The sequence below is a fragment of the Sander vitreus genome, chromosome 1 (assembly GCF_031162955.1).
Source record: "Sander vitreus isolate 19-12246 chromosome 1, sanVit1, whole genome shotgun sequence".
Classification (NCBI taxonomy): domain Eukaryota; kingdom Metazoa; phylum Chordata; class Actinopteri; order Perciformes; family Percidae; genus Sander; species Sander vitreus.
The window spans coordinates 15,423,100-15,493,746 of NC_135855.1; the positions used below are offsets into that span (position 1 = coordinate 15,423,100).

The 70,647-nt window shown below is 40.3% G+C and overlaps 3 protein-coding genes across 13 annotated transcripts; 2 read left to right on the forward strand and 1 right to left on the reverse strand.

Annotated features, from left to right (window-relative positions):
• Nucleotides 1–3,289: 3,289 nt before the first annotated feature.
• Nucleotides 3,290–48,246, forward strand: dmxl2 (Dmx-like 2). Of its 10 annotated transcripts, none has more exons than XM_078280963.1 (56): nt 3,290–3,695; nt 11,126–11,251; nt 11,520–11,591; nt 11,728–11,791; nt 11,989–12,133; nt 14,261–14,327; nt 14,419–14,591; nt 15,490–15,670; nt 15,784–15,964; nt 16,499–16,717; nt 16,818–17,089; nt 18,220–18,489; nt 18,695–18,924; nt 19,138–19,343; nt 19,941–20,062; nt 20,608–20,697; nt 20,830–20,938; nt 21,028–21,147; nt 21,278–21,505; nt 21,842–22,128; nt 22,699–22,871; nt 22,972–23,626; nt 23,980–24,309; nt 24,395–24,514; nt 24,646–24,781; nt 26,645–26,755; nt 26,938–27,107; nt 28,271–28,368; nt 28,489–28,654; nt 29,139–29,403; nt 29,933–30,135; nt 30,319–30,687; nt 33,084–33,266; nt 33,377–33,673; nt 33,792–33,983; nt 34,078–34,154; nt 34,565–34,695; nt 35,223–35,468; nt 35,790–35,972; nt 36,276–36,359; nt 37,190–37,380; nt 37,533–37,666; nt 37,758–37,843; nt 38,045–38,246; nt 38,703–38,820; nt 40,220–40,285; nt 41,066–41,152; nt 41,388–41,509; nt 43,000–43,138; nt 44,222–44,282; nt 44,448–44,575; nt 44,690–44,767; nt 44,908–44,999; nt 45,124–45,176; nt 45,479–45,696; nt 46,310–48,246. In XM_078280963.1, the coding sequence occupies exons 1-56, from the start codon at nt 3,609–3,611 to the stop codon at nt 46,517–46,519; spliced, it is 9,423 nt and encodes a 3,140-aa protein (XP_078137089.1). In that variant the 5' UTR covers nt 3,290–3,608; the 3' UTR covers nt 46,520–48,246. The 10 variants fall into 10 exon arrangements, with proteins under 10 accessions (XP_078137089.1, XP_078137169.1, XP_078136827.1 ...); XM_078280701.1 differs by having other exon boundaries at nt 3,291–3,695; nt 11,713–11,791; XM_078280879.1 differs by having other exon boundaries at nt 3,291–3,695; nt 11,713–11,791; nt 36,282–36,359.
• A 382-nt stretch (nt 48,247–48,628) lies between these two features.
• Nucleotides 48,629–53,171, reverse strand: gldn (gliomedin). The gene is made up of 10 exons (XM_078281536.1): nt 52,601–53,171; nt 51,700–51,751; nt 51,588–51,605; nt 51,351–51,449; nt 50,750–50,842; nt 50,440–50,556; nt 49,970–50,053; nt 49,753–49,878; nt 49,403–49,553; nt 48,629–49,310 (listed from the first exon to the last, which is right to left on the reverse strand). Exons 1-10 carry the CDS (start codon nt 53,120–53,122, stop codon nt 48,845–48,847), a joined length of 1,728 nt encoding a protein of 575 aa, XP_078137662.1. The 5' UTR covers nt 53,123–53,171; the 3' UTR covers nt 48,629–48,844.
• Nucleotides 53,172–57,217: 4,046 nt separating this feature from the next.
• cyp19a1a (cytochrome P450, family 19, subfamily A, polypeptide 1a) lies at nt 57,218–60,496 on the forward strand. Of its 2 annotated transcripts, none has more exons than XM_078281654.1 (9): nt 57,218–57,471; nt 57,580–57,730; nt 57,829–57,983; nt 58,416–58,580; nt 58,735–58,849; nt 58,947–59,058; nt 59,262–59,424; nt 59,560–59,801; nt 60,226–60,496. In XM_078281654.1, the coding sequence occupies exons 1-9, from the start codon at nt 57,252–57,254 to the stop codon at nt 60,481–60,483; spliced, it is 1,581 nt and encodes a 526-aa protein (XP_078137780.1). In that variant the 5' UTR covers nt 57,218–57,251; the 3' UTR covers nt 60,484–60,496. The 2 variants fall into 2 exon arrangements, with proteins under 2 accessions (XP_078137780.1, XP_078098627.1); XM_078242501.1 differs by having other exon boundaries at nt 57,218–57,447.
• The last annotated feature ends 10,151 nt before the right edge of the window (nt 60,497–70,647 follow it).

Sequence of the window (70,647 nt, forward strand, 5' to 3'; positions counted from 1 at the left end):
GGACCAAACACACGAGTAAAACGGGTCAGTTTTTCCTATAAGCAGTTGAATAATAAACCCAATTGTTATTATTTTTAATCTTCAGGTCAAACTATATTCAATTTAAACTGTGTTCTGCCTTTAAAACAACATGCCTAAATAAGAGTACAGGGAAATAACACATTTCACAACAGTGACACAACAATTTGTGATTCTTATTGCTGGCTTATTTGTTCTTTTTTCAGTTTCCTTGCGGAGTTGAGTGAAATTACCTCTCCTCTTCCCTTCGGCATCAATAATTTCTTCTTCCACACCACAGTATTTGATTTTGGTGTGTAGGCTTTTTAACCTCATACACCTGCTTCACTATTATACAGTAAGTCTCATTTGTCCTCACTTTATTTCTTCTGCCCGTCCTGTGTCTCTGGCTGGCACCGCAGCAATCCTGCTCAGACTCTCGTGTCTGCAGAGATACTGAAGATGGATGACAGCTATTCCAAAGCTTCGTCTCTGTCTTTGACACTGTGCCTTCTTTTCCATCTCTCTCTACATTCTTGTTGCTTGCCCCTCCTCTTCCCGCTCTGAGGAAGGCCAGCCTCTCTTACTGTGGTTAAACTAGTCCATCTGTCTCTCCTGCTTTCCTGTCCAGCCAGCCTTGGGCTAACTGATAAATTTCTCACACTTGCAGTTGTTTCAGGGATGATTCACTGCCACTGCTGATGTCCATGAGGTGTGAATTATTTCCTTTCCTATTCACAGGTTTAGAATCCCAGAATATTCAGGTTTGTCCCTGTGCTCCATAATGCAATTTAATTGTATGTGTGTGTGGGCTGGGGGTTTATGAGTGCATTTGTGTTGTGGAGTTTCCTCTGCCCTCTTTGTGCTGTAACAGGATTACCTGTTTTTTCGTCTCCACATTATTGAGCTTTATTGTGTTTGTCTCATTCATATTTGGACCACATCCTAACCTATTCTATTTTTGGCAGCAGGTGCCTGTGCTCACGGCATGTGTGTGCATGTGTCTATTTTCTAAGCACCTTTGCGTTTGAGTGATATACTCTGGTGTATAATTTGTCAGACACAAACATGAGTTCTTCTATGCAAAGTACAGTATAGAGGACCAGATGGTGGGCGTGAGCAGATTTCTGAGGTGGCTCTGAAGTGTGAAGAGAAGATCAAGGGCTTGGCACACAAAACTCTCACACACACGCACGCACACACACACACACACACACACACACACACACACACACACACACACACACACACACACACACACACACACACACACACACACACACACACACACACACACACTAAATACACTCTTCTCATCATAGGGTAACTGCCTTTAAACGTATTTGTTGGTTCTGTTCTCTCTGCAATGATATCAGCATCTTGGTCAATTGCACAATCCCTCTGGTACTTTAGAGATCAATGCCCTGTTTCCTAATAATCTAAAGTGGATACCCTCCATCATATCAAGAACAATCACATGCACACATGAATAAGCCTGCTGGGAACCTATTTTTGTCCGGGTTGGTGAAATGGGTGAGAAGTAGAAACATTTGAGATACATTAGCTAGATTTAGTTTTAGTGCATTTAGAGGTGCTTTAAGGTAAATACTTCAGCGGGGAGAGATGCCCTGACAGCAGTCTGGCCTCTAAAATTATTCAAAGCCAAAGGTGCTGAAGGAGGCAGAAGATTCACTGACTTAATCTACTGGTTTATCTGAGTTACATAATGCGACATAGTCATCCAGGGAGTTCGCTGCTGATTTATAATGGCTTACAAAGAGCTGGTTTTACAGTCTAAACATTACACTAGTTATCCTGTGATCATAATTACTAAAATATTAGAAACTATATTTTGAATGATTTTGAGCCCCCCCCCCACCTTAAAAAATAGTAGTCACCAAATAAATGGACAGACACAATTTTCACATGCTACAGGATGAGTGTGCTTCAAGCTTGTTGTCGACACTCTTTATGTGTATGTGTCACATTCTATCCAGGCTACTGCCTTGCCTTGCCTTCTGTTGTCCTGTGTGTCATGGTGGCTAGCAGGCAGGCCCTGCCTGATGATGTCAGTGTGGCTTAAACAACTAGGCCAATGCCATGATGGTTGGTTGTGTATCACCACTATGGATCCCTTTCAGTCCTCTCATCATTTATGTAGAAACAATGAAGGAGCAAGAGTGACAATGGATATGTAAGAGGGGGTACAAAAGGGAATGAAGATAAACAGTATTACGGTGATATGCTCCATTGAATCTCATCAATGAGATGAATGAGGTTAGATAAGGAGGTGACAGTTGCAGCTACAATGAACCTCAGCCAAGTCTGGTTCACTCATGCTCTGTTCTCTGTAAAACAGTTGTGGACATCATTGTCACAGCATTTCAAATCTTATGTTGTAGTTGTGACAGCAGCTGTTTCCCATGACATTAGAAAAATATCCATCATAATTTCCCAGAACCCACCAGTGACACCTTCCAATTGCTTGTTTTGTTTGACTAACAGTCCCAAACTCAAAGGTATTTAATTTAATGTAATGTATGACTAGGGACTATAAGCTGGAACCATCCAATTTTGGCATTTTGCCTGAAAAAGTATATAATTTATTTGATTATCAAAAGTTAATCCATACTAAAGCTAATCCATTCATCAACTATATACCATATATAATACCCTGATACCCAAAGATACAAGCTAATGAAGTGTCCAATTAAATAATTTAAACTCTAAGTAGGTTGGAACCAAATATTGGTTTTGCTTGCACTGTTTTATATGCAAAATAAAAACAACCATTTATGTGACCTTTTACCAAGAGAAGGCGACCACTACAAATACCACATAACACAACAGCTCCATACTTTCGGTTAAAGTATGGCTGCTCCTTCCTGTATTTTATGTCTACAGTTTTCTCTCATTCGGTAACTTATTTTCGGTCACTGACAAAATAACCGTAGCCTACTACACAATAAGTTTTGGTTTTACCCTAGACCCTACATTTGTGATCAATGAATTTAAATCGCCCATAGAGGTGTGGTCTACAAACTGGCGCGCCGTAAACATAGAAAAGACAGTACCAGAGCAGCTGTACAGTGCCCCAAAAAGAACCACAGTTAATAATTAAAAGAAGTTTGTAAGTCATGTTAAAATAATAGCTACGACGACATTATTATTGTATTTTAGTCAAAAAAAGAATCCCACTGAGGCACTAAGTGAAAGTCAGGAGTTGATATTCCCAGTCTAGATTTCAAATTTCTATGGACATTCAGTCGTGCCTGAACAACGTCGGGAACGCGCATGTCAGGTTCGCTGCAGAGATCCCACTGGCTCGGCTCTCACGATTAATCGTAGGGATGGCGTTGACAGCAAGAGGCGACGGGCGGCCAGTTTTACATGTTTACATACATGACAGGACCGGGTGAAATTACATTTATACGGGTCGAACACAAATTCACTGCAACCTTACCGTTTGTTGAGGAAGACGACGCTGCCAGGCCGAGGACAACGTTGACGTTACTGATGGAATTCCCAGTCGTTGCTAGATGGAGAAACCGAAAGGGTGGACTCGTTATTAATAATTAAAAAAGCCCATCTGCTGCTAAAATATAAGGAAAATGCATCTGCATCAGGTGCTGACGGGAGCGGTAAACCCTGGAGATTCCTGCTATTCGGTGGGAAGCGTGTATGACATTCCTTTCACGGTGAGGTTTTATTTTGATATTATTTCTCAAGTTAACACCCATTGAAGCTAACACTAGCTAGCTGGATAGTTAGCTAGCTAGCTCGCTAGCGTTATGTTGGTTGTAGCGAGCTAAAGCACTGGCTAGCCGGGTAACGTTAGTGTGCTAGCCATACTGCCGCACTGAGAGATTCACAAATAAGTAGAGCCTTCTAGGGGCATCCTTATCACAAGCACCCTTTTTTTCCATTTACCTTGACAGTCAGTCAGACATTGACAAGCTAAAATCCTCAATTAGATGCTCAACGGTAATCTCTGCATCTATTATTTTAGGTTAACGTTATATTATTTATCGCTCCAAGACAGTTGACGCTAGCCACTCAAATGACCTTTAGCTGCATCTGGTTACATTAGAAGTAACGTTACTGCAAGGGAATCCCTCTGCGCAGCCATAACATTATTGGCATATATTTGGGACACGCTCTGACAACATTTCGCAGTGCACACTTCAGGTGACTATGGCTTGACAAAATTGCGCACCGCTACAGGAGAAAAAGCTGTGTTTAGTCTGGTTGCAGAACTAGCTAAGCTTGCTACCATTTGGCGTTAAATCCTCTCACGGATCATTAGCTCGCTGTCATCCTAGCATCAGCTGCGCCAGCCATGACGTAGAGAGCCATATATGGATACATGAGCTAGAGGGCTGAATGGGCAGTGTTTTGTTGTTGAAAATAACATATTCAAAAACGTGGTCCATCCGTCCATAATTTTGACTTTAGTGAAATATAATTTGCTTACATTTTTATTACCAATATTATCAATCCTTTATCAGCCTATACGATTAGTCATTTAGACTTCATGTATTGATAGGTATGCTGATCACACACTAACGTTACCTTGAACCAAATCTTGTCCGTTATTTATAGACTTCTTTGGTCTATCTATACTATTTGTCTGTCAGAGGTCTGTCAACTTCCCAACATTTCTCTTTGTGCCTCAAGTTGACAGGACTGAGAAGACAAGTCAATATTTCATTTCGATAAGCAAGACATGGGAAGAACCTATAATATTACAGCCTCTTGTGTGATGTCAAATGATCAGCTCTTGTATTGAGAGCAGAAGTTGAATGATCATGACTTTGTTAATAGCTAGATGATCTTTCATAACATCCGATTGGGCTCACCCCTCAAAATCCATAAATATGTACAACAGCGATACATTCTTCAGAATAGCATTTAACTGAAGCTCAGGGCTTGTTGTCCACAAAGATTAAAATGAGAGAATATGCTTTTTACTTTGTCATTCATTCCGTTCAGTTTAGGATTGGTTCAAAATGGAAACGTTATGTCATAATTTTTGCCTTGTTGATGACTACAGAGGTTGCAGGTGTCATGTCAGTCTTTATCACCCGAGTTCATACCAATAGTAATGTGAATGCATATGTTAAATTCTGCCAATGCAGGCTCACCCTAAATTCTTGAGCAGCTATGTTGCACGGCACTATTTCGTCATACTGAGAACACTGAGCCTGTCTAATGTCTGCCAAATCTGGGCTTGGTCTGTTCCTGCTGCGTATTAGTGAAGTGGTGTTTTGTTTTTGTTGTTATATTTGTACATTAGTGCAATAATTCATTCATTGTCCTGTTCAAAGTATAGAGAGGAGTTGTCCCCCTCTCCCCTTAAGCTGACCTCAGAATAAGGCTGTTTGAATGTAAACAGGCAAGCTGTACCTCTGGTCATTTCTGCTCAACAACATGGGACAGAGTTGGTTGTGAAGCTAAGGCCTTGCACGTTGCCGCAGGGCCCCCGTTTCTACGTCTGGTATTTTCTTTGTGTGTCTGAGAGGGTATTTGAAGAACACTAGACATCATGTCCAATGCAGTTTCACTCACACTGACCCCTAGGGCTCATAGGCCAGACCCTGACTCGCACACTAGTACAAACACACACGCACGCAGTTCAAATGAGCAAGCATGAATCTAGAGTGTCATTGGATATGGAATCATTTCATCCTCATGCTCTTTGTTACTGTGCTCCAAGATGGCCTCTACTATGTTGCATGCTCAACATTGTGCATTGGCATATTGACAGAAGTTGAAAGACATATTTAAATGGAGTTTGAATAGTGGACAGTGAAACACAGGTGCCCTGCCGTTGCCAGTCAGTCCAGTGGGCCAATGGATGGTGGATATAGTTTTATGTTGAGAACCCTTGTTAATATAGTCATAACGATGAGTAGGAATATTAAGGAAAAGATGGCATGAAGTAAGAGATCTATTCATTATTTAGGCCAAAGACAATTGTGTTTTTTTCACAATAAAAACATGTTAGTTAAGTTTCAATAATACAGTAATTGCCATTACATACATTGCTATTTCAGTTTTGTTTATCAAAATGGTCTGTTGTCTGTTGAATGACAAATATGACAGAACAACTGTTTATAATTTTTTGTGTATTTTGTGATTTGTGTCTGTTGATTACATTGTGAAAGTTAAACACTGAAGATTAGATGATAATGTGCTCTTGAGAGGTTGTAAAATCATCATGGTTAGAGACTACAGTACAGTATTTTCATGACCTATTGCAGTGCTTTTTGACCTGTGGTTGATGTTGTAAATGTAGACTGCCTAGTGGGTTTGATTTGCAGAGCTGCTGATGTTTGATTCACTAAAAATAGAAGACTTGTGTAAACTACAAAGCACAGCGGGAGAGACTGCCTACTCCCACTAAGGCTCCATATTCCTCTGAATCTTATTTTGATAACAGAAAATATTTCTTCTGGATCTTGGTCTACAGCAGAATACAGATATCGCAATATAATGTAAGACAGTGATGCCGACTGGCTGAAGGCGGACTTGATTTTCTGAGATTAGTTACATCTTGTCTGGGAATTTTACAAGTTTCAATGTATTGTGGAAGTTTGACATTTGTTTTGTGTTGAAAGTGTTTTAGACTCATGACCTACTTTTACATTTTACTGTAGTAACACCTAGTCTAATAGCGGAATGCTACCACATTTTGTTGGATTGTTACGGGTATATATTTCACGTGTCCTGGTTGCATTTGGTTGCAATTGCACATTCAGGAATGTAGGTATGGCAGTGTTTGTCAAATGGCCTTTGCATACACAATTTTGGCCACCATTTGCAGAACAATGGTATGAGTATGACATATCGAATCATTAATGGGGCGGCCCCTAGCTCACCCAGTAAGAGCTTTCGCCCCGTGTTAGCTGAGTCCTGCAGCGGCCCGGGTTCGACTCCGACCTGTGGCCCTTTGCTGCGTGTCATCCCCCATCTCTCTCCCCCTTTCACATCGATCCACTGTCACTACAATAAAGGGAAAAGCCCCAAAAAATAATCTTAAAAAAAACAAAAAACATTAATGACTAACCTTTTCCAAGTTTATCAATTATGTACCAGAATTCTAAATAACAAGATATGGCAGAAATATTTTTTTATCTTACATTTCAAGAATTATAAGCCAAAAAGTACTTTGCGTTATAGATGATGACATGGTAGAGTCGTTTGCTCCAGATCCAAGCTAAAAACTCTTCCTTAGCCCATGGCGCAATTGTCTACAAGATTTCATAGAAATCTGTTCTGTAGTTTTATTATCCAGCTAACGATAGACAAACAAACAGAACATTATAACGCTTGTCTGTGTTTTAAGATCCACAAAGTTGCTGCAATTGCATCTAGTCTAGCTGAATACATTGATTAAGTTGGATATGTTATGACCAACAGGCAGAACAGAGACGGATCAAAGCCGGACTTGGTGTATTTTGGCTTTTAATGCCCACTGCTTCATTGCAGTCATACTGCAGAGAATAACAGTGGGATCAAAGTACAAGTCTGTGCTATGGGCTTTGCCTGGGATAATGCCTTAAGATTGACAGTGAGACCAGGTTACTACAGGCCCAAATTGATCAAATCCTGTTTTTAAATATATGTAGCTAAAGCTTTTGACTTCAGCTCAAATCCAGCCAGCTAGCACAAACATGAAAATTGGTACACATGGTAGCAACTATGGAACGTGCTCACATGATTGCATAAGGCATGGGAAATGAGTGGCATTATATGGAAAGGCAGAAGTGATCTCTCTCTTCCTCTTATCTATTTTCATTATCACTGCACATGACTGCATTCACTCTTCTAAAATACATTTACACTTAAAAGCAGCTAAATCCCTGCCTCACTCTGGTTGCCATTTTTCAAATAGCATTTAAGGTGATCATAAATAGCAAGATGTGAATTGATTTTGTGTGGCTCTCATCATTACACATGGCATGGGGATCACCATGCTGTCTTCCAAAAAGACTAGAAATAGAGTTTTCTGACAGATCCTTTTTAAAGCATTATACAAAGGGTTTTCCCAGAGTTGGGCTAAAGAAACCAGCCCAGATCGATGATTCACTGAGAGATGTTTTTGTTACATCAAACAGTAAAACACAGAATATCATATCATAGACAGTCACGTTCTCGTATACAGGCGCCCGCCGTCTTGGGAGCTACTGTCTTTCTAAACTATCTTTTTAATAAACTGTCTGTACACTTACAATGTTCTCAATTATTCGGTTAACATTTAGGGACCCTCATTATGCTACAGTTGAAGTGTGGTGATATTTTGAGCCTTTTTAGTGGTATAAATAGCGATTTGTTTTTACTTTCCCTGTGCCCCAAATACTAGCATTGTAAGCTAATCAGCGGTCCGCGCTAGCTTGTTTCAAGCTACAAACATATTTGATTAGCATGAAAACGTGTCCCAGAGAGCGATCGAGTGGGTACACATCTGTTATTAACCCCTAGGTTCGTTTTGCGCCAGAATTGTCCTTTAAGTCAGCAGATATATGAGCTAGATTCTTGGGTGTACATGTAGATCATCCAAGTACATTCATAGACCGAATCAGTAGCCTCTTAATGTTGTCTGTTGCTGAATCAAATATAGCAAATCTTACAGCTAGCTAACCATTGAATTGATTAGAATGGGCATCCAGCAGGCCTTCATGTCTTCATTTTATTTGTTTGAAGGGCTGCCTGCCTTTGACTGAAATAAATTCTTCATTGGCTAATAGTCATAAGGATTCTAATCTCGACTTACTTTAAAGATATCTGTCTCTCTAATATTATTGCCCCTCAGTAGATCAGGGTTTCCGCGGGGTCTTAAAAAGTCTTACAAAGTATAACCTTTCAAAATCAAAAATTCAGGCCTTAAAAAGTCTTAAATTAACTGAAGTATTGTGTTCTAGGTCTTAAATTTTTTTAAACAGTTGTTAATTTTCCTATGTCCTTGTAACGCTACCTCTAATGCTCTTTTTTCATTCTGTGGTCTTGTAGTTATTTATTTCACTAGTCCAAATATAATTTCACTGTATTACAACTACACACTTTTATTGCAGCGAATCAGCTTTCGTGTTATTGGTGCGAGTCTCTTTCGGATTGTACTACAGACATGAAATGGATTTTATTCTTCAGCTATGGGAAAGTGCAAGTTTAGCGATGCTTGGCTTGAAAAGACTGAATTTAGGGCTTAATTAATGTTGTAATAAAGGTCTTAAATATCATTCATAATTGTCTTAAAAAGGTCTTAAAAAGTCTTAATTTTGACTTGGTGAAACGTGCAGAAACTCTGGTAGATAAACACATGCTGACAGATCTCTTAAAATCTAGTGTCAAGACCAAAGCGCACCATTGTTGAGATGCTAGAGATGGGAAATTTAATTTTGTAATTTGTGTGTTTGTGTGCTCATGCATGTTGATTTGTGGATGTTGAAAGAAATACAGGACACACACAAGCCCAAACCAAAAGAACAAAGCAGTGATGATAGGTCATCCTGTTTAAGGTGTGTGTGTGTGTGTGTGTGTGTGTGTGTGTGTGTGTGTGTGTGAGAAAGAGAAACAGAGGTACAGAGCAGTCCTAGACAGTGTGTGACGGTGACCGCTTTTAATTCCAGCTATAATGTGCGGGAGCAAATGCCGCAGTAATAGTAAAGCGCAGAACTCCCTTACTTATCTTTTGTCACTTTATATTGTACCACTGGCTGTAATGCTGTCCCGCTATGTGACCCAGTGGTTCCCAGCCTCTCCTTCTGTTCTCCTGAATAATGAAAGACACAACCTGTCATCCTGACTGTACTGTCGCTTTGAGGCCAACTTGCCTGTCTCCCAGGTGCTGCTGCAATTCTACACATGGTTGCCAACCGCCAGTCAACACCATTGTATCAGTTTACCTTGCTGCCCTTAATCCATCTTGAAACAGGTTTTTCCATTAAAGGACAATCCTGGGGCAAAATGAAAAAAAATGAAAATGAACCTAGGGGTTAATAACATATGTGTACCGAGTCGACCGTTCTCTGGGATATGTTTTCATGCTAATCGAATGTGTCTCTAGCTTGGAACAAGCTACCGCAAACCGGTGATTAGCTTGTAACGCTAGCTTTCGGGGCAGAGGGTAAATCGCTATTTTATACCACTAACAAGGCTCAAAATAGCACCACACTTCAACAGTAGCATAATAAGGGTCCCTACATGTAAACCAAAGCATTGAGAACTTTGTAAGTGTACAGACAGTTTATTAAAAAGATAGATTATAAAGACAGTAGCGTTCATGTTTACATGCAGGCGCCATTTTGGAAAACGGGCATGACCAGTCGAACGACGAACACCGTGCAACCAGTAACCAGTAACATAGCTCAAACACAGCGTTCGTGGTTCGACTGGTCATGACTGTTTTCCAAGATGGCGCCCGCATGTAAACATGAACGCTACTGTCTTTATAATCTATCTTTTGCTTCGGTTTACATGTAGGGACCCTCATTATGCTATCGTTTAAGTGTGGTGCTATTTCGAGCCTTGTTAGTGGTATAAAATAGCGATTTACCCTCTGCCCCGAAAGCTAGCGTTACAAGCTAATCACCGGTTTGCGCTAGCTTGTTTCAAGCTAGAGACATATTCGATTAGCATGAAAACATATCCCAGAGAACGGTCGACTCGGTACACATATGTTATTAACCCCTAGGTTAATTTTGCGCAGGAATTGTCCTTTTAAGCGTGGGTAATGTGCTGTGTTTGTCTACTCATTGCACATGAGTATGTATTAAAACAACAGTTTTAATGTTCTGTTATGTGGTTTCTGTGCTAGTATTACCAACAGAAACAGCCAATACTATGGCCGTGGTTTAAGGTAACTGCCATGCTGCTCTAATCCTGTTGTAATATCTCAATCTGCTAATGCAATATTCATACTAACACCATTGAGTGTTATGATGGTCTGCTTTTAGCCATTGATATGACATTATATTGTATATTCAATTTAAATGTATTCACATGGAAACCATTAAAAAAACTGGATGGAGCTGTTACAGCATTGATGCATTTGGCAGTGATATTTGTGGTTTGGTTTCATTTGTTTATTGTGGCGCGATCTGATTTGGTGTGTCCATTTCTTTTTCAGGCCTATGGCTCAGGTTGTGATGTAGTGATCTTGGCCAGTGACTTTGAGTGTGTGCAGATTATCCCGGGAGCTCAAAATGGAAACATACAGGTGGGCTGTGTGGAGTGCTCCCACCAGCTTGGCAGGGTAAGTGTTGACTGCACACTCAGATACACTCCCACACGCAGTTTTTGTTTTTCCGTGTATCCAGAAGACATTATCAATTACACTGATCAAAAAAAGTACATTTAGCCCTGCGTTTGCTACTGTCTTGTACTGCCCATGCTCTCCTCTCCTTGCTATGCTGCTCTCCCGCACCACTCCCCCACCTACACCTCTCCTGTGGGAATAGCTGTGCAAAAGCACTGATGAGGTGAGTAATGTTGTGATGATGAACACAGATCTTTATTTTTAGATTGCTGCATCGTACGGAAACACAGTCTGCATCTTTGAACCTCTTTCTACCAACCCAAACAAACGCCACAAGGTGAGAATGAATGTTGGTATTTTAGACATACATCGTGGTTTAAATCATTATCTAGTGAGCTTAATCACACTTGTGTGCCAATAACATTGCATGCTGTGTGTCGCTCTCCTATCACTAACAGCAACTTAACTATCAGTGGCAAAAGACAGGACAGTTCTTTCTCGATGCCATCACCTACAACCTGGCCTGGGACCCACAAGGTATGCCAATGCTTTCTTTGTTTAACTGATTCAATGACTAAATTAATACACACTAGGCACAGCTCCTATTACAGCCCCCTGTAGTTTGTCAGGAACGACGTGCATTATGTAACAGTCACAGTGTGCATGTGGCTCTGTGTACTGTAGTAGTCAACATTAGATGAAAGGTGTGTAACATAGTGCTTTTGTGTCTACAGGGAACCGTATCCTAGCAGCAACTGAGCGGCTCCAGCTGTGGGCTCCTCCACTGACAGATGCCCTGATAGAGGAGGAGGATGGACAGTTGAATGAGGACAAGCCCCACCCTGTCCTCAATGACTGGAAATGTGTCTGGCAGTGCAAGTAAGTTTTTTACCGACATGATTGACATGGAAAAAAAACCTTGTGCTTCCAGGTTATGTTCATTAGGTCAACAGCAGAATCAAAATCCAAAGTTAATGTGCTGTAAAGGCCAATAACCGTTAAACAGAGAGTTGCTTTGAAGTTGATGGTCTCGTAGTGCTGTCTTGATGAGGCAAATATGTAAATATCCCGATAGCTAGCTAACAGGAATAAGATTAGAGTAAGTGTCAAGCAGACTTCTCTGTCTTCATTTTCTTCCTTCTCTCAACTCTTGCTTTGTTATCATGTAAATATGAAGTCAGTTTTTTAAATTTTTTTTTAATTTTTTTTTTAAACACTTTATTTGTACTTTTCCAATTATCACATAAAACAATCGTATTCTCTATTTTACAAATACCGGTAACCATAGAAAAACAATCCCAACAAGAGAAAGACAAAGACAGACCAAACCCCAAATCAACCTGATAGACTTGTCACAGACAACAGACGGACAAAAAAACTAAAAATAAATAAATAAAAAATAAAAATAAAAAAAAGAAGTACACCTAAAATTCCTTATTACTGGACTGACCAAGGGCAGGTGTAAACATTCAGAGTTCCAGTTCCAGACCAGGTAAATTGTTCACATAAGTTATCAGAGGGTCCCAGGTTTTGTAGAATCTGTTGATGGAACCGTTGAGGGTACATCTGATTTTTTCCAGCTTAACATTCTGCATAATGTCCCTAATCCAGTGGTGGTGTGATGGAGGAGTAGCAGCCTACCATTTAAATAAAATCAAGTGTCTAGCTAATAAGGAGGAAAAGGCAATGACCCTCTTCGCAGAGTAAAGCAGGGAGTGAGTGCGGGCTGCTTGTAACCTTTTCAATCTGGAGCCATGCAGGGATCTTATCCTTCCAATCTTTTAACCACAGAGAGATGGCATTAAAATTCGCAGCCCAATAATACGTACGCAAATTTGGAAGTGAATGCCCACCTACACCTTTTGGTCTTTCAATAAATTCTTTTCTTACACGAGCTGATTTATTATTCCATATAAAGGAGGAAATCATTTGATTAAAAGCCTTGAAAAAAGATTGTGGTATATAAACAGGCAGTGCCTGAAATAAATATAGAAACTTTGGTACAATATTCATCTTTACAGAATTTGTTCTCCCGATAAGAGATAGTGGCAAAATAGACCATTTTTTAATATCTTGTTTGCACTGTTCCAACAGAGGAGTGATGTTACTTTTAAATAGACTGTAATAGGATTTGGTGACTTTTACACCCAGATATGTAAAGGACTCGGCGGACAACTTAAATGGCAGATTGGGATATTCTCTGGCATTACTACTAATGGGGAAGTATTCACTTTTGTTAAAATTTAGTTTATACCCAGATATGTTACCAAATTCCTGCAAGATTTTAAGGATTTCAGGGGTAGTTGTGATGGGGTTGGTGACATATAGTAACAAGTCGTCTGCATAAAGTGAGACAGTGTGAGTTAGGCCACCACGTGAGATAGTAAAAACTTTCTTAAGCCAAGATTGTCAGGTAATTGTAAGTGAAAAAAATACTTTGCTCATTGAAGGAACAGTCGAATATTACATGTGTGCACTTTTGTTCGTTTTCCCTTTTGCTAATTGAAAGTGAAACATGAGTAACATTTTTCTCTTTTTCTGTCAACTGATGATTTACAGTCATGTAGTAAAGAGTTAGTCCCTGCCCTGTGCAGACAAAATATTAACTTTCATTTTTCCTTTTGAAGGATGTGGTAATACTTAATTTTTACTACTATAAACGTATAGGCAGTTACTGAGCATCCAAACTCATTTGCACACAGCCTCAAAGGTTTAGATGCACTGTTGTAAGCCACTCTTTTGAGTCTGCTCTGTCCTATTAAGCTGTGTAAACAGACATAGACATGTAATACCATGTTAGTAATTGGCATCTGATGACACATGTGCATGCCCAGGAAAGCCACTAGAACAGGAAAGTGCAGGCTTTGAAATGACCGGCAATAGCCCATGCACAAAGTAACCGCACACACACTCAACAACAATCACTTGTGTGTTTCTTCCTTGGACAGTTTCCCATGGAGAAGTGAATATATCTGATACAATTGTTTATGTTTGTGTTTCTCTCAGGACCGCTGCATCTGTTCACATTGCCAAGTGGTCTCCTGATGGGGAGTACTTTGCAACAGTTGGGAAGGTATATGATTCACCATGTTGCAAAAAGACAAATTGTTGGAACAGTGGTGTTTTTATATAATGTATGTTGATGCATGTGTTTCCATACGCAGGATGACTGTTTACTTAAGGTGTGGTATCCCACCACGGGCTGGCGTTCTGCAGTGGTGGTCCACGACCCCGCCGATAAAAAGCCTCTTCCTGTTCACTTCTCCTTTATTTACCTGGCCCATCCTCGCTCGGTCACTGGTGTGTCCTGGAGGAAGACCAGCAAGTACATGCCCAAGTAAGATAGCCCACACACAATCACATGGTCAGGGTGGACAGTGACCTATCTATTTATTATTATTATTATTTATTTTTATGTTGGTATTTATTTGTATGTATGTTTTTTGTCTTCTAAAGCATGATACAATTTCTTGGCTCAAAAAAAGGGATTTTGCCTCTTTTGAGTATGTTTCCTGAACAGAGTTGTAAAATTATTTACTGTTTACAATGCTAATAGGTTTTCATCCTGTCTCTTATACATTTCTATATTTGTAAGGGTAAATTTGAAGGATTGGAAGTTGCAACATGGATAATAAAAATACCCTGATTCCCAGTATTGAAATACCTAGCATGCTATAATTTTATGGCAGGTTTACAGTGATTTCAGCATATGTTCTTATATGCGACATTGAAAAAGCTCTATTTATCTAAAGTGTAGATTATGCACGACTGCAAATTATGTGATTCACCCATGATTCACACTCTTAGTAAGCAGTCAGTCCTCTGAAATATATAATTAATTACACATAATGTGTGTATTAAGCTTGTCACTGTAAAAACAAAATCATACCTGCATGAATATTCCCAGAACACCAGCCAATACTGGCGTTACTGACTTTTGAATAGCTTCCCTTAGAAACCTGTCACACAAAGCGGACAGTCTGCCAGGTGTGAAGCTGTCATTGAGTGCCTGTAGCTGACCATCAACACAAGTTGCTTTGTGTCCACAAGTGCCATGTGTGCAGATTAAGAAAGTTGAATTGGTGGTGGAAGCAGACACTCAGAGGTCTGTTCCACTAAGTGAATCAGAGATTTCATCAATATAATCTGGACTCTCCTTGTATTTCACTTAAGGCTTTCCTTTGAAATAGTAATTATTGATTGTGTAAGAGTTGCATTCTCCTATTGTTTTCTAGGGGTTCGGTGTGCAATGTGTTGCTGACATCCTGCGAGGATGGTGTGTGTAGGTTGTGGTCAGAGACTGTGCTACCAGACGACAGCCTGCTTGGGGGACAGATCTCTGAGAACACACACTCCTTCAGCTCCAGCCTGCCAGGCCTGGCAGGCAATAAGGACAAGATCCAGCATGCTTTGGAGGTACACTTATGTACTTACTTAGTCAGATCTGACCAGAACTAATTCATACAAGAAAGTATAAAATGTGTAGTATTTCTGATAAACATAAACCTGTGTGTTATTTCTGTGAATAGTCAATCCACCACCTGAAGCATCTGCGCCGGGGCCGGCGAAGATCCTCTGCTTTGGTGGCACACAGTGAGCTGCTGCCCTCTCAGCTTGGCACGCAGGATGCACACACTCACCGCCACATAGCTCATCATGCCAATGCCCTGTGTCACTTCCATATCTCAGCCAGTATTAACCCCAACACAGGTAGGGTGTCTTTGTTGAAACTGGCTCAGAAGCATTTCTTTATTTCTTTACCATAGATCCATACATAGTATTGACTATATAAGGGTGTTCTATAATGTTTAGGTTTTTAATGACTTCCTCCCTAATAGCGATGTCATTGAAAAACCACATTATATGTATGCTGCATTAGTTAATTGCAGAGATCCTGTATGTTGATCATTTTAAGATTTATTTGATTATAGCTTTTGATTGTCTTATAGTGTGATTGTTTTGTTTTAAAACGGAATAATTAAAGAAATGGCTTCAATGTGAAACAAAACAAAAATGGTGAAAGAAAACAAAAATGGCAATCCAAAACAGAATTTGTTTTGCATATGATGCACGTCGTGCAACGGCGACTGATACGGCAGAAATGGCTTCTGTGACTAAAAATAAATGAATCACATCAGTGAGCAACTCAGTGCAGTTGTGAAATTAGTTTAAGCTTGGAAAAATAGTTTTGTTTGCCTTTTCACTACTTTTCATCCATAATCCATATATCTCTTCCTCTGTCAGATATCCCATCAGTACTGCCTGACTCTGCAGTGTTCAACCCAGACGATGGCACTGGTGGTGGAGGCTTTGTCGTTCACTGGCTCAACAATAAGGACCTCAGCTTCACTTCCTCCATGGACCTTTTTATGCTGCAGCTCCGTAAATTCTCTGAACAGCAGCTGGACCAGACTACTGAGGACCCCCTGGAACCCGAAGGATCTCCTATGAAGTTTGACTTTGGTACAAACCACAACCAGACCAACACACATTCACACATTAAAACACATTAGCTTAAAAGTAACATTATGTCATAAACACATATTTATTTCTGTCTTTTTAGACCTGGACGAGATGTCTGACAAAGGGTCCTCAGAGCACGGTGAAGAGGGTGAGCCAGGGGAGCAGGGAAGCACCAAGGCATCCTCCCCAGGATCCAGCTCCAGCATGCCTTTGCCCTCCATGCTGCTGGAGAGGAAGATGGAGACTCTGATCATAGAGTGGAACAAGAGCCCAGATATGTTGTTCACCATCCACCCTACCGATGGATCTTTCCTGGTTTGGCATGTGAAGTACTTGGATGAATTCAACCAGGGCATCTTTAGACAGGTTCAGGTGAGCAGAAAATCTGGCAGGATGCAATACAAGCAGAATGTGTTTTTGCATCCTGCTTATAATTTCCACAAGCAATTGAGAAGCATTTTCTTTCTCTCCAAATAAGTAACTCTTCTTCTTCTGCATTACATTCAATAGTGAATCACTTGCATACACACATAGTGTCAGCAGTGGAACTGTAGTTAAACATTGTCTCAAATGTAAGGTGACTCAGCACTCCCCCAGAGTTATGTAAGACTCTGAATATTCCTCTTCTTTCGTCTGTGCGCCTCTGTGCATGTGGGCTAAAAAAACTTTGTCATGATTCATAAAACTTTCCTACAAATTGTGTGATCTTTCCTGAGTATTATTTATTTTATATTTGGAAATATAATGTGTATTATTAACATTTAATTCAATAATTCTTCACACCTTATTTGAAAGTTTTCACATACTGTATGTTCAATAATCCAGTTAACTAAAAATGAGAAGCTACTACCTGAATGTTCGAGCTCTTTGCTAAAGAGGAAGAAAAAGAGATAAAGTTAGCATTGGAGTTTAGTGAATCTGTGTATTTTGTCAACTCCCAACTCTGAACTCAGAGTTGCTCACTAGTGCACTCAAATACATTTTCACATGATTCACACACTTGGATATGCAGCAAACTGTAGAGCCTGGCTGTCCTTAAGGAGGGTGGCGTTGCAACACAAACGGGCTGAGGAGAAACACAGTAGAGTACAGTAAAGGATTGGAATTTGATTAGTTTTATTTTAGCTCCTCCAAATAAGTTCACAAGTTCTTATTTATTGTAAATACTTTGCACAGGCTGCAATGATACAGTACTGTATGCAGAGACAGCTTTTTGTCTTTATGATCATAATAAGAGAACACCCATTGGCATTGTAAAATAAGAGCTTTATAATGCTATGTACACATGAAGTCCATATATACTGTAGAAAGTGGTAGTGTATATATGTAATATGCAATAAGCTGTGTGAGCATAAACTAGCAAGCCAAATGTCATCTTGTTAATGATGCTTCTGATGAACTAGAGAGCTGACATCACGTTGGTATTAATAGGGTCGGAGAACTGTAGAGAATATGTGCCTGTGGTCCTAATGGTTTTTATTTTGATCCATCTCTCCCATTAGGTATCCTTCTCCTCCCGTATTCAAGTGGCATTTCCTACAGGTGATGCCAATTCACTGAGTAAAAACATCCTGATGTACGCCTTTACTTTGACTGAGGGTGAGAGTACCAGTACAGGGGACCAGGGGAGGATGGTCCAACGTGTCTCCCACTCTGCTTCAGCCTCGGCCGGCCTCGGTTCACCCGCACTGGCCCCCTCTCCCAACCCTCGCTGTGGCATCAGTCCTGCTGTCATGATGGTCTCAAAGCATGTTGATGGATCTCTCAATCAGGTGAAAGATTGTTAGAAACAAAACGGAGAGCTTGGGATGCATTTTTTCTTCCAGGGTCAATGCATGCATGTTTTGTTTTTTTTCTTGTATTCCTTAAACCCTTTCTAAAATTTCACACCAACCCCATCATTTCATGTAAATTAACATTTGTGTGTATTCAGCCTTCCCAGCCCTCTGTAATTTTTTGGTTTCCCTCTGTCCGTAGTGGGCAGTGACATTTGCTGAGCGCTCTGCCTTCTCCAACGTACTGACTGTGTCACACAAGTTCCGGTACTGTGGCCACCGCTTCCATCTGAACGACCAAGCCTGCCACACAGTGCTGCCACTGCTGCTGACCTCCTCTCACCATAATGCTCTGCTCACCCCTCCCTCAGCCCCTGGCAGCCTGGAAGATGAGCAACCTCCTACCTTTCCCCAACCAAAGGGATTTCCCAGGTATAGCAAGGCGGAGAAAGAGCAGGGAAGCAGTACATTAAAAAATAAAAATAAAAAAAAATAAAAACAGGAGAGGAAAGAAAATGCATAGAGCACATGGTTAAAATGCCATAGCTGCTGCTTATTGCAACACGCTGTGACACGCTTTCAAAAATGGACTGGTTGTCGTCTGCATGAAACATGAGTTCTGACAATGCATTACTTTTCCATTAGCAGGAAGCAGCTTCGTAATGCAGCTACAAGGACATTCCATGACCCCAATGCTATCTACAGTGAGCTTATCTTGTGGAGGGTGGACCACATTGGACCCCTGTCCTGCACTGGAGGGGTCTCTGAACTGGCCCGTATTAACTCTCTGCACACCTCTGCCTTCAGCAATGTTGCTTGGCTACCTACACTAGTACCCAGCTCTGTACTTGGTAAACACACCATGCATGTTTAATATGAATGCCAATTTTAACCAGAGTGATTCTTGTTATGAGTAAATAATTACCAAGAACTTGAATGTAAAAGCAGAAGTTTCACTATTGAATGCTGAATCATCTGAGCATTTTGTATTTGGTATTTGTCAGGACTAAACTGTGCAAAACGTACGCACATTATACAGTATAATGGCCTTCAGGCCACTAAAGTGCATACCTCCAATGCCATGCAGTAGTCAAGCTAAGCCAGTTTTGCATGGAAGATTTGTACTAAAAAGATAATTATTTCTTCCTTGCCTTATTATTGCTTATCAAAATATAAACATATTTTCATGACTGCCAACAATATACCTTTTCCAATTAAGATTCAACCTGAATCTAGTTTCCTCAGTCGGCTCTCTCTGGAATCCTTAAAGTAATTATTTTTAAGTTGGGAGATGTCTTCTCTTGATAGACTTAGGCTAAATTTACGAGTATGCTTCAACTTTCAACTACCGAATATAAAGTTTTTTTCTGTACTATTCACCAAATAAGAGTTAATACATCATTTGGCACGGTAGGAATTTCCAACTAACTTTGTGTTGTGTCCCTCAGGATCTTACTGTAACAGCGCCAGCGCCTGTTTTGTGGCATCAGATGGTAAAAACCTGCGTCTCTATCAAGCTGTGGTGGATGCCAGAAAACTACTGGATGAGCTGTCAGATCCTGAAACGTCTGTGAGTGGACACACTCAACCGTCACTGCACACAAAAACAATGTTTTGCTCATTAGGTTGTGATCATCTCTGTGTGGAGTCTCTCTTCAGTGAATTTTATGTATCTGTGTCTTCATCTCTCACACCATGACTCTTTAAACTTTTTGTCACAAAGGACCAGGTATCCGAGTCCAAAGCAGGCTTGTGGGTCGCTATTGGGTGTACATCAACCATGAAACATCACACATCCGATATAACATCATTCACAGATATTAACTTCTTGTTATAGGCCAGCTTTTCAACATCTGTGAGCTTTTCATTTCTTTTTTTTATGCTGCCTTTATTTAAAAATGTTACCAAAACACAAGCAAAACTGTGTCTACATCAAGCACACAGATCTATGTTCTTCATAAAGCTAATCTTTCTATCTCACTTCACAACAACCACCAGCCTACATTACCCTATACTTCAAATCTTAATGTGCAATATTTTTTCACCACATTGGTGGTTTCTAATGCAGTACATTAAATGGATAGTTTACTGTTTTTCATGTGTGTCTCTGTTTAGAAACTGGTGGGCGAAGTTTTCAACATTGTCAGCCAGCAGTCCACTGCCAGACCTGGATGTATCATAGAGTTGGACGTCATAACAAACCAGGTTAGCAGCTGCTCTATGTTTTTCACACCCACCTCAGATCAGTGGTGTACATAAATTCAGGGTCTTGAATCCTGAAACCTTCTGATAAATAGACATAGTAACCTGTTTTATGCTTTTTCCATGTGCATCCAGTGTGGCGCCAACACCCAGCTGCTGCATGTCTTCCAAGAGGACTTCATTCTAGGTTACAAGCCTCAGAATGAACCTGAGGCATACACACCAGCCTTTCCATCTGGTGAAGGTATAGCACCTAGCTCAAATGAAAACTTTTTTTTACATCTGTTTCCCCAGACTTTTTCAAACCTGATAATGTCATTTTACTATATCCAGATTACCAACCTGCCCCATTCTCTGAGAAGTTCTTCCTGGTGGTGATAGAAAAGGATCTCAACAGAAACTCTGTCTTGCAGATGTGGCACCTGCACCTCAAGTCTGTGCAGGCCTGTGTTGGTAGGTGTAGGGTACACACAGCTATGCAGGCATGCATCTTAAACGTGAAACCTAACTTTTTATCATCTACATCAAACTTCCCTTACTGAGGTGTAGGCCAGCTATAATATTCCTGCGTCTCTTTCTCCAGATGAGCTGAGCCCAGACTTTAGCTTCCAGACCCAGCTAATGGTTCCCAGTCAAGGTGTGAATGCTGACTCTTCTCCAGAGACCTCACCTATCAGACCACTGCCTCGGTCAGCCTCTACAGCCAACTTGCAATCAGCCAGCAAACTCATCCTCAGCTCCAAGCTGGTGTACAGCAAGAGGCTCGACCTGCCCCACGGGGTGGAGGTTACCAGGGCCACCCCCTCTGCAGGTTGGGATGGGCACTTAGTTGTCACACAAATGACTCACATCATGTTGTTGTTTCCAAATTAAAAGGGACATGTAAAACCCTTTTTTTTCCCCAATGTTGACTAGGTGAAATAGTCCCAAAATGGTCTTCATTTATTTTAGCATATGTTGACAATTGATTTAGAAATAAAATAAGAAATGGTGTCTTTAAGTCAGGTCAGGCAGATTTTAAGAAGTACCTGGGCAATCTCTTTGTCCCATGTGATGTAGAAACCAAGAAATCAGGTTATAACGCAAGAAAATGCATAACATGCTTAAAATGTTGTCTGTTTTCGTACTGCCTCCTCTTTTTTGCTAGGTCATCTGAGTTCCTCTTCTATCTACCCTGTGTGCCTGGCTCCGTACCTGATTGTCACTACCTGCTCTGACTCTCGCGTGCGGTTCTGGCGCTGTGCTGTGGAGGGTGATGACGGGTATAGCGAGGAGGACCGGGACAACCATGCGTACCGCTGGGAGCCCTGGGACCTGATGAATGAGGAGGAAGACAACAACAGTGCTGTGTGTGTGTCTGGACGGCCTGTTGCTGTGTCCTGCTCCTACATTGGCAGGCTGGCCATAGCCTTTAAAAAGCCACGACAAGGGCAGGTAGGAAATTTCAATTTGGCTTTTTAATGGTGTTTTAGTGTATTGTTCAGTACCAAAAACCTATAGTGTTGTGGGAGTTCATTTAAATGTTGCCATCACCTTGAGGTTGAAAATTGCAATAAAAATGTAAATGCAGTAAACATAATTTGGCGGTATAGCCTGGATCCTCCAAAAATAGAAAACAATTCCATATATTAGCATTTGAATACATATTTATGTAAAGTTGAGAATAGAGAGGAAGGAAATAAATAAGATAAACATACATTATGCATATTATACACTGCAGTGTGTGTTTACAATTTGTGCTAACCATCATTAGCCATTAGTGAAAAGGAAGTGCTGAAACCTGACTATCTGAGGATCTAATTCCCCTTAATACTCTAGTTTTAGTGTTATTGAACTGAACCTGAGTTGAGGTCTATGAACAGCAGTCTGGCTTATGAGTCAGTTTTGGGTTTGGGTTTTCAGTGTACTTTAGGATATGTTACAGGATATAAGTCTGTGTGGGCACAGATGAGGTATTTTTATGAGAAACCAGACATTTTAAGAAAGGTCTCTTCTTGTCTTCAGCTGCAGGGTTCTGGAGAGGACTTCTCCATGCATGTGTCCATCTATGAGTGTGAATCTACTGGTGGCTCAGAGTGGGTTTTAGAGCAAACTCTCCACTTGGACGACTTTACCAGACCCTCGTCAACCCTGGATCCAAGAGTCAGTGTGGACTCCAACCTCTTTGTCTACAGCAGGTCAGGAGGGCACTTCTTGTGTGTGTGTATCATATTCTGTCAGCCACTGTATGTTTACCAGTATGAGTGTCTCATAAGTTAATAATTTTCTCTATGCCAGGTCTGACCTGTACATGAGCAGAGACCATAGCTCCCCCAACATTAAGCACTACGTTCACTTGGACTGGCTGTCAAAGGAGGATGGATCTCACATACTCACTGTGGGAGTTGGATCCAACATTCTCATGTACGGCCGTATCTCTGGCGTGGTAAATGAGCCGACTAGCAGCAAGGAGGGGGTGGCAGTCATCACCCTTCCTCTAGGGGGCAGTATCAAACAGGGCATCCGCTCACGCTGGATCCTGCTTCGGTCTGTGGACCTCCTGTCCTCCGTTGACGGCACGCCGTCTCTGCCAGTCTCCCTGTCCTGGGTGAGGGATGGCATCCTGGTGGTGGGCATGGACTGTGAAATGCATGTGTATGCCCAGTGGCATCAGGACAAGAAGCCTGGGGAGGGAGAGGAGGGCAACCTATCATCTGCAGACATTGCTGGAGGTCAAACCACGACGGTTTCCTCCTCGGTCTTTGAAGGGAGAGCTAGGTCTAAGAGTGTGTTTGAAGGGAGTGCTGCAGTGGATGAGGCCCTTCGTGCCCCGGCAGGACTTCAGGAAGGGGGACTGTTTGAAGCTGCTCACTCCCTGTCTCCGACTCTACCCCAGTACCATCCCACCCAGCTGCTGGAACTCATGGACCTGGGCAAGGTTCGCCGTGCAAAGGTGAGTTTGTTTCTGCTACTGCAAAATGATTATTCTAAAGCTCTCATTTGTTTATTTAAAAACATCATTAAAATGTATTGTAGGCTAGAGTACAGTGAGGCCCACCTTTTTCTGGATCAGACTGACCAAAAAGACAGATGCCCACAGACACTGTCTGGATCAGTGGTTCTCAAACTTATACACGGCGTATGGACTTGGGGTTGACTTGCCATTTGGTCCTGTATGCTGACCTTGGTCCAGACTTTGAGAAGCCCTGGTCTAGACAAAAACAAGGATGTGTGGTGATCCACATCTAATCCACATTGTTGTATACGCTGTATACCCATTGATCTTTGTATATCTCTGTATATCAGGCCATCCTTGCTCACCTGGTGAAGTGTATTGCCGGAGAAGTCGCTGTAGTGAGGGATGTGGAGGCCGGTGAGGGCGGAGCCAGGAGACATCTGTCCCGTACCATCAGTGTGACTGGCAGCACAGCAAAAGACACCATTGTGGCTGGCCGTGATGGGGGCAGGGACTACACAGAGATCAACTCCATCCCTCCCTTGCCCCTCTATTCCCTCATATTGGCTGACCTAGACACCTCGTACAAGGGAGCGGAAGAGGCTGCTAAGGGAACTAAGGGGACCGTCGGTGAGGGATCCCAGAAGTCCGCAGAGGACCAGTATGCTGACCTCTTCCAGGTAGGTAGAGTTAAGAGAGCTCTGATTATGGTATTAAAGGTGTAGTCCAATAATACATTTGAATCCTTTCCTACTGTGTTAACAGGTGCAAACAGTTACCACAGATGATTTTGTGAACTTTGCCACCGACAAGCCAGAGAGGAAGTCACGAGTTATCAACCTATCTCAATATGGACCTACCTACTTTGGTCCGGAGCATGCTCAGGTATTGCTGTATTTTTTAGAAGAGGATCCCATTTTAAAAAAAGAAAGAAAGGAAATTGCACCATAAATCTAGACTATTTATAACATAATTCTGAGGTTCTGGTTGCTTTCTTTCTTCCTTTGTGTGTCAAGGTATTGTCCAGTCACCTCATGCACTCCAGTCTACCAGGACTGACCAGACTAGAGCAGATGTTCTTGGTGGCCTTGGCTGATACTGTTGCAACCACCAGTGCTGAGGTCACCAGCTCCACTGATCAACAGTACACAGGTCAGCATATGTGTGTGTGTGTATATAGGTTCCAATCATATTTGTGATATGGACGGTGGATTGTATAACAGAGTAAATATAACCTATTGCACCAAGGTCTACTGGGGTTAAGGACTGCTGTGTCAATATTCCTTGAACAGGAGTCATCACCACATTATTTCAAACCGCAATAAACACTCTGGGCCTATCTTGCACCCGGCGCAGCGCAAAGCCCAACACAAGTGTCTTTGCTAGTTTAAGACCGTCCAGCGCCCGCGTCGTGTAAATAGCAAATGCACCTGGGCTAATCTGTGCGCCCATGGGCTTGCTGGTCCTACAGGGAGATGTGTCCAGGTGCATTCTTGGCGTATTAGTATCTTGAGGCAGCGGAAAGTGATCACGCCATTGACCCACAAAAACCTGGTATAAAGTCAATAACGCAGCATTTCATTGTTATTTTAACAGCACATTAGTAAAATGCGCCTAGACTCGTGCACAGCACGAGCTTAGGCGCACACACAGGGACGCACAGCAGCACACAAACATGCAAAAGATTAAAAATAAAAATATTACAGTGTGAAATAGTATTATATGATCTGCTCGCACGCTTTCACTTCACACACAAGCAGATCAGTTTCTTCTCCTGAAAATCTCTCCTTCCTGCGTAGCAAATCTGCCATCATAGCAACACGCCAAGGTACAAACGCGCCTGGCTTTAAAAGGGAATGAGAGATGACACTCTGATTGGTTTATTGCATGTTACGCCCCAAAACACATGTATAATTAATTAAGATTAAACTAAGTACAACCCTTTTGAACCATGCGCCCAGTGCACAGACATTTTTTTCCGCCATTTAACTAGCAAAAGTGGATTGGTACACTCTCTAAACACACCTGCGCCTAACGCTGTACGCTTAGATCGTTAAAATAGGGTCCTCTGCCTTATAATGTAACACATCACTAAATTAACCATCCACAATGTGTTTAGGTTACTTCTGATGCTTGATTCTCATTACAGCTATCTCTGTTTTGTAGTGACTAGTGACATAACAAAAGATCATGGTTTGCTGACATCTTCTCTTTTTTCTAGTGTCCACACAACTTGTTGCTTTTAATCATTTTAGTTTTTAGCTATTTTCAAGTGTTGACTTTAATGCTCACATTCATGTGACAGTCACCGGTGGCAATCTAAGCTCTTACATTTAGGAGTTATTTCATGTACAAGAATCCTCCCCATTGAAGTGACTTTTAGCAAGAGATGGACCCGCTCCAGAGCCATCATTCTGTAGCTGTCCCTACGAGACGACTTTGCTACAAAATCCTTTGCAGATGAATTATTTTTGACTTTGTATGTAAGATATAAGATGCACTCATACCTGCGGAATGGGCTTGTATTGTAATTTGGCATGTTGGCCTGCCTTAATGTCTACCAGTCCATTAACTGTTACCCTTGGTAAGAGATTGTATTAAAGTTGACTGAAGGTTATAGACATAAAAGCTAAGCATAGTTTTCCTTGATTGTGTGTTCAGGGATATAGTTGATCTCCAGCCATCAAATCTTTACTAACATAAACAACAGTGATTATACTCCACACATGTTCCTCTTTAACTGTATATATACAGACACTGCACCTTTTCCATTATCTTTGTCTTTCTCTTCAATTTTCCATTCTTTTTATTTAGTCTTTTGTGAGGAAGACATAAGCAGGTTGTTCCAGGGCCAAGTATGGTAGTAGTAAGGTTCAGGGTCAAGAGACAGTCTCTGACAGGATCGCATAAACTCAAGTGATACTGGAGTTTTGAAGGGCGTTGCCTTGTGCCATTTTAATAGAGTGGTTATAACAATGACAAAGCTGACAGCTCCCTGGTGTTGTGTTTGTGTAGGTGGCGAGGCTCTCGATGAGTGTGGACTGAGGTATTTGCTGGCCATGCGTCTTCATACCTGCCTGCTCACTTCCCTGCCCCCCCTCTACCGCATGCAGCTGCTCCATCAGGGTAAACCACACTGCTCATTATACTGCTGCTGTGACACAAATAAAAAACATTGTTTTGTATGACAATAATACCACTATATTGCCAGATTGTGTGGTGATGAGATACAGACCTCTTGTGCATTTAATCTTTGGAATGAACTTCAGACATCTCACTCTCTTCTTATCGCTCTATCTCTTTGGCAGGCCTATCAACATGCCACTTTGCATGGGCTTTCCACTCGGAGGCCGAAGAAGAGCTGCTGAACATGGTCCCAGCCATGCAGAGAGGCGACCCACAGTGGTCTGAGCTCAGAGCTGTTGGAGTGGGATGGTGGATACGCAACATCAACACTCTGAGGAAAATGGTGGAGAAGGTACTAGGACAACTTCAGACAAAATTGACAGTTTCTAAAATAAGGAATGTGATGCAAACAACTAACTTGAAAATGAAATATGAACTCTATGGGCTATGGACAACAAAGGTACCTGTGATATTTTAGACCATTTGCAAAACATTCTGCACAGGGGGAAGGTTGGTGGACAAATAACAGGTGTACCGACAATTTAATAACGTACTTCAAAACAGCTTTGTAAAGCTTAAAATGTTTCCTTTTATTGTTTCAGATAAGTTGTAGTTTCAGCTATATTAGAGTATTTTTTTGTAGTACTTTGACAGTAAAATGCAATCAGTTAGAACATAGCCATTAGCTACCTTTTAGAAATACCAGAGTTGAACAAGCATGTCTCAACAAAACAAAGACATTTAAAAAAACGATTTATATTAAAGCTTTAGTGCATAGTTTCTGTCGCCCCCATGAGGAATTCTAAGTAATGACAACAAAACTGTCCGCGCGTCCATGTGATACAAGCCTTACATGACCGCGCACCCCCCCTCCACCCAGTTGCTAGTAGCCAAGGAGGACACGCAGGATTAAAAAAGCATGATGGACTCTTCAGAAGAGATAATTACTCTCGAGTTTCTGCGCGGGAAAATCACCGGACGACACAATCTTCTGAACATAGCCATACTGAGAAATACAGAGAGAGTTGTGTGGAGCTGATAGTCTTAATTAGCTTTATAGCAACTCATTTGGCAATGGCTTGAATGTAATGGACGTTCATTAATATCAAAAAGTTACGCTCTAAAGCTTTAAAATATATCTTTAAAAATAGAGCATTTAGGTCTTTCATATGTAGACCCCCTGTAGTTCAGCCATCAAACCTATGCTGATTGCAAAATTAAAAGGCATTGTGACTCTCTGTACTAACCAACTGAATTGTACATTGATTTTGCAGGAAGCACGCCGTTATAATGATAAGCACCTATGATTATTGTGAAGAGCAAAGCTATTGTACATAGGTCTTTAACAGTAGCTAAATAAGGGAAGCATTTGTACTGCCATGTGTGACGATCTGCAGTGAGTGTTTTGATATTTCGATTCCTATGTTGTCTTTGAAGTGCATTTAACATCATTCCAGCAAATAAGTGATAACTGTTATTATTGATTGAGTAACTGTAACGTTTGTGTGTAATAAGGTAGGTAAAGCTGCGTTCCAGAGACACAACGATCCTTTAGATGCTGCTCTGTTCTTCTTGGCCATGAAGAAGAAAGCTGTGCTGTGGGGGCTCTTCAGGTAGGACATTGTTTCTGAACATATAATTCTTTTTTAATTGAGTTACTGTTTAGTTTCAATAAAGTTTCTCACAAAACCTTTATGTGATACTGAGCCATGTGGTTTTTCTCTCTCTCTCAGGTCTCAGCATGATGAGAAGATGACTCAGTTTTTCAAGAACAACTTCACCGAAGACCGCTGGCGAAAAGCAGCTCTGAAAAATGCTTTCTCCCTGCTGGGAAAGCAGCGCTTTGAACAGTCCGCTGCCTTTTTCCTACTGGCTGGATCACTCAAAGACGCTATAGAGGTGTGAACAGCACACACATTTTTACATTAAACAACAGCCAAGATACACAGACATAGCTTATTACTGTTGAGTCTGCTTCATTGTCATTTCCCTCACAGTGGACACTTGGCATAGCCTTGTTTTATGGAAATACAATATAGAGTAAGGTGTGTTTGTATGAGAGTTTATTCACTCCATTACTAATAGTGCAGGTATGTTAGAGAAAAGTCTAAATTACAATGATAAGATGCATAACAAGCCTGTACAGTTTCCCGTAGCCAGGGTTTTCATACTGCAGTCAAAATATGCAGATAGTAAAAAAAGGAAATGGAAGCATGAGCTTTGAATGCTTCAGCTCCATATATTGGTTACAGTGCACATTACTACCTCACACTTCCTTAAAGTTCTGCACTTTATTGCTTACTTAATACTAAATACTTTACATTTCTTACTTAAACTGCAGATTTAATCCGGTCTTACCTCTCTGCTGTTCCATGTTGTGTAGGTGTTGCTGGAGAAAATGGAGGATCTCCAGTTAGCCATGATAGTAGCAAGGCTGTACGAGGCTGACTTTGAGAATTCATCCACCTGTCAAGGCCTCCTTTATGAGAAGGTCCTGGGCTGTAACAAGGATGGAAGTGGTTACCACTGTTCCAGGCTGCACCCTGACCCGTTCCTCCGCAGCATAGCCTACTGGATCATGAAGGATTATACCCGAGCCCTGGACACGCTGTTGGAACGAATCCCCAAAGAGGACGATGAGAACCCTGGTCAGTTTGTTGCACATTTCTGTATTGCACAGCAAGATCCACTAAAACCTGTAAAACCTCTGCTCGTTATTTGCATTGTGTGCTTTAGAGGTGTGAATCTTCACTGATCTCCCGATTCGATTCGATTACGATTATCATGTCTTCGATTCGATATCTCGATGCATCACGATGCGTCAAATAAATATTTCTATTAAAGCCATATAGGATATTTAATTCATAGCTTTTCAAGCTTCAAAAACAAAACATTCTGCAGTGCTCTAATACTAAATAAATTGGATACATAAAACTGAGCACTGAGCACATGGCACTTCCTGAATGTGCAAAACATAACAGAATATGTAAACAGAAAGGTTGTTAGGCATACATTAAATTGTAAACGGAAATAATCGATTATGGCCCGGCTGATTATTGATGCAGCATCGTCCATGTCCACGATTCGATGCATCAATTATTTGATTAATTTCAACACCTCTAGTGTGCTTTGTGTAAAGGCTTTGTCTTTCTCCTTTTCTTCATCCCTCTGTGATAGATGTGATGGTGAAGGCTTGCAACCCTGTGGTGTTTAGTTTCTATAACTACCTGAGGACACACCCTTTGATCATCCGTCGCCACTTTGCAAATCCAGAGGGTACTGCAACAACTGTGGGCCTCACTGCTGAGAAAAGCAGCGCAGTTGAGATCAACCTTATAGAGCGCAAACTGTTCTTCACTACTGCCAATGCACACTTCAAGGTGGGCTCATCAAAAATATATCTCAGTCCAATCCAGTTATTCTGATACAGTTGGGACCTAGTACTGTATCTATCTCTACAGTTGTTTTACAGACTGATAAAGTGTTAATTACAAAAGAAAACATGTGAATGTTATATAGCAAATGTTTAGTCATGGTTTTAATCATATCTAAATCTTCTGTAGGTGGGCTGCCCAGTTCTGGCTCTGGAAGTGCTTTCTAAAATACCTAAAGTTACCAAGAAATCTAGCTCCTCACCTCTCAGCAAAGCTTCATCCAAAGCCAACTTGAACTCGAGCCAACCCCTGGAAAATGGCACCCAGGGAGGCGTGGAATGGGGCTCCCCTGCAGCCAATGCCTGGGGAGGAAATGATAGTGTGGGTGGGTTGGACTGGAGCCAGCCTTTGGTCAAGGTGGAGGACGACATTCTGAAGCTGGACTGGGAAGAGGACAAGGAAGATGATGATGAAGATGAGGATGATGATGGTCTGACCATGAAGAAACCAGAAGTTTTAGAGAGTGGCGGCCCCAACCTGCAGAGAGAGGACCCACAGGTAGGAATAATATTCGTGGGGTACCAAAGACGTCACTTCCAACGTGCTCGGCGCCATATTTGTTCCCGACACAGGGATAGAGCTAGGCTACAGATACAGACGTTTTTAGATACAGTCATGGCAACAGCGCTATCTAAATGAGACAGAAATACATAGTTATTTGGTAAAAAACATTGGTTATTGGTTGTAATCCATATTTATTACCTCCAACTGTATTTTACCTTGTACATAATCCATCCCCGTAGATATCCCACCAGAGATAGTCTGAAGGCTTTCAAGAGTACAGATGTCTATCAATACGCCGTTGCAGGATGGGTGAAAGACACCGAGATATGACACTTATAAAATATATATACATACATATATATATGTGATAACAGGACATCAACCATGTTATTTTGGTGGTGGTTAAGTCTAGATTGATTCATGCTAGTAGCTAGCAAGTTTTTAGTTAAAGGGCTAACAGCTGGTTACATTACAGAGTTAAATCAAAACATTTTTTGGAAACATTTGTATTAATGAAAATAAATTATGAACCACAGTGGAACACACAGAAGCTATCGGACATATTGATATAGCTGAAGTGATACATCGGGTTAAACCATAGACTGTTAATATTAATGGACAGTGCATGTGTGACGTCACCCATTGGTTTGTGGAGATCTGCTATCCGTTGTCGAGTTTGCCGTTACGGGTGCAGCCATCCTGGTTGCGGATGTGATGATTTTAGATGAGAGGGAGGAGCCACTTTACGTTACACACTTTCACTGGCAATCACATCATAGCCACACCCCACTTTCTCATAGACTTCTACAGAAACCGACCTCCTTTTGCAACCGCATGTGTCTCCCCCTGCTGGAATTCAGATAGAATGCAGGTTTAAGGCACTTACACGCATTTGCAGCACTTCACCGAACCTGATGCTTTGCCCATTAATATTAACAGTCTATGGGTTAAACGGCTAAATGTGTTACATCACTCTGGAGTTAACTTATTGGAAATGTTTGGATCACATCAGCTGTGCCGGTGACACGGCGTAATGTTAAAAATAGCTGCTACACGTGAATTTCGCGGACGATCAAAAGCTAAATCTGTCGAAAGACAAAATATTCAGCTGGCACTGGCAAATATTTATTATTTAGTTATCTTAGTTATAACAAGATTGAGCTAGAAAAGCAGTTTTGTGTTTATATGTGTGGTATTTATTCAATTTGGGAAATCCCACGATCTATACAAAGCTAACGTTAGCTCAATTGACTGGCTGACTAATGTTAAACTCTGTTGCTTGAAGTTCGCGGACGTGTAGTAGCTAAATCTATCCATTAAAAAAAAATAAAAAATCAGCAGATATCTTAGTTACAACACGATTGAGCTAGGAAAGCAGTTTTGTGTTTATATGTGCGGTATTTATTCAGTTTAGGAAATTCTACAATCTCTACAAAGCTAATGTTAGCTTGAGTTGGCTGGCTGATTAAACAGGGACCAGAAATCGTCTCTGTTGCTTTAAGTTTGCGGGCGAACTTTCTCCTTTGGAATGGAATAAAATTGTAGTCCGGGGGTTCTTTTACGACTGTTACTACAGCCAACAGCACGGCATATGCCAGGCATATTGTACTAGTGTGTTTCGCGTATCCATCTCCTCTAATAGTTGTGGTTGCTGACGTAGGTCTCTGTAGGTATCACTGTGATGTCAGGTGGTCCCTATGAAGATCTAGAATCCATTACAACAATTACTGGAATGTTTGTAGGATAGGATGAGTATACATACTTGAAACATTAAGGAGTTCTCTTTTTTAAATATAAACTATTTTTTTTTTTTAAGTACATAAAAAAGTTAGAAACTTATTTCTAAGGTATTGCAAAGTTATTGTTCAGTTTTAATTTATAAACTTCAGCCTGTCTCTCTTTAACTAGAACAGCAAACACAGACTCAAAATGTTCCATGCTGACTTAACTGGGATATACAGTAGGGGCATCAAGTGATTCACAACCCAGAATGTTGGCATTCAAATGAAACTCATTTAGATTTAACATCTCAGACAAAAGTACTGGCATGACACTGGGCCAGGAGGGGTTCTAATATATTAGGAGATAAGACTTCCTGTAAGACTTCAATCGTTGCTATAGATATGACAAATAATGAGGTATTGACCCTCAAGTTCTTAATGGAATTCAAATTAGTAATTTGCAAAATAAAGCCTCACAATGTTAAAAAAATATATATATATTTTATGGTGAAGTCTGCACACAGATCTTATTTATGGAAGAATAATGAATTGTGTTGAATTTGGATTTGGAGCCCTGAAGACTCCAGACTTCACAGGAATGCTCCTGTAAGGTCAGCGAGTCTGCAAGGTGCGGCCCTTTTCCTAAAACTCAACTTTCATATGTTTCAGGGTGAGTCAGAGGTGGACGTGATAGCAGAGCAGCTGAAGTTCCGCGCCTGTCTGAAGATCCTGATGACAGAGCTGCGTACTTTGGCCACAGGCTTTGAGGTGGATGGAGGGAAGCTCCGCTTTCAGCTCTACAGTTGGCTAGAGAAGGAGATAGCAGCCATGCATACAATCTGCAACTACAAGGTACACTTTGATCATATTTGATGTGATGTATGCAACTTTATATTCGCTTGTGTGTTGTTTTTTTTCCTGGTTGACCATGGTTATTCAACATAAACTGTGTTTACACAAAGGTGGAGGGGAAGGAGGAGGATTCAGAGGTGGAGCGCTGGAGAGAGCGTACAGCATCAGTGGACATATCAGACGATGCCCTGGAGCGCACAGAGGCCGGGGCCTATGAGCGTCACCAGATGGAGCGACGTCGTCTTCAGGCCAAGCAGCAGCACTCTGAGAGGCGCAAGGCGTGGCTGAGGAAGAACCAGGCCCTGCTAAGGGTGTTTCTGTCCTACTGTAGCCTTCACGGAGCCAAGGGAGGAGGAGTCACCTCTGTTCGCATGGAGCTTCTATTTCTTCTGCAGGAGAGCCAGCAGGTACACATACACACTCATAAAAACATATATGTTATGTAATTCTACTGGATTAATGCAACAACAAAAAAATCTCTCTTCAGCTAAAATAAAATCTACATCTTCCTGTCTCACTCTGTAGGAGACCACAGTTAAGCAGCTGCAGTCTCCTCTGCCTCTGCCTACTACACTGCCTCTGCTATCAGCTTGCATTGCCCCCACTAAGACGGTCATAGCCAATCCAGTTCTTCACCTCAGCAACCACATTCACGACATCCTCCACACCGTCACCTTAATGGAGACCCCACCGCATCCTGACATCATGGATGATCGGGTCAGTATAGACTCTGCAGCCTTTTTCTACAGTCATCTGAAGTTGTTCATTTTAATGTTTAATAAGGTAAATGTGTCCGTTTTTTCAACCTCAGGTGAATGCTCTGCACACTCTAGCAGCATCTCTGTCTGCTTGCATCTATCAAGCACTGTGTGACAGCCACAGCTACAGGTAACTGAGCCTCTGCAGTGCAGTGCCACAGCCCTAACAGTCTGCCAGATTTTATTTGCCTTCCTGAAAACAAAAATGTCTTTACAACACCATAGGGGCTTTTTTTTTGGTGTGTATTGGTTTCACTATTTGTTCCCCAAAGTACAATCTCACTGCTCCCTTTTCTCTCTCCTATACAGCATGATTGTAAGTTAAAGTAGTAGTTAAACATGTTGGGGAATTTGCTCTTGATCCTAAGCTTAGCTAACCGCACCCAGAATCTATCACAAACAAAGAGATTGAAATGTATGTACTCATTTCCTTCTAGAAAAAAAAGCCAATGACTGTGTTTCCTAAAATGTTGAACATACTCTACATGTTTTTATGGTTGTTGTGACTCACGGCTTACCTTTCTGTTGTTGGCTTTTCAGCAGCCAGACAGAAACCAACCAGTTCACAGGGATGGTGTACCAGGGCCTGTTGCTCAGTGAGAGGAAACGACTCCGTACAGAAAGCATAGAAGAACATATAACTCCCAACTCTGCACCTGCACAGTGGCCAGGTAACTCCCTGTGTTACCAACCACTGGCATTTCTTGGGGTTAGATTGAGTTAGACTCTTTACTAAAGGCAGAAAATAAGAAATACTATTTAAAAAAGTGACAATTTTGCTATCGGGGGAATGGCTCTTCAATAACATTTTGGTCTTTATACTCTCAAGAGTTGTTTTAATGAGATTAAAGATAGATAATTTTCCAGAAGACTCACATAATGCATAGACATGGCAAATTACATATGTGTGAGCATCAAAGACATTATTCAGAGTGAATATAAAAAGCAGAGAGAGCAGAGCAAAGCAGGCAGTCTGTGTTTATGCAGAGAGGCAGATGGTGTTCTATAATAGGAGCTTCATGGCCTCTGGGAAGGAAACGGAAAGACAGAGACTGATCACGCCATCTTGCAAATGTTCCATAAACGGGTTCTGTATTGTGCAGAGATGGTGTTTTGTTCTGTTGAAGAAGTGTTATAGAGTGTCGTCTATCTTTTACTCAAATGCCATATTGTGTGTATGTATGTCCTCTCTCTGCAGGTGTGTCATCCCTGATATCTCTGTTGACGTCTGCCAGAGAGGAGGACCAGCCGAGGCTCAACGTGCTGTTGTGTGAAGGGGTCATGGCTGTTTATCTTGCACTGCTCATTCATGGCCTGGGCACTCACAGCAGCAATGAACTCTTCCGCCTTGCTGCACATCCCCTCAACAACCGCATGTGGGCCGCTGTCTTTGGGGGAGGGGCCAAAGTCGTTATTAAGCCAAAGAGGCCTGAGGCCCCACCAGGTAGAATTATTACTTAGTTATTATTTTTTTAATTACTAATACCTTTATATCCATCATCACCATCATTGTTGTCTTTTGTCCACCTTCCTGGTCTTTATAATCTGTCCCTGTCCATATACTCTTCCTTGCCGTTGTCCTCTTCTACTTCATCTGTTGACTTTCTACATTCTGACTTATTTCTGATCTAAGGCAATGCTCCCATCGCTCCGACCTGTCTACATAGTTACGTATACATACACCTAGTTGTGTCCTGTTGATGCTCCTAAGATGCTGCTGCTTTGTAGTGTCTTGTGTGAGTGTGCCCTCTGCCCTGTGTCCCAGTGCCAGCTGATTTTGAGGCAGCCAGGCCAGAGGACTCTCAAGAGGCAGGAAGACCTGAGCAGAGCAGCTTCACCCCAAACCCCACTCCCACCCCCACTGAAACCCACCGCCCCAAACGACCCCCTCCTCCCGTTTCAAGGGGAGAGGGGTTGGGCACTGTGGCACCAGCAACTAAAGCCAGCTGTGAGTAACTGGGCTGGTGGATTGCAGTGCTGGTTTGCGGGATTGCAGTGCATGGTAATTGTACAGGTTTGCATTGTTGCCGATGCTTGACTTACCCCCCCTCTCTCGTGCAGCTACTATTGAATGCCCATAACAAACAACAAAGCTCACTAATGCTATGAAGACATTGTCGTCTGTGTTCTGTGTTATGATAAGACAACAGCTGTGTGTGTTTGTGTGTGTGTGTTTGTGTGTACTGCATTGCATGTACGTTAATGTCCTCCATGCTCATCTCATTGTGTCATTCCTATTGTGCCATCAAAGCAACAGCTGGGCCTAGCAAGGAGTGTTCAGAGGCCAAGGCTGATCAGCCCTCTCAGACTAAATCTGAATCTGAGACTGAACCAGGTACACCTTGAGAGGCTATTAGACAATGAAATACTATTGTAGAGCTGTAACTGCATAACTAGTTCTGTTTTGTTTGTTTGCAGCGTTAAAAAAAAAAAAATGTGAATGGACTCAAGTTTCTGTATATCAGTAGTTTGTAGTAGAGGTAATAACTGTATCATAAACTGATAGTAGCTTTTGTGTGATAGCTGTTTGTCTGCATCAGATTTTTAGATTGTGCTGTGGATACAAGAAAACGCTTAGCACATGACTGCTGAACAAATTTGCCATCATTGTTTGATGTGTTTTCTGTGTGTATTTTGTGCCACGCACTACATCAAATATACACTGATTCCATTATGTGTAGTATCTGTGTCTAACTGCACTGTCTACTCTGGTTTATGTCTTGTCTTGTTTTGTCTGGTACGATCCCAGAATTTGTCACCCAGGATAATGGTGCAGGTCTGTGCACAACATAGTGTGTCTTGCCCTGTGCTTCCATCTTAAATGTCTGTATTTGTGCTTTCTGGATTTCTTTTCCAAGTCCTATAACATATTTTTTTTTTTGAGTGCTATGACTCATCAACGTCATAGAACAAAAAGTTTTAACTGTAAAAATGTATTATTCAGCTCTATTGTGGATGGAGATTATACTGTCCTCTGTGTAGGGTGTGGGTGCAGTTCAATTCCTCCTGATCTATTTCTTGACCTTCTTTTGGCTTTAAAATGAATCTCAGCTTGACTTCATCATTTGTACAAAAGTGCAGCATACTGCAGTCTGCTGCAAACTGACCTTATCAGAGTTCATTGTGTTAGAAAGATACCATCTCTTCGTTCTTCTCCTCCCACAGTGGCTCCCCCACAGCCCCCAGCGGAGGATGTGGACCGATACAGACGTAGGTTCAACATGAGGATGCTTGTTCCTGGACGCCCTGTAAAGGAAACACCAGCCACCCCACCTCCTGTGCCCACAGAGAGACCCGCATACAGGGAGAAGTTCATTCCCCCAGAGCTGAGCATGTGGGACTACTTTGTGGCCAAAGTAAGACATTAAATTCCACATATGTGGAATCGACTAATGAGATCTGTGACTCATACTCTGAAGGTTATTAATAAGTTATTCCTCAATCTCTCACTCTCCATCTGCCTTTTTCATTTGCTTTTTCTCTTCCCTCATTATTTCCTCCCTCTCAGCCCTTCCTGCCGCTGTCAGACAGCAATGCTCTGTGTGACTCAGACGAAAGCGGCGCAGAGGATGATGAAGATGATGACGACGCCTTCCTTTCTGACACACAGATAACGGAGCACTCTGACCCCAACTCCTACAGGTGGGGCTCACCCTGTTTTATTTTTCTGCCATGTAATTCGAAGACTCTGCTTTAGATTTTAAACTTGCATGTCTGTCTGTGTGGTACATAGTTGGGCTCTGATCCGCCTGGTCATGGTGAAACTGGCTCATCACAACGTCAAGAACTTCCTCCCTCTCACTGGCCTTGACTTCACAGGTACACACTATCCTCCCCATTGATCCCAAACAGATCCTTAAATCTAATATACAGTAAGAGCTATTCTTTATGAAGATGCATTGAAATACTTTAGTATAATTTGATAATCATTTGTATAAATATACATAAATAAACAATCATTGTCATTGCTGCTGCCTGTACAGAGTATATACTGTAAGTCTATATGCGTTTGTGTCACAGACCTGCCAGTCATCTCCCCTCTTAGCAACGCTGTGTTAAAGACTATAGAGAATTGGGAGCAGCTTCTGCTGGAGCGAATGAACAGCTTTGACGGGCCACCTCCCAACTACATCAACACTTACCCTACTGACCTTAGCGCAGGAGGTGGCCCCGCCATACTCCGACACAAGGCCATGCTGGAGCCAGACAACACACCCTTCAAGTGAGTATTAAATCATACATACAAAAATATAGACACACTCTCACACGCTAGGGCTGTAAGCAAGAGCATTTTACATTGTTTTAGTTGACTTCAGAATAGATTAATCAATCCTATCATTAACACTACTTTAGAAAGAGTGAATGACAGCAAATGAAAGGTTTACTGTACTACCACTGCAATACTAACGCTAACACAAACTAACTCACGTTCCAAAAGAACTTTTAGTGTAGCTCAGGAGCCCACCTAGGTACAATTTATTCACCAACAAATAGATCAATCAAATGCTTCATGCCACATCAACAATGCTTAAATGCGTTTCACATAACACAGGACAGATTTCAGTCACTCATGCCATATCAGATCATATCGTATTCCATTCAATTGAAAATAAACCATGACATAAGTGGATGCCCCCATAAGTGACCAACGTATGTTTGTTCATATATTTTCTCTCAGGACAAAGAACCATCAGTCCTTTCCAGCCCGACGTCTTTGGCATTTCCTGGTCAAACAGGAAGTTCTTCAGGAGACTTTGATCCGTTACATCTTTACTAAGAAAAGGAAGCAGAGTGAGGTCAGCAGTCCACATGCATGTACAAATATCTGCTTGTTTTTTTCTTCAGTTCAGTGTTCATTAGCCATGGTGATTAAATCCACCATTGTTTTATTTAACAAGTCATGTTAGTTCATATTTACACCAAAATGCTTGCTTTTGATGGGTTCTTTTATTTCCCCTAACACAATTACCATATTGGCCTAAATACAAGCATTGCCTCAAAAAAAATCATTTTTATTAGTGGGTTTGTCTCACATTTAACTACGAGCGGTTTAAAAGTGATCTATAAAACAAAATGACCCTTTTGACTGGCTCTAGTTACTGTCACTAAACTCTAAATTGCCAGGATCTACATATTAAGAGACATTGTGACAGTGTTGAAAAAAGTAGCTTAAAGATTATCTTGATGATGGTGATTGATGAGAAATGTAATAGTCATCAAACAACTGACATGCAGCTAAGAAATGTAGTGACAGCATGTCATGTTAGAAGACAGCAGAAGCCTAAACAATGCAGTCAGAGAAAAGATGTGAAGTGTGCAAATATGTGACTAAAAACAGAACAAAGTCCTGTTTATTATTAAAGGTGTTATTTATTGAAATACCTAAATAAGAATGTAATGTTGCTATTCGTTTGTTTTTTGAATATGAAAGGTATTTCAAAAGTCAGGGACATTATATATGGACCAATTCAGTATATATTTTACTTTCACTTTAATTATTTTTGCACAGCATGCCTATCGCTAGTTACCCATAAGAATGCAAAACAGAATGTACACACTGTCCACAGTCTTTTGCATTGCAAGACACTTGAGATTGGAGATGGTGATTTATAGAGGTCTTTATCCGAGGCCTTAAACTTTGATCATTTGCCTCAGTAAATGAATATATTGTAATACACGAGAAGTGCTCACTGAGCATGTATCTCTCTTGTTGTTGGTATTTGTTTTATCGTCATTATCATTGCTTTGACTCCTTAGACTTCTTAAACCAGGTATTGGACAGTTCACTGCCTTCTTAGATGTCATTATTATGTAATCACTTTCATGACAGACTGCTACTGTAGCTGCCCATCCAAAATTAGACAATAATCCTATGGATTATGGTCCCATATGCTTGGTTTCTTAATTGTACAAAATTAATTTGCTAACCAGATTACTTTTAATTAAACTGTAGTGCCCAGATCCATAGTTGATATTTCCACTTATCCTGCTACATGAGGTGGACTGTGTTTAGACTTATTCATATTTTATCACCAAGTGTACATCAAAAATCATGTCAACCTTTTTACATTTTCTTTTCATTCCATGTTTTATTTTTTGTTTGTGCATGTTTTGTCTTGTGCCGTGTTGGTGTGTTTTGTCTTGTGCCGTGTTGGTGTGTTCTGTGTCTATATGGCCTGTGTGTGTGTTGTGTAGTCTGTAGAGAACCATATGGACCGTATAAGCCCAAACTGCATAGCAGGAGCTAGCAGTCCCTATAAGGTAGTATCATTTACTGTACCAGCCAAGGCCCTGGCTCTGTCTGTCTGTCTGTTTGGGAGAGTCACTGTAAAGCCAAGCTTGAAGGAGCTTGAAAGTGCATTAAACTTTAAATGAAGTAGTGTGCACCAATTGCACAGGGTTTGCATGTTACGGTTAGAGGTAGCACCTTTTGGGTGAAGCTCTTAATGTCTCCTCCCCAGCTTGGCCTGATAGTGACTGCTCTGGCCATTTTTCTGGCATAAAATCAGGCTCCAAGGCTTAAATCTAACATCTAATATTTTCCTTTCACTGGGACACCTACAGTATGACATCACTCACATAACCTGACATCCGATACCTAGCAATAAGACGTCTCCCTCTGTTTCTCACTCCTTTCTCCTCTCTAGCTGGACTGATTCTGCTGGGCCCAAAACAAAAGCTCCCCTTAAGAGAGTTGGTACATAAAGTAGAACTACTAACTTGCATGCTCACTGTCAGGGCTGTGAAAGGCTTGCTAATCATGGAAAGTGTTATCACCAGGAAATCCCGAATAAATAGTCAAATTGTCAATGTTTAATTACCTTTTACATGTGATTTCTCATCTCCACTGGTGAATGTGGCTTTACGCTACCTTTACATAAAGTGGGAATTATGTTTGGAGTAACTTGATGGCCCAAAGCAAGTGTTTTGGAAGTATATATATTTTCCGTCCTACTCCTCAAGGAAGAAATAGGCTTAGGAGTCCCCTACTGTAGCTTTAACCTTTGAACCTTAATGTATTGGTTTTCTTGGCTTTTCCAGGTGGAGGCAGATATGGGCTACCCAGGAGGCAAAGCTAAAATCATTCATAAGGAGTCTGATATAATCATGGCATTTGCCATCAATAAGGTAAGTTGTGTGTGTCCATAATTTCCTAATTATTTCCTAGGACGTTTTCTAGAAAGAACTATTTAAATTGGCACTAAGTAAAGGGTAAATAGATTACATAACCCTTTCCAGGAACCTTCCTCTAAAATGTATGCATATCTATATAATTTTCTTTCTAGGAAATTGGAGGAAACTTTTGCCAAGTCCACCTTTAATGCTCTTCCTCCCTCCTTGTCCCTCTCTGTCCCTTTTCCAGTCTAACTCCAACGAGATAGTGCTGGCCTCCACTCATGATGTTCAGGAGGTGGACGTGTCTACTCTGGTGGCTGTCCAGCCCTACACCTGGATAGGGGACGACCTGGATAAGGAGTCCCGCAGGTGAGATTCAGGGCAGATCATTGGTGGCATTTGTCTGTCCTCAAAGAAACTATTTCAATCATAATTTCAAGTTCTGCATCAATATTTGGCATGATGCTATATAGTAAGCATGATAAATGTAGCATGTTCTGGTTGCACACAAAGCAAATCACCAGTCCTAACTAGGGATGTCCCGAGCTGATCTTTAGAATCAGTATCAGGGCCGATCCGTACATATTTTAATGAATCGTATCGAGCCCGTTAAATGGATATAATTATTGGATCGGACTTGGTAACGGCAGATACCTAATGTAATAGAGGGTTCCGATTAGAATCGGGGTAAAAAATGTCAATTTTAGCAAAAACTTGAGATGCACCGATTACAACTTTCTAGGCAGATTCCGATTTCCGATTTTCTTTGAGTTAGGCCAGCCGATACCGATTTTACCCGATTACGATTTAATTTTTTCTAACCACTTTACAGCATACACAAATATTTATTTTCTATCTTTTCTTTAATAGAACATTTTGCACAGAACATAGAAAATGTTTTTGAATGGATCACTATAAAATAGAATTATATAAATTACTCCTGGTGTAGGAAATTCACACACTTCTAAAGTGCAATGTTAGAACCATTTCCTTCTTTTCACATCCAATATCCAACTAAAGAAAATGTGATTTTGGTTTTTGGTGTCGTCCCTCCACGCCCTACTTTTTCCTCGCAGGTGTTGCATATTGCAAACTTGTTATCTTCTGCACACACGCTGAAGAATTTCCAAACAGCTGACATGTTGCAGGTTAATTCACGAGGTTCCCTACATGTGCGAGAATAGCGCGGACACGCACTTCACATCGCGAGCGGGTATGCGCGACACACGGCGGAAAAGTTGAGAGAAAGGAAAAAGAGACTGTGCTGTCGCGGCCGTGTGTGTGTGCGTGCGTCCTTGAGAACTGTAACTCGTATAACTTATGTTGTCAGTTAATTGTAGCATTGACCGGCATGAAATCGGCATATGTCAGACTGACCTGCCGGTCGCCGGTCATGGCCGAGCACGTGAAAACCGGCCAATTCCGGTCACCGGCCGATCTATCGGTGCATCTCTAGCAAAAACTTATATGAATTTATTATAAATAATTGGTTAATCCATCTTTGCATTTTCCGCAGCGTTTCTGGGTACAGGTCACATTAATTTAACTGATTACATCTTAAGGAATTATTATTATATACTGCTGGGAAGTAATGAAAAAAATGTGATATAATGATAAATAATTCTAGGCCATATTGTCCCTACTGGTTTTCCATCATACTTTCATACTTTGGCCAATATGATTGTAAATAAGTATTAAATTGCTTTCTTTGTGGTATTAAAGTCTTAAATTTGACTTGGTGAACCCTGCAGACATCCTGTGAAATATGTGAATAGCAGAGTCTTTGTGCATCGTATATGTTTTAAACACCTCTATAAAGCATTCTCATTCATGGGTTACGGTTGTGTTTTGTTTCACAGCTCTGACGACATAGATCACCGTTCTTCTCAATCCAACATCGCCCAGTCAAGCTCTGTGCCCTTTGCACCACCGCAGATGCAAGTCTCTGCATCCATGCCATGGCTCGGTAGTGGGCAGACCAGCATGGGAGCCAGTGTGGTACGAGTCTATCTATGCACTAAAAAACACAGATATACAAAAATACAGCCAGACCAGGCAGTAATGGGTATGCAAATCTCAATAATAGCCAGTAGGGGGAAACTAAGTTCTGTTTTGGAGCCTATAGATGGCATAGAATATATGCTATCACTCTGCAGTCTTTCTTTTCATAACATGCATTAGATGCATAAGTAACGTTTTAGATGTAAACATGATGAAAACATATGATGCAAAATTAAAAAGGCAATTTTCCATTTGGATTTAATTCTGCAGTCTGTGGCTCCCTTCACATTTTCAGGAGAAGTTTGTATTTTTAATTCTTATCAATGTTGAGCCAAACTGAGCCGTGCCGACTAAACATCTGCCCTGCTGAGTCTATGGAGGCTGATACAGAGAGGGTTGTGTGTTTGCATCGCAGAGATGGACACTTATAAACACAGATAGCAGCAGCTCTCAGCCTGTAACCCAAGGTACAGATTTGCGTCACAATTGCACGCGGCGAGGGTTCTCCATGTCCCAGCCATGTTGATAAATTGTGGTGGTGGTGTGTGATACACTGAGCAAGACAGGACAGATGGATACATACAGGTTCAGTGGAATACTGAAGAGGCTTTCTTAAGTGGGCAGTAGGGTCTGGTTAGTTAAGATCCCAGCCATTTAATGGACTTTGAGTCTATAGCATTGTATTACTCAGCAGTAAAGAACTACCACAGTAAGACATTGTTCAACACTCCTAATATATGAAAGTAAGTGTAATAACAAATTAGTGGTAATGAATAGGACTGGGATTGATAAATCATAACAGAAATAAAATAGAAAAGGCAACATTTTCTAAAGGAAATGTAAGTTAGCTCGCTCACACGGAAATATGCAGGCATAAGCATGCCTGTATTTTTTTCCAATACAACAAGACAAAACTCTGACTTATTTGCTTGTCAATTTTAGTGAACATTTGTCAATAAGCCCTATTTGCAGGTTTCCCGCAGAACACAGATGAAAGTTTTTTACACCTTAAAAGCTATAATTCACCTTCTAGACATCATGCATTATAATATACAGTACATTTTGTTTGTTGTTTTTCAGATCATGAAGAGGAATCTAAACAATGTGAAGAGAATGACATCCCATCCCATATATCAGTATTGTAAGTGCCTACATTGAAGCCTCTGCATAGGAGGTCATTGTCAGTATACATTTTAATTTAATTGTTTTTCAATTAATTTCTCCCTTCCCCTACTTTGTGTCTGTCTCTCTCTCTCTCTCTCTCTCTCTCTCTCTCTCTCTCTCTCTATGTGTGCGCGCGTTACAGACATGACAGGGGCTCAGGACGGTAGTGTGAGAATGTTTGAATGGAACAGACCTCAGCAGCTCATTTGCTTCAGACAAGCAGGCAACGCTAGAGTCACCCGACTCTATTTCAACTCCCAGGGCAATAAGGTACACACACACACACACACACACACACACACACACACACACACACTACACCGCACCGTCTGTGTTTTGTCTATTCAATGTGATTGTTTTGATTGTTCTGTACTCTGCTTGTAGTGTGGAGTTGCTGACGGAGAGGGCTTCCTCAGTCTCTGGCAAGTCAACCAGACAGCCTCCAACCCCAAACCCTACCTGGTGAGATCACCTCCCACCTCTTTAATCACCCCCTCCCTCCCCCCTCCCCCAGCACACACATACACATCTTTAGACAAAAAACTAAATATGAATCATTAAAATGGATACGTTTGTTTTTCTTGTCCTGTTCCTGCTGACAGAGTTGGCAGTGCCACACTAAGACCTGCGGGGATTTTGCCTTCATCACGTCCTCAAGCCTCATCGCCACTGCCGGACAGTCCAGTGATAACAGGTCAGCATCTGCACAGAAGAAGATCACTATTAAAGACACTTAAGCTAATCTTTCTCTTTTGGTGTCTACAGTCTATGGTTGGTATCAACTGACAAATGTTATCCTTGGTTTACTTTGTCCACAGAAATGTTTGCCTGTGGGATACTCTGATTTCACCTAGCAATACCATGGTCCATGGTAAGAAATCCTAAATGCATCAAACAAGCCTATTTTAGGGTGGCTTACTTGTTAGAGCAAGCTCACATATATGGAGGTTTACTCCTCGACGCCACGGGTTTGACTCCGACCTGCGGCCCTTTGCTGCATGTCATTCCCCCTCTCTCTCCCCCTTTCATGTCTTCATCTGTCATATGAAAATAAATGCCTAAAAATGCCCCAAAAAATAATCTAAAAAAAACAAGCCTAATTTAATTATTTCCCCTGTATATCAAGTTGTTTTGTGATCCAATTTCACATTGTCCTCCAACCCTCCCCTACAGCGTTCCCCTGCCATGAGAACGGGGCCACTGTGCTGCAGTATGCTTCTAAACAGCAGTTGCTCATCACTGGAGGAAGAAAGGGATTTGTGTGCGTGTTTGATATCCGCCAGAGGCAGCTGCTACACACTTTCCAGGCCCATGACTCAGCCATCAAGGCCCTTGCACTGGATGCCTTCGAGGACTTTTTCGTCACTGGCTCTGCAGAGGGCAACATGAAGGTGCTCCGTCACTCCCTCACTGGCCTGCGAAAACGCATTTGCAGTCATACTTTGATTGTGCACAGAGGATTAATGTCTTATTCTAGGTTCAGACCTACTTGATAACATCTGAAAATCCTCTCTCATACCTACATTTAATCTATTATATTAATATATAGATAAATGCAGACTGATTCACTGATTCATCTGCTTTAACCACATTAAATATTGTTTCTGATGCTGATTTAAACGCTATTGTTTGTAGAGTGTGAAAAAGCGTATTTACTTTTTAAGCATTATTCTTCCTATGCATTTGCTTCAAGTATTTAGTTTGCTCTTATTGATAAAATCACCGAAGTGGCAGCACATTTTCCACCAAGATACCTTAACCGTTTTGGGGAGGCTTAGCCTTCCCTAGCCTCTTAATGCTTGTGATACAATGCTGGTTACGGTGAGGCATTTGTCAGTTTTGAAATCAGCTGTCAGCTCAATGAATTGGATGCTGTTTGATAAAGAACATAACCACTTTGAGAAAGTGTCACAGCACTAAAATTGAATTTGAAAGAAGAAAAAAGAAGGAAAAGAAACTTAGCCCCTGTTCCATCCTCTCTCCCTCTGCTTTCTCTGTCTCCAGGTGTGGAAGTTATCCGGCCATGGACTCATGCACTCTTTTAGCACCGAGCATTCCAAGCAGTCTATCTTCCGCAACATCGGTGCCGGTGTCATGCAAGTGGAAACGCGGCCCGGTAACCGCATCTTCACCTGTGGAGCAGACGGCACTCTAAAGATGAGGGTTCTCCCTGACCGCTACAATATCCCCAGCAGCTTGGTTGACATCCTGTAACGCCTACTTCCACTTCTGAGGGTCCAAAAGGAAATGAGACAGAAAGAAAAAACACAAAAAGCTTACGTAACACTTGCTAGGCATAAAAAGTATAATTAATTGGGGAAGAGTTAGTCAAAAAGATCACCATGCTTTTGGCATCTTTCAGAGTGTAATGGGTTTACTGTTGGTGTAAATCATATGCACAATGGAAACCAGAACTGCAGATATTTTTTTCCCCCCCAAAGGCTGAAGGCAGAGTTACAAGCAAAAGGTATCATACTTGATTTTAAAGCTAGATTTATTGTAATTTTATTGAAAAATCTCTACTGTTAGAGTGTGTCCATAGGGAAGCTATGCATGTCCTGTTCTCGTTACGCGGTGCAATCACAGGTCTATTGATAGTGCTCTGTAAAAGTGCTCAAGCAAAAATTTTAAAAGTGTTTAACTGTCGTCATTTTGTGCCCACAGCTGAAATCTCTTAGCATCTACTGTAACCAGCACTGTGGTTTGTTATTAAGTCAGTGGTTTCCAGTGTGAATCGAGTTGTTGGAATCTGCATTTTGTTTCAATGGTTTTACCCCACCCCCACCTGCTTTTTTGCCCGGCTTTTCTCAGCCCTTATGGAAGAGTTGATGGTGCATTGCTCCTATAGTGACACCCCTCCACCCCACCCCCCTTTCACTTGCTGCCCTTCACCCACTCTGGCCTCTTCTGGTTTGGGCTCGACCCGGCTCGGTTTGGTCCGTGTGTGTGTGTGTGTGTGTGTGTGTGTGTGTGTGTGTGTGTGTGTGTGTGTGTGTGTGTGTGTGTGTGTGTGTGTGTGTGTGTGCGTGTGCGTGATCTGTACGCCTGCACGCCTGCCCGCCCACCTGCCTTCAAATGCCTGTTTGTATGGCTGACTCACTGCTAGAACATTCCTGTTTGGAAGATGATGTGTTTTACTCCTGTGACTGTGATTTCAATGTTTCCATCCGTCTGGTCCAAACCTGAATGCCCCCCCTTCCCCCCAAGAGCAGAAACACAAAGGTTCACTTCTGGTTTTGCACAAGATATATATTATTTTTTATTGTATTTAAATTATTTATATGTTTGTGTTTGTTTGGTTGACCATTCCTGTTTAATGTATTGCCTTTTATTTTAGGGAATGTAAGGGTTTTACTGTATCTGACTGGGAGATGTGCAACACAGTCTACTGTATGTAAGTGTGTGTTACCTCGCTAGTTGTTTTTACTGTTTTATCCATAATGAATAGATATTTGCACTCAAATTCTGGAGACACCGTTTATTTCAAATAAATAGGATATTGAAGACGAAACTGTTATATACAAATGAATGTCTGGCTTTATTTGGCCTAGTAGTAAAACATTTGAAATAGTTTTAATATATAAATGATATAAATATATATATGAAATACCACAACAGCTTGTACAAACATGAAAGCATTTCTTTATTTTTTGGTTTGTATCATACCAGCTGGATTAGTTGTAACTTTTGTTAAGTGTATGTATGATATTTATTAAAGAGATTTGTGTTTCTCTCCCTCTTTCTGCCCACTATGTGTACTGTATGTAGCTTAAGTGTTTTACCAATGGTCCTACTGGTGTGTGTGTGCATGTAATAATGCAAAAGAAGCCAATATCATGGGTAGATGCTTACTAGGGCACTTGAGCCTGGAGGTGTGTGAGAGAGAACAGGTCATGGTCAGAGTTTTACCTTTGTAAAGTGAATAAATTCTTTTTATTTCATCAGGGTGATTTGTGTTTTTCTTTTGGTTTTTTTTGTGTCCAGAGGAATAAGCAACCAGCAGGGACCGTGCTACTTCATTACAAAGGCGGGTGGACTGTATATACTGTATGTACAGAATATCAAGGGGATAACATGTACATTTATATACAAATACATAAAAGATCATTGTCATGCAAATACACTAAATAATGTAACAACACAGTTTGACACAAAAGTAAGTTATACGTTCAATTTGTATAAATTCTGAACAATTTGATACAAAATGATAAAACGTTTTCACACTGTTAGTAACTCCAAAATCTCACATGTAAAATAAGATACAAATACAGCAGGATTTATTTTTTAACAATATTACAATAATTACTGACCAAAAACTGATTTCTTTCAGTGAAACTGAATTTTCAACAACCCATTACTGACAGGAATGCTCTACAGGAAAACAACGGTGACACTGACGTGTGTACGTATCTCTCTTGAAAATCTAAATATGACCAATATCCAACAATGGAGTGGATAGTTGGTAGTCAGCAGGCATTTGCTCTCACTATTTAACAGTCATGTCTGCAGGTTGTCTGCCATGTTCAGACAGTAGGTTTTTTACTCGTCAGAGATGAAGTGGACCACGTAGAGCCTTACGTAGCTGTGATCCCACACATAGAGGTGTCTGTCCTTCGGGCTGTAGGAGAGCATTGCCAGCACTCCTCCTGGAGACCTCAGGTCAAAGGTCACGTTTACCGGCTTTCCCTTCAGCAGGTCAAAAGCAAATGTGACTCTGGTGTCCTTGGTGTCTGTGACATACAGGACACCACAGGCAATGAAGGCGTTGCCGGCCTTGGTGCGGGGGTAGGTGGTGTTTATGTAGGACGTGACGGAGAAGGTCTTCTGGTCCAGCTGGGCCACAGTGATGCTCTCATCCACACTGGAGGCAAAGATCAGCCACAGGCCATTCTCATCTGCTGCCAGTTTGAAGTAGGTCTTGGAGTTGTGGAGCAGGTAGGCGAGGTTGTGGTACAATGCGTTGTCAATAGTAAGAGTGTGAAGCTTCTTGGTATGGAAGTCAAATCTGTGAACAAACAAGCGGCGAGTTGTTAACTAGAGGGAATGGAAATTATAGCAAAGCTTCTAACTCTGCATTACACTGTACTAACAGCTTACCTGGCAATGCTGGAAGTACCAGCGATGTGATAATAGAAGGAACCGTTGTGAACAGTGTGGCCGCAGCCTTGGTAGAACTTTCTGACATCAACAATGTCGCTGCTGCTGTTCTGGAAGGAGGCAATGCTTTTATACTCCTTCACAGCACGACCTGGGGAACAAAGAGCAAAATGTTCACCGCTAAGAAAATAATGTCAAGCTTATTAGAGCTCCTATAGAAGAAGTATAGGGTATACTTTATTAATTTCCCCTTGCGGGGATTAATAAAGTATACATTCTTCTAGTCTAACATCCCTGCATTGCCTGAGACATCAGTATCCACGCTGATGGTTCCTTTGTAACCAACCTACCAGAAAAGTGTTCCGCCACCCAAATTCGCTCATCATTCAGCTGAGCAGTGTCTTTCATCCATGTGCCAAATGTGCTCTCCATCTTTGTCACATTCCTGGGGTTGATCAGAGACTTAATCAGGCACTCTGAGGGGAAACAAAATAACACCATGCTTACATCTCTGCCACATGGAACATATAGTAGCCTACATGTAGACACACTTCTTTGAAAACACACCGTTCTTCTTAGCAGGCTTCCCGTGTAGTTTCACAGCCTCCTTTACAGATGAGGTTTCATCATTTGGAATTGCATGTAACAGCCCTGTTGGAAACAATTTCATGTTACGTTATTCACTGCGGTTCACTTAACAAAACTCTCTCACAACAAGGACCATGTATTAGATGTTCTGGAGCTTTTTTTTTATCATATCTTCTTTGCCAGATGGAGCTGCCTGGAATTCCATGGATATGTAGCTACAGTAGACATTCACATTTCCTCACTTAAAGGACTTTTCATTCAAGTCCTTAAACTGCTCAGAAAAAGAAATACAATTCCATTACAACTGTACAAACTGGTGGATTGTGTGATGCGTTTGAAAGCTTCAGAATACACAGACTTTGCCAGCTACTGTTTCCAAAGTCAAGAATGAACTTTCAATCTCAACTGCAGAGTATATGTTTGATATAAGTCAACAAAGGCCTCTATACCCAGGGTATGAGCAGCTTGAAGGTTGGCTCTGTGGTGCCTTGTTCTGGGAGGCCCCTGAGGGCCAGGAGGTCCTGGGGGACCAGGAGGTCCTGGGGGGCCAGGAGGGCCAGGAGGACCTGTACAAAGAAGAGAGGACAACATCTAAACCCTCTGGATGAAAAAGTTTTTTTTAAATCAGATTTACTCTGAGTTGTGTCCCACATCTGGTCATTTTTAAAGACATTTTTGCAACTCTTAATGTCATCAGTTAGGGATGCAAAATGGTTATGAGTTATAAGTTATAAGTAATGAGTCAAAAGTTTTACTTGCCCTCAATGATGACGTCATTGGAGGGTTGTCCCTTCTCTCCCGGCGGACCAGCCTCTCCTCGCTCTCCTTTTTCACCTGGTTCCCCGTTCTCACCTGACAGAGGACATTATGCAAAATAGCTCCAAGATTGCATTCATAAACTCAATACACTTTTCCCTATTGTTAAAACCATGAATTATTCCATTGATTCCCTAGGGTGAATCATGCAGTGAAGCGGGAGAATACTGGGTAGGAGTTTTCCGGTCCATTTAGCTGAAGCCTAAAACCACAGAGATGAATAATATTAGCTAAAAATATGAGAGAAAGGCAGCTGTTTCAACCTCTTCAGTCCTCTGCTGGGAATCAAATCTGACGTCATTAGGATAAATTGATAGATGTGTTGTGTGTGATATGTTGGTATGTTTTGAGTTTGTGTGTGTGCATGATTTTAAGTGACTGTGCTGCTTCTTGGTATTTTGGTATTTCTAACATCAGGTTATACTCAACCCTTTGACTGTTACATTGTGTACCCGTAGTTCTTTGCTAAAATGGCCAGCATTGCTCAAGGCATTGATAAAAATGGATGGTAAGTAAAACAGAATAGAGCCTCATTATTTCTTACCTTTTTTTCCTCTTTTCCCATCAGCCCCGGGCAGTCCATTCAGACCGGGAATGCCATCAGTCCCATTGTGGCCGGGCATACCATCCAGACCGGGCAAACCTACAGTAATACAAACAAGTCCTCAACATGGGCTGAATGGAAAACACATTCAGCTAAGATATGGGTCACTAAACCACAATGGAGACATAGAGTATGGCTAGATTTTTTATTTGGATCCAGAATGAAGGCTTTACTTACCAGGCGGTCCTGGTGGTCCTGCAACAGAAGGTTTGAGGATGTTAGAGAATAAAAAGTAATAGTGATAATTTGGACATGAGCAGGTAGTTTAAAGTATATGAGTAAGACATACCGGCGATGCACACTCCCTTGGTGCTGTTGCAAATGTCGATCAACAATTTGATCTGAAGAGAAAGAGAACATTTCAAAACATGATTAAAATATACACTACCGGTCAAAAGTTTGGGGTCACTTAGAAATTTCCATTCCACTCCATTATAGACAGAATACCAGCTGAGATCAGTTGCATTGTTTTTTTTAACCAGGGCAGCAGTTTTCAGATTACGTTATGTGTTTACATACTGTAATTGCAAAAGGGTTCTCCAATGTTTTCTCAGTTAGCCTTTTAAAATTATCATTAGTCAGATTAGTAAACAGATTAGTAAATCTAGATAATCAGATTAATAAACAGAACGTGCCTTTGGAACATTGGATGAATGGTTGCTGATAATGGGCAACGTAGATATTGCATTAAAGATCAGCCACTTCTTTCTACAACAGTCGAGAACCCTTTTGCAATTATGTAAGCACATAATGTAATCTGAAAACTGCTGCCATGGTTAAAAAAACAATGCAACTGATCTCAGCTGGTATATATACTGTAGCAATGCAATAAATGTAAGCAACAGATTAACCAGCTACATTCCACTTCCTCTGAAATACTGTAAAGTACAAGTACAGCCTTGGGATTACTTTAGAATGCAGGTGTTTCAGTTCGTATTGTGCCAGTGCTGCATACAGCATAACCGAACAAATTTGCAATTAATCAAATGACCACAAGTTGGACCTGGAACCTTCAGACCCCCTGATGGCCACGGGCCCAAGGACCAGTCTCCATTTTGACCGGTTGGTGATGCAGCATTAGTCAGCAATACCAAGATAATGTAAGACACTATAGACTGTGTACAGTATTTATAAATCAAATTTTCCTGCACTTTTTCATATCCAATCCACCAGCAGGTTTCTCATCTCACCGGGACCATGGAGTAAGTCATCATCATCATCATGTCATCCTGCACGTGTGCCTTGTGGTAACTCTGGCCGTGTCGGTGCTTGTGCTTCATCTCATCCTTCATCTTCTTCTCTGCCTCCTCTCCCACCTCCTGGCTGACCTCCTGTCCCTCCTCCTGGTGAAGCTCATGCTGTAGCTCCTTCTCCAGCTCTTCACTTCTCTTATTCCTGGAGTACTGGTATTGGTATTGCGGATGTTCCCCTGCGCTCACCTGCAACCCCGCCGCTCCTCTCGGCACCTCCTGGATGAACTCCACCACGGAGCTCTGCTCCACCTCAGTCAGCTTCACCTCTGTCTGCTCCAGCAAGATGCGTTGCTGATTCTGCTGGACCAAGAGCACCAGGAGGCCCACAGAGTTCATCAAAGCCACAACACATGTCCCGTACAGCACCATGCGCTGAGGGAGAGTCATGCTGGGGGTCGGGATCCACATTGTTACCACTTCAGCTCCTCTTCTCTGAGGGTCACCCACCACCTTCAGCATTCACAGGGGAATACAATTCCAGTTCAGCAGTGAATACAAAAGGGCAAAAGTCAAACGGGACAGAGAAAGTCCAGGTTTTATGACCTTGTAGTCCAGAAGGCTGCCAACAAAAATCTAATTAAACTAAAACCAACAGGAAGGAATTCAAGGTCCTGTCCAGATTATTGAAAGCTCCGAATAGAGTCCAGTCAGCTTCAGTGTCCGAGCTCCAAGCGGGTGGTCTATCTGAAGGCAGACTGGTAAATACAGTGCTTGTTGTGTTCTTCGCCAAGTGGAGAAGGGGTTGTGTATATGTATCTGTGTGTGTGTGTGTGTGTGTGTGTGTGTGTGTGTGTGTGTGTGTGTGTGTGTGTGTGTGTGTGTGTGCGCACACATGCAAACCAGTAATGTAGGAGTGGGCATTACACAATCTTCTGGGCTTGTCTGGGAAGAAACCCCCGCCTGTTCAGTCACCTGATTTATATTCAGCACAACCCATTCTACTGCAGCGCCGTGGGCAGACTGACATCACACACACAAACACACACACACACACACACACACACACACACACACACACACACACACACGGGCATGCACATATGTATGATGTACGCACAAAAGCACTCACATACATAACACATGAAAGCATGTATTACACCAGACAAACTGACTGGGCATTGATGTTTACATACATGTACACAGTGTACACATATTATTATTATTATTATTATTATTATTATTATTATTATTATTACAACCAAACTAATCTTGAATGAAAATAAAATATGACATCAAAATGCATTAACATCATTATAGTTTCTTTTGAGTTGGTTCATGTCCTCTCTTCCCCAACTCCTGTATCGTCCCTTTATTTCTCCCCAGGCGATGGTCCATGTCAACTTCCATCCACCAACTGCAACAATGACCCATTTCTATCGGTTTGATTTGGGCCAGAAAAGTGAAATTACACTGCAAAAAATGACAGCAGGAAAAAAGGCATTTGAAGCATTCTTCACTGTGAAAGGGAGTTGCTATTGCCTCTCTAAGTGTAGGTGTAGCTGGCCCATTTTCTGTAACCATTGAAGTAATCAATTTATGTAGTTGACCTACATGCTTTTGCAGCCATGTTATGCCCCATATAACTTTTACGCTCTCACACACACACACACACACACACACACACACACACACACACACACACACACACACACACACACACACACACACACACACACACACACAAAGTAAGGTAGAGAGAGAGGGTTAGATTCCGGTCCTGAGCTCTGTTGGGGTCTGTAGCGTGTGGGCTCCTGCCTGAGGCTATAGGTCACTGATAGACAGTTGTTGGACAGCTTGAATTGCTCCAGCAGATGTGTAGATGTGTATGCACATACTGTACAATCTTAAGAGCAATGAGGTCGTTCCTTTGTAGTCTCTCATTCACTGGTCTCTGAGCTCGACCAGTTAAGACTGGGAACAAAAAGCAGAGCTATAGCAACCATTTCTTACATGGATCTCTGATTCCAATATCTCCAATATTCTCTATTTGAACACTGTGATGTTTTTAACGCTGCTAAATGATTCAGCTAAAGTGAGGATCCATTAAAATGAACCATATAGTGTAAATATGTCAGTATGCCCTCAAAATCTTCTCCTCCTCAGGTCTGTTATTGAACTTTTCTGGTTCTGTTTCCTCCTTTCTGCAGTGCAGCTGCTGGGAGAGTGGCCTTATCTCTCTTCTTAGCACTGGGCTGAGAGGTCCATGTCCGTCTGGCTGCTGCAGGCCAAGGAGAGCCAGATGACCTCACGGGTCTTCCTACAAACTTTATCCTCCCACCCGCTTCTTTTCTCTGTCCAAGAGTCTTTTTTTTCTGGGTAAACATGGCATGCCACAATTGGGCAAAGTCATTGAGAGTAAACGAACAATAAATCTGTAAAATTGTACACTTAATAAAATCAAAGAAAGTTTAAAGAATTAATAAAAAATATTTACAAAATGAAACAGAACTTTTTATATCGAAAAGTGTCTTGTGAGAGAAGTGGTTGGGGAGTTCATGTTCTAGCTGTTATCACATCTCTTTTCCAACCCTGCAGCTCCTTTAAATCTGAATTGTGAGATTAATCCCTCAAGGTTGTTCAGGCAGGTCACATAGCATTAAGCCTATATGTATTGTCTGCTCCACTCACTTTTGCTGCATGTTATGCCTCATAATACATTCTGTTCAGACATCATACATGTTCTGACATTTAACCACTTTCCATTTAGCTTTCTATCAATCGTGTTTGTTCACTTCTGAACAACTCCCTACACATGTGGTGGAGACAAAGATGTGGTTGACCACAACACAAAGCACAGAGACAAGGTTACATTAACTTCTGTTTTGGGGTTGTTGCTGCTTAATCATGCAGAACAATCTAGTTCAAGCCTTCATACAGGGCATCGTTATCAAGGCAGGGCCTCAGCACACAGTCGGCCATTTCAACTATGCACATTCTTGGACTTGAATGTGGGCGGTGAGTGAATTCACAGAGTCCTTTATACAGAATGAGCTGATGGAACAAGGCAGAGCCAAACAGAATTAGCTTTGTCACAAATTGCAAAATAAAATAAAATAAAACATCCACCTGCTTAAAATTAAGTAGAGGTAGGAGACACAGTTCACAGAGCTCATAGATCATAGAAGTCAATATGCAAAAAAGGGCAGACTAACAAAAAGTAATACCTTTAACAGTATTACTTAAGTAAAAATTAGACTTTAAATATACATATAAAATATTTAAAAAATGCATTTCTTTAAATGTCTTTGCTTACACACACACATTCTGGGTTTTTTACACACTTCAGGATAAAGTCTGGGATAACATAGTACAAGTTGTTGTGTTGACAAATAACACAGATGTGTCCATCACAAACAGGTTACAAGGGCATGTGTAAGATATGTTAAGAAAGACACAGCAGATGAGTACGTACACTAATAATAAGGTTTGATGAAACCAAAAATAATAATAAACATAATAACAAGTCGTAGTAGTGTAAGCCCCGTAGACAAGAGCTCTGAGGTCCTAAATCTGAGCCTGAATTAGTTTGGATTTTTTTAATTCAACTTTTCTCTTCGTAAACAGTTCATAAAAAAATGTAATTCAAAATTGAATTAAAAAAAGCTGATTCCCCCAATTCACTTGATTTTCAATTCTGGTGATAAAACGTATTGCATTAGTGTACAGTATATATTCATTTATGTATTTCCTTATTTATTTGGGCCTAAAAATAGTTACATTTAATGGTCTTGGGTCTAAAAAAATGCATGTATAATTTTAAACTATTAATTAACAAATTCACATAACTTCCTGGTGTCAACGGTAGCTTCAGTGCTGAGTGAGACACAGGAGCTGCTACAGATCTTGTTTTTGTAGTCACCTCATAATAGAATGATTTTGTTTTCATTAATTCATCATTGCAGTAAATCTAAAGATCTGGTTTAATGCCTCACAGCTCTGCCTCTCCATCTGCTGGTGGTCTGATGGAGGAATCTAAGAGTAATCACAAACACTGTCATTTGAAGAAATTGTAATGTGAGCTAATTGTTTAAAAAAAACTGCATTTGCATTTTTAACTGCAGCATTTAAATTCAGCTTTCCCTTGTCTTTCTTCCTTTTATAGTAAAAAACAAAGTAAATTAAAGTATGGATGTTTCTTTTAAAAAACAGATTTTTATCATGCAAGATAGATCAAACGTAATTACAATTACAATTACAATAACCAGATTTCACATATTCTCACAGGCCAGGTGCTCTTTATTTATAGGAACTGCAATCAGATTCTTTTGATGTTCAAAGGGAGAACAAAACTTGCTTTTCATCACCAAAATGTCAAATACAACCCATGAACCCATTGGATTGCTCCACATGTACTCACTGAACTAAAACCTGTACGCTCAAGGGCGCAGGCACAAATCCAACCCCTCAAGGTTCCAAGTGTATTGTTTACCATTTCCCTCCCCTGTTGTGGCTTTTGCATTACCCTGACCTGGCTCGTAACCAGCTCAGCGTCAGACCTCATATAAAGAGAAAGCCAGAGTGTTGAGGCAGCTCTCATCACTCGGACAGTTTGTCGTGTTTGTGCAGGTTGTTTTAAATCTGCCTTCTTATGGATCTGATCTCTGCTTGTGAACGGGCGATGACTCCTGTACGTTTGGGTGCCAAAGTGGCAGACCTGGTCTCCATGTCCCCGAACGCCACTGCAGTGGGATCTCCGGGTATCTCCATGGCAACCAGAACCCTTATCCTGCTTGTCTGTCTGCTCTTGTTTGCATGGAGCCACAAAGACAAGAAAACTGTGCCAGGTAAGTACCAGTACCAAGTACCAGGTAACTTTGCAATGTCTTTCTTTGTGCTGGTGCTAATTTTGGTACTATTTTAAACTCATAACTGAATTTTGTCTAAGCCGAACACATTTATTTCATTTACAACGACAGGTCCTTCTTTCTGTCTGGGTTTGGGGCCACTTCTGTCATATGTGAGATTCATCTGGACCGGTATAGGCACAGCCAGCAACTACTACAACAACAAGTACGGAGACATTGTCAGAGTCTGGATCAATGGAGAGGAGACCCTCATACTCAGCAGGTTGGTTATCTCTGTTAATGCCGATGAATATAGTTACCATTTAATCAATCCGAGTGTAAATTGATAATCTGAATTTTTTCTTCTTTTTTCAACATAAGAGCATCAGCGGTACACCATGTACTGAAGAATGGACATTATACTTCACGTTTTGGGAGCAAGCAGGGACTCAGCTGCATGGGCATGAATGAAAGAGGCATCATATTTAACAGCAACATACCTCTGTGGAAAAAGATTCGTACCTACTTCACCAAAGGTAGCATTTCAACCTTTAGCTTTGCAGATTAACTGATTGATCCAGTTATTCCGTGATTTCAGATACAAGGAGGCTGTGTGGCATGTCTACACTCATGCAGTCCGGGAAAAGATACAGAAGTATTAGATCAAGGACTACTCGGCTGTTAAACAGCTTCTTTCCCACAGCAATCAGAGAATGTGAACTGCACAAAAAAGACTGTTCCTCTAAAATATTTTATTAAATCTACTTATTTTATTCTATTTCAGCATAATCTTAAATGATTTATTAAGTGCTTTAAATGATGAGCTTGTATATATATTGTTTACTGACTGCATGGTGGATGTGTGAAACATATGTGGAGCATAAATCCAAATAAAGAAATCTTAAATCTTGAAATCATGCAATATTTGATTTAACCTCAATCACAAGAACTTTGATTTTCTGTATCAGCGCTGACAGGTCCAGGCTTGCAGCAGACAGTTGAGGTTAGCGTCTCCTCCACACAGACTCACCTGGACGACCTGGAGAGTTTGGACCATGTGGATGTTCTCAGTTTGCTGCGCTGCACCGTGGTCGACATCTCGAACAGACTCTTCCTGGGTGTACCTGTCAATGGTAAGTAGGCATGCATTAATCTCTTAATTTCTATTATCATGCAAGTTGTAAATCAGATATACCTTTTTGTCTGGAAAGATGGATCTAGCACATGTGGTTTTAATTCAGTTAAAATACAGTGTTCTTGATATCTTTGCGTTAACCCTGTGTCCAGAAAAAGAGCTGCTGCTGAAGATTCAGAAGTATTTTGACACATGGCAAACTGTGCTGATCAAACCAGACGTTTACTTCAAATTTGACTGGATTCACCAGAGGCACAAGACAGCGGCGTGAGTCACTCAATCACTTTATCATTCTTATTATCATGCTTCTTCATTGGACTTGATTTGTTTAAAAATTAAGTGTTATATATCTGTCATCTCACAGCCAGGAGTTGCAAGATGCAATAGAAAGCCTTGTAGAACAGAAGAGGAGAGCTATGGAGCAGGCAGATAAGCTGGACAACATCAACTTCACCGCAGAGCTCATATTTGCACAGGTCAGTCTGAGAAATTCAATATTTGCCACTTCTTTTTGCAAATAGTTCTTCAATTTCAAAGAAAACCCAATCCCTTTTTTGTCCTTTTTCATTCTTCAGGCTTTCAGGTTCCTCCAACACTTATGTCAGAAATCCTCTAATGGTGAAATAAGTAAAGCGGCTTATTCACATTTGTGTGTGTGTGTGCGCGCGTGTGTTTTCAGAACCATGGTGAACTGTCTGCGGAGAATGTGAGACAATGTGTGCTGGAGATGGTGATCGCAGCACCAGACACTCTGTCCATCAGCCTCTTCTTCATGCTGCTGCTCCTCAAACAGAATCCAGATGTGGAGCTGCAGCTGCTTCAAGAGATAGACACTGTTGTATGTAAGTAGCTGGTAAATCAAGACTTAAAGACACTGACACTGATGAAATATTGTAGAGATTAAGAGCTGTCTACCAATGCTAGATTTAGTGAGTATTTCAACGTAATTATATCTCATGGCCATTGTCTCGTTGCAGGTGAGAGACAGCTTCAGAACGGGGACAGTCAGAAGTTGCAGGTGCTGGAAAGCTTCATCAACGAATGCTTGCGCTTCCACCCTGTGGTGGACTTCACCATGCGTCGAGCCCTATCTGATGACATCATAGATGGCTACAGGGTACCAAAGGGCACAAATATAATTCTGAACGTCGGCCACATGCACCGGACAGAGTTTTTCCTCAAACCCAATGAATTCAGTCTGGAAAACTTTGAAAAAAATGTAAGTAGATGAATAATGTTTTGCCAAACTGAGGTTCTGGGACTCAGAAAGTGTCCGATAAAATAACTTAAAGTGAATAAATCAAGACCCATGTGAACAGACAATTTCAATTATGGAAATTTCACGAGAAATGTCTGCATTTCTTTTTTTGTCCTTGCTTTTCTCACTTCTTTAAAGTGGGCAAGGCTTGGCACTGAATTGAATCAGAATGTGATGACACTTGGTGGTTTATATTGCCACCGTCAATTAAATCTGATCAAACCACACCCACACAGTCCTGATGAGTTTTGAGTGGTTTTTTTATGACTAATATCGAAGGTTGTTTTGTTCTTTCTTGAATATTTATTTATTTATTTATTTTTGACAAATTTGATTCAGGGGCTTTTACTACCTCGCTAATCTGTAACCCTCTGTCTTCCTTCAGGCTCCCCGCCGCTACTTCCAGCCGTTTGGTTCGGGCCCTCGCGCCTGCGTTGGCAAGCACATCGCCATGGTGATGATGAAGTCCATCCTAGTGACGTTGCTTTCCCAGTACTCTGTTTGCCCCCATGAGGGCTTGACCCTGGACTGCCTCCCACAGACCAACAACCTCTCCCAGCAGCCAGTTGAGCATCAGCAGGAGGCCAAACAGCTCAGCATGAGATTCTTACCCAGACAGAGAGGAAGCTGGCAAAAACTCTGAGACTCTGAACTTTAGCTGAACCTATACATTTATACAGAATATATACATATATATATGATCTCCATTACTTCATTTATATTATCGCATGACTGTACAAAGCTAAGTTTTATATTTTGGTATGTATTAAAAAATTACTGTTTTTCTACTTGAACTAGTATGCATTATGTGAAATGTAAGTTTAGACATGCTAATCCTTAAGTAAACGTAAATTATTGTGCAAATATTTTTTGTTGCTGTCTTCTTTTTTTGTGTTTTCTCATTTTTCCTAAATGTGACTATATATAGCCTATACAGGGTTATAGATACTAAAAATACATTTGGAGCATTTTTCAAATAAGAAACAGTATGACTTTTAGTGTGAAAAACCCTCTCTTCTAGTTTTTTCAAACTCTACCCTCCTCTTTATGAATGCATTAATATTTTAAATGTTGTGTAAATTATGTGCTCTATTCTGTTTTGCACTTCTAGCTATATTTTGTGTAGGACATAGACTACATAAATGTATTTATTTTAAAACTTTATTATTTGAACACAGAATGTTATGAAAAGAGCATTCTAAAATTGAGTACATTAACAGTAAATGTCAACCTTAAAAAACATAAAGAAGCAGGAATAATGTATGCATATTACTATATAGAGAGAATGAAAAAAAGATATCCCTCACTGGTTCTTCTCTTTCTGTATTTGCAAATACTGGTCAGGAGGGGGCACTACAACACACAACACAACAATCTATCTTCAGTACAGCCTAAATAAAGAAACAAATCTGTTCATTATGTTCAATGGCTCTGCCTCTGGGCAAATGTGGCAATACAGTTCATTTTGCATTGCTTCCACTCTAAACACCATGAATAATGCTGCAGCAGGAAATCTACTTGCAATCATGTTTGCTTAAAGGCCCAGTGTGTAACGTGTTTAGTTGTTCATTATCAAAATCTGTGTTGCCCGTTCACAGACTTGTCCTTTTTCATGAATATTTACCACCACCATCAATTCCAAGTATTCCTTTTGGCTTGAAATTTTACATTTGCATTTGCATGATTTGGGGTAGACGCTCCATATTCATGCGCCATCTTGAAATACGTTAGCCAGTAAGGGACATACAGGACACACTGCTCCGCCTTTCGTGTTTTCGCTGTCACATGATAAACTCACAGGTGCTGATAATGCTGCTAATGGGTATCGTAGCTTCCCGGCCACGGCAAATTTGAAGAAGGAAACATGGAGGACCACACGTATTCAAAATCCAAATTTCTGGAACAGGAGTCTTCTTCTTCGCCTAGAAAAAGAAAAAGGATATTGATAAGAGCAAAAGACTGGCTTTTTGAAGCGTGAAGGCTATCGTAGCTGTAATACGTACTTTGAACTGCGTGGTGCGAGAGAGTTGATTGCGATATATGATCTTAACGCTAGATGGGAGAAATTCCTAGACATTGGACCTTTAAATGTGTGAAGAGAAACAGAGGGGGGAGGTACTGAGGAATAGACAAAAAAAATATATAAAATGCTTGTGGAAGCTGAAAAAGTAAATGGCTAAAGCTAAGTTGAAAAAGTGAGAATGGTTTTCATTAGAATTAATTTCATTGAAAGGTTAATATATATTAATGTAATAATGTATTCGATAAAGTGGAATATTTATATAAGTTATATAATATATATATATATATATAATACGTTTTTTATTTTAAAGAAAAATAGTATATAGCATGTCGAAAAGTCATAGCGTAGGTATGTCAAAAAAAGTGATAAAAAGTCACATAGTTTATCGAAAAAGTGATAAAAACAAGTCATAGTATAGTATATGTAGTAATAGTATAGCATGACAAAAAAAAACCTATTAGTTTAGTTTAAAAAACCTCATAGTATAGTATGTTGAAAAAAGTGATAAAAAAGTCATAGCATAGCGTGTCTAAAAAAGTGATTAAAAAGTCATAGTATAGCATGTTGAAAAAAAGTGATAACAAGTCAGAGTATAGTATGTCAAAAATAGTCATAGTATAGTATGTCGAAAAAGTGATAAAAAGTCAGAGTATACAATGTCAAACATAGTCATAATATAGTATTTTGAAAAAAGTGATAAAAAGTCATAGTATAGTATGTCAAAAAAAATGATAAAAAGTCATAGTATGGAATGTCGAAAAAAGTAATGGTATACCATTTCAAAAAGAGAGATTAAAAAAAGTCATAGTATAGTTTGTTGAAAAAAAGTGATTAAAAAAATCATAGTATGGTATGTCAAAAAAAGTGATAAAAAGTCATGGTATAGTATGTTGAAAAAAGTCATAGTATGACATGTCAAAAAAAGTGATAAAAAGTCATAGAATAGTATGTTGAAAAAAATTAATAAAAAGTCATTGTATAGTATGTTGAAAAAAAAGTGATAAAAAGTCATAGTATGGAATGTCGAAAAAAAAAGTAATGGTATAGCATGTCAAAAAGAGAGATAAAAAAAAGTCATAGTATAGTTTGTCAAAAAAAAGTGATAAAAGAAATCATAGTATGGTATGTCGAAAAAAGTGATAAAAAGTCATGGTATAGTATGTTGAAAAAAGTCAGTACAGCATGTCGAAAAAAGTGCTAAAAGTCATAGTATGACATGTCAAAAAAAGTGATAAAAAGTCATAGAATAGTATGTTGAAAAAAATTAATAAAAAGTCATAGTATGGAATGTCGAAAAAAAAGTAATGGTATAGCATGTCAAAAAGAGCGATACAAAAGTCATAGTATAGTTTGTCAAAAAAAAGTGATAAAAAAAATCATAGTATGGCATGTTGAAAAAAGTGATGAAAAGTCATAGTATAGTATGTCACAAATAGTCATAGTATAGTATGTCGAAAAAAAGTGATAAAAAGTCATGGTATAGTTTGTCAAAGAAAGTCTGGAAGAATCATATAGCATGTCGAAGTCAAAGTGATAAAAAGTCATATTATAGTATGTCACAAATAGTCATAGTATAGTATGTCGAAAAAAAGTGATAAAAAGTCATAGAATAGTATGGAGAAAAAAAGTCATAGTATAGCATGTCGAAAAAGTGATAAAAAAAGTCATAGTATAGTATGTCGAAAAAAGTGTTAAAAAGTCATTGTATAGTATATAGAAAAAGTCATAGTATAGTATGTCGAAAAAAGTGTTAAAAAGTAATTGTATAGTATATAGAAAAAGTCATAGTATAGTATGTTTAAAAGGGCATACAAAGTAAATATAGTATTTAAAAAAAAGTGATTAAAAAAGTCATGGCATAGCATGTCGAAAAAAGTCATAGTACAGCATGTCGAAAAAAAATTATAAAAAGTCATAGTATAGTATGTCGCAAATAGTCATAGTATAGTATGTCGAAAAAAGTGACAAAAAAGGTCATAATATAGTATGTTGAAAAAAAGTACCAGTATAGCATGTCGAAAAAAATTTGATAAAAAACTCAAAGTATAGCAAGTTGATAAAAGTGATAAAAGTCATAGTATAGCATGTCGGAAAAAAAGTCATAGTATAGCATGTCGAAAAAAGTGATAAAAAAGTCTTTGTATAGTGTGTCAAAGAAAGTCTGGAAGAATATGCAAACTCCTCCTAAGAAGGATAACCCTTGACTGGGAATCAATCCAGAGGTCAGTGTCTGTAGTGCCTTCTTGCAGTTGCTGTTTGCCGCATTGCCAACAACTGATCCAACATGACACTGGATAGTAGTGACAAAAATGTCAATTTACAATGTCAAAAAAAGTAATAAAAAGCCATAGTATAGTGTGTCGGAAAAGAAATCATTGTATAGCATGTCGAAAAAAATGATAAAAAGTCATAGTATAGCATGTCGAAAAAAGTGATAAAAAAGTCATTGTATAGGATGTCAAAGAAATTCTGGACGAACGTGCAAACTCCAGCCAAAAAGGTTAAGCCTTGACTGGTAATCGATCCAGCAGTCAGCATTTGAAGTGCTTTCTTGCTGGTAAAGTTCGCAGAATCGCTAACCACCGAGCCACCGTGACAGAACAGTAGTGTTAAAAAAGTCCATATACCATGTTGGAAAAAAATTATTTCAAGTCGTAGCAAGGTATATCGAAAAAAGTGATAAAAAGTCATAATATATTACGGCGAAAAAAGTCATAGAATAGCATATCAAAAAAATGTGATAAAAGTCATAGTATATTAGAGTGATAAAAATTGTGTAGTATACTATGTCGAAAAAATATATAGTATAGCATGTCAAAAAAAGTGATAAAAAGTCACAGTGGAGTAAGTCGAGTAAAGTGATGAAAAAGTCATAGTATAGTATGTGTATGAGCCATTTTCATTTTTTATTATTTCATGTAATTTTGCCCTGTGCCACTAGGGGGCTGTATGTGCTTTGTGGCTCAGCTGACTTCGGGTCAGCCCAGGTAGGCCATTTACCCTAGAGGAAACCCAGACACAGGTGTTGCTGATTTGGGAAGCAAACAGTTTTCGACTGTGCCTTTGTGCCTTGCCTTCTGGGTGAGCAATTCGGTTTGTCGTTTTGGTTACATGTATTATGAGTCAAAGTTATTGCCGCTGTATGATATATGGAGGTAAATAAACGGTGCGAGATAATTGTAACATTGAACTCTCTGTTTGCTGTGTTTGAGCGCACTGGGCGCACGTCTAAACCTAATCTGCCGTATTAGCAACCAGTACTAGACTTTGTTTAGGACTTAGTCAGTACAGTATGTCTAAAAAAGTCATAGTATTGTGAGTCAATGAAATTCTGGACGAACATGCAAACCCTACCTAAAAAGGATAAGCCTTGGGAGGTAACTCATCCAGTGGTAAGTGTCTGTAGTGTCTTCTTGCTAGTGTTGTTTGCAGCATTGCTAACCACTGAGCCACGGTGACACTGAATAGTAGCAAAAAAATATATAGTATGTCGAAAAAAAGTGATTAAAAAGTCGTCATATAGTATGTCGAAAAAAGTGATAAAAAGTCATGGTATAGTATATCGAAAAAAAGTCATAGTATATTATGTTAGAAAAAGTGATAAAAAGTCACAGTATAATATGTGAAAAAAAGTGATAGTCATTGAATAGCATGTCGAGAAAAAGTGATAAAAAGTCATAGTATAGTACGTTAGACAAAAAGTCATAGTATAGCATGTCCAAAAACGTGATTAAAAGTCATAGTATAGTTTGTCAAAGAAAGTCTGGAATAACCTGCAAACTCCACCCAAAAAGGACAAGCCTCGACTGGGAATCTATCCAGGGGTCAAGGTCTGCATTGCCTTCTGGCTTGTGCTGTTTGCAGCATTGCCAACAACAGTAGTGATGAAAATGTCAATTTATCATGTCGAAAAAAAATGATAAAAAGTCATCGTATAGTTTGTCAAAAAAAGTGAGTAGTAGAGTATGTTGAAAAAAGTGATAGAAAAACATGATAGAAAAGTCATAGTATATTAAGTCGAAAATAGTCATTGCAACGTATATTAGAGAAAGTGAAAAAAAAGTTATTGTATAGTATGTTAATAAAAGTCATAGTATAGTATGTCGAAAAAAGGGATAAAAATGTCATGGGATAGTATGTCAAAAATAGTCATTATATAGTATCTCGAAAAATGTGAAAAAAAAGCCATGGTATAGTATGTCAAAAAAAGTCATAGTATAGTTTGTCATAATATAGTTTGTCAAAAAAAGTCAGACAAACACACATTATAAATGCAGAAAACTCTGAAAGAAGCACTAAACAGTGATAACAAAAAAACTGTAAAAGAAATCAAAAAGCTGAATCATTTTCTAACAGCTGAATATGTTTTAAATAGTTTAAAGTTTGAATGACGTCTGTAGGTGAAAGTATGTGGGAGGAGTAGCATTTAGAAGTGGAAGAAGCCTGAAGAGGATATATAGATTGCTTCGTTGACTTTCAATGTAGAAAGAAAAAAAGCTTAATATTTAAAAAACTATAACTGATGGCGAAAAGTTGAATACAAGCACAAATGTCCTTAAAGAGGTGAACATTTTGATATTTGAATGTTTTTTGTAGCTGAAAGTATGCAGAAGTAGTAGGCAACCAAAAATTGTATGGAAGAATCACACACACAAGTGATTGGTAGGCTAATCAATATCTGCAACAAACTATTTCATCATTTCAGCAACAAGTTTACGTACTGTATGTCATAAGTGGGAATGTGTGTGTGTGTGTGTGTGTGTGTGTGTGTGTGTGTGTGTGTGTGTGTGTGTGTGTGTGTCTGTGTATGTTAGTGTGTGCATGTCACAGGCTGTTCCTGTTCCTTGCAGGTGTCCTGGGATGTAGCGAATTAATTCATTAACCACAGTCTCCTCCCTGTCATCCATCAGGATGCAAATCATTTCAAGTATACTTTAGCTTTGTACTTTTTTAGATGGAGCTTGTAAATTTACCAGGAAAACGATCACCTTCACAATAATCGTCATCATCTCAGTAAAGCTTGATGTGTCTAATGAGAGTTAGGAGAGAATAAAGTAATTAAAAATGGATGTAAACACTGGGAAATATCAAGCTGAATATCCACTGAATCAGTTGCTGCTAAGTTTCTCTCATACACCACCTGTTACTCTTCTGTCAATTTGTTTTCCCACAACACAGAGATCCTTGAGACGACACTTAGACTGTTTGTTAGTCTATTTCCACTAATAAAGTTACATTTAGAGGATGACTAAAGGTTAAACAGCCAGGGATCATGCCAAACAGATGGATCAGAGGTGGTGATTTTAGATTGAAATTAATAAACACACCATGTATTATCTGTAGCAGTTTGCGTTTTAGAGTGCCACCTCCATAAACATCTGTCATATTTGTTAGCATTCACTACAGTGTATAGTAGCTTCTATGGGTTGCCAAATGTAAAAATTCGGTTACAATTTTTTAGCTGATAAATTTTCAACATTTAGCTCACTTTCCTCACATTTGAGATAGAAATTATATATATATAAATGTTAAATCTAAAAGTTATATCTAAATCTAAATCTTAAATATATATCTAAATGTTAAATGTTAAATCTAAATGTTATATCTAAATGTGTCGCCAAGTGTAAAGCTAAATATTTAGAAAATATTCAAATCCCCAAGGAAACCACGCCCACTGCAGTGGCTTCAAATAGCGCTGCACCCAGTGATGCCCCAGCAAGGGGTATCTCTGCTGCAGCCAGTGGGTACTTGGAAAGATTGTGGAGCAGCTTAACTAATCAAAATAATAATTAAATCATGATTGATTTAAAACAATATATCAGCTAAAACAGCTCAACACATATGTTAAAACATATAGCGAAGTAATCAATGGTAGAAAAAAATAGCTAAAAGGGCCTACTGACTTAGCTAACAGTTGAAATGATTAGCTAAAAGTAATGGATGACTTTTGAAACATTAACCACACTTCAAGTAAAAGGTCTAGTTAGTAGAATTTCTGACCAAACCAACCTAAATGTTTACAGTTCAGTTGCATGAAAATGTCAGAATATTCACTTGAATATGATAAATAGTGTGAACACATTGGGAATTGATAGGGCGGGGTACGTGAGTTTATATGACAGGGCTGTGGGGGGGGAACCTCAGACCAGAAGGGTTGGAAAGCACTGATCTACAGTATTTTATATTATTGACCGACCGGTATATTACAGACATGCCTTAATAGTTGTGTTAATCACAATACCGTTGTTTGAATTACATATCTCCGTGTGTGACTAACGTCATCCTTCCCAAGCAATCTAACGTTAGCCCAGCATGGATAAAGTCCAGCTATGCATCCAACATATTCATCCCAACACAACTAAAATGTCACAATCCAGCCACTTGTAAGAAGTTTGTAATAGTGGTTACATAGCTAGTTATCGTGTTTTATTAACCTTAATTCTGTTTGTCCAGGCTACAGTCAGGTCCATAAATATTGGGACATCGACACAATTCTAATCTTTTTGGCTCTATACACCACCACAATGGAGTTGAAATGAAACGAACAAGATGTGCTTTAACTGCAGACTTTCAGCTTTAATTTGAGGGTATTTACATCCAAATCAGGTGAACGGTGTAGGAATTACAACAGTTTGTATATGTGCCTCCCACTTTTTAAAGGACCAAAAGTAAAGGGACAATTGGCTGCTCAGCTGTTCCATGGCCAGGTGTGTGTTATTCCCTCATTATCCCATTTACAAGGAGCAGATAAAAGGTCCAGAGTTCATTTCAAGTGTGCTATTTGCATTTGGAATCTGTTGCTGTCAACTCTCAATATGAGATCCAAAGAGCTGTCACTATCAGTGAAGCAAGCCATCATTAGGCTGAAAAACCTAAACAAACCCATCAGAGAGATAGCAGAAACATTAGGTGTGGCCCAATCAACTGTTGGGATCATTCTTAAAAAGAAAGAACGCGCCGGTGAGCTCAGCAACACCAAAAGACCTGGAAGACCACGGAAAACAACTGTGGTGGATGACCGAAGAATACTTTCCTGGTGAAGAAAAACACCCTTCACAACAGTTGGCCAGATCAAGAACACTCTCCAGGAGGTAGGTGTATGTGTGTCAAAGTCAACAATCAAGAGAAGACTTCACCAGAGTGAATACAGAGGGTTCACTACAAGATGTAAACCATTGGTGAGCCTCAAAAACAGGAAGGCCAGATTAGAGTTTGCCAAACAACATCTAAAAAAGCCTTCACATTTCTGGAACAACATCCTATGGACAGATGAGACAAAGATCAACTTGTACCAGAGTGATGGGAAGAGAAGAGTATGGAGAAGGAAAGGAACTGCTCATGATCCAAAGCATACCACCTCATCAGTGAAGTATGGTGGTGGTAGTGTCATGGCGTGGGCATGTATGGCTGCCAATGGAACTGGTTCGCTTGTATTTATTGATGATGTGACTGCTGACAAAAGCAGCAGGATGAATTCTGAAGTGTTTCGGGCAATATTATCTGCTCATATTCAGCCAAATGCTTCAGAACTCATTGGACGGCGCTTCACAGTGCAGATGGACAATGACCCGAAGCATACTGCGAAAGCAACCAAAGAGTTTTAAGGGAAAGAAGTGGAATGTTATGCAATGGCCAAGTCAATCACCTGACCTGAATCTGATTGAGCATGCATTTCACTTGCTGAAAACAAAACTGAAGGGAAAATGCCCCAAGAACAAGCAGGAACTGAAGACCGTTGCAGTAGATGCCTGGCAGAGCATCACCAGGGATGAAACCCAGCGTCTGGTGATGTCTATGCCTTCCAGACTTCAGGCTGTAATTGAATGCAAAGGATTTGCAACCAAGTATTAAAAAGTGAAAGTTTGATTTATGATTGTTAATCTGTCCCATTACTTTTGGTCCCTTAAAAAGTGGGAGGCACATATACAAACTGTTGTAATTCCTACACCGTTCACCTGATTTGGATGTAAATACCCTCAAATTAAAGCTGAAAGTCTGCAGTTAAAGCACATCTTGTTCGTTTCATTTCAACTCCATTGTGGTGGTGTATAGAGCCAAAAAGATTAGAATTGTGTCGATGTCCCAATATTTATGGACCTGACTGTAGCTAGTTACAGTGCTGCGAGGCCTGTTCAGATGACATGTCGGCTGCAGTGTGTGAGCTAGATTGCTTGTGAAGGATGAGTCAAACTAACGTTAAACACACAATGAGCTATGAGTCAAACAAAACAACGGCATTATAGTACACACAAATATTAAGACATTTCTGTGATATAAGTCAATAATACAAAATACTGACCAAAATGTGTTTTAATCCAGTAACATTAGTCGAACAGCTCCACTGTAGTCAGTATTTACTGTACCAACAGGTGTTGACTGAAAATTGCGGTGCAGCGTGATTTGAAGCCACTGCAGTGGGCGTGGTTTCCTTGGGGATTTGAATATTTTCTAAATATTTAGCTTTACACTTGGCGACACATTTAGATATAACATTTAGATTTAACATTTAGATTTAAGATTTAGATTTAGATATAATATTTAGATATATATTTAAGATTTAGATTTAGATATAATATTTAGATTTAACATTTAGATATATATTTAACATTTAGATTTAACATTTAGATTTAGATATAACATTTAGATTTAACATTTAGATATATATATATATATATATATAATTTCTGTCTCAAATGTGAGGAAAATGCGCTAAATGTGAGGAAAGTGAGCTAAATGTTGAAAATTTATCAGCTAAAAAATTGTAACCGAACTTTTACATTCGGC

Bases quoted from the DNA above. Each gene is read 5' to 3' on its own strand.
- cyp19a1a (XM_078281654.1), top strand. From the start codon at position 57,252: ATGGATCTGATCTCTGCTTGTGAACGGGCGATGACTCCTGTACGTTTG. The intron at 57,984-58,415 runs GTAGCATTTCAA...TTTCTGTATCAG, and splicing joins TCGTACCTACTTCACCAAAG to CGCTGACAGGTCCAGGCTTG. The intron at 58,850-58,946 runs GTGAGTCACTCA...GTCATCTCACAG, and splicing joins CAGAGGCACAAGACAGCGGC to CCAGGAGTTGCAAGATGCAA.
- gldn (XM_078281536.1), bottom strand. From the start codon at position 53,122: ATGCTGAAGGTGGTGGGTGACCCTCAGAGAAGAGGAGCTGAAGTGGTA. The intron at 49,879-49,969 runs GTGTGTTTTCAA...GTTTCCCCTCAG, and splicing joins GAAGCCTGCTAAGAAGAACG to AGTGCCTGATTAAGTCTCTG. The intron at 49,311-49,402 runs GTAAGCTGTTAG...GTTTGTTCACAG, and splicing joins GGTACTTCCAGCATTGCCAG to ATTTGACTTCCATACCAAGA.
- dmxl2 (XM_078280701.1), top strand. From the start codon at position 3,609: ATGCATCTGCATCAGGTGCTGACGGGAGCGGTAAACCCTGGAGATTCC. The intron at 22,872-22,971 runs GTCAGGAGGGCA...TCTCTATGCCAG, and splicing joins AACCTCTTTGTCTACAGCAG to GTCTGACCTGTACATGAGCA. The intron at 24,515-24,645 runs GTATTGCTGTAT...TTGTGTGTCAAG, and splicing joins TTGGTCCGGAGCATGCTCAG to GTATTGTCCAGTCACCTCAT.